Raw genomic sequence first — 72,089 nt, 5'->3', positions numbered from 1 at the left:
ATGGGTTGGATGGATTAGAAGGAAATTCTTTCCTGTGAGAGTGGTGAGGCACTGGAATGGGTTGCCCCAAGAGGTTGTGAATGCTCCATCCCTGGCAGTGTTCAAGGCCATGTTGGACAGAGCCTTGGGTGCCATGGTTTAGTGTGAGGTGTCCCTGCCCATGGCAGGGGGGTTGGAACTGGATGATCTTAAGGTCCTTTTCAACCCAAACTGTTCTATGATTCTATGATTGACATGACCTTTCATGTCAAGTGTGATCCAAATGACTCAGCTGAGTAAGGCTGGGTCAAAATATGCTAAGTTGGGTCCAAATGACTTGGGTCCAAATGACCCAACTTCGCGTATTTCAGGGGAAAGAAATAGCTGGTTTTTGAGAATGACTGTGGATCCATGATCGATGGATCAGTCCTAGGAATGGCTGTGGATCCATGACCAGTGAAAGAGAATCCCCAGTCCACAAGTTACATTTGCAACCCTCAACCCAGCCACCTGCAAGTGAACAAAGCGAGGGAACCCAACACAACAGGCGACTTATCCCGATGAGTCTGGCTTTAATTAAAAGCAGAAGCAAAACAAGCAGTGGAAGTCCCTGTGATATTTGGCGACTTGTCATCCTACACCGTGCTCCCGCTGTGCCGCCTGCCCCTGGGTCAGCGCTCGGGGTGTTATAGTGCCAGCTCCCCGGTTGCTCTACCTTGCTGGGAGACACTTTGAAGGGAGAAAGTGCAGAGTCCAACCCTGCCAGTATCGGTTGTGATTTCCCTGATAGTGTCAGGGCTGGATAGTGGCTGTAACAGCCTGTTTGGGAGCTTTCCCAGCCCTGAATCATTGGCATGGAGCCTGTGCAAATACTCTGTGCCTGCAGGGTTTCTCCTCCATCCTTTGCAGGTTAGGTAGTGTTGGACAAACACCGGTGTTTGGTTTTTAAGGTATCATCTCCTTCTAGCTTCTTTCAAACGGCTTTGGAGCCTGCCTGGGGATGCAGATTGCAGGGACTATGAGGTTTTGATTTGGTGGAGGTATCATGATTTGCTTGTCTGCCTATATGTGAGCTGCATCTTGCCTTGCCTGACAGGGAGCCTGAATGCTGCTGAGCTCGAACTGAGAGTCAGAACAGGAGTTTAATGTTAGTTTGGGTGTCAGAGCTGGTGATGTGAGTGGAGCCCTGGGGCTCTCCCCACCTCCTTTGAAGGTGTCGAGGGCTGCTTGGCTGGGTGCTCACCCCTGCCATGTGCTGGCTGCAGCTGAGATGCAACTGTGCTGGCTTCACCCAGCGCCTTGCAGAGCTGTCAGATCCCAGCACCACCACGAGGCAGTGCTTTGGAAAGCCCTGCAGGGAAAGGAGTGTGAGCAGCAGGTTGAAGGAGGTGATCCTGCCCCTCTGCTCTCGTGAGACCCCACTTGCAGCACTGTGTGAGGTTCTGGAGTCCTCAACATACGGAGGACATGGAACTGTTGGAACAAGTCCAGAGGAGGCCACGAGGATGAGCAGGGGCTGGAGCAGCTCCTGTATGGAGCCAGGCTGAGAACACTGGGGCTGTTCAGCCAGGAGAAGAGAAGCTGTGGGGAGACCTCAGAGCAGCTTCCAGAGTCTGAAGGGGGCTACAAGGATGCTGGAGAGGGACTCTTCATCAGGGACTGTAGTGACAGGACAAGGGGTGATGGGGTCAAGCTTAAACAGAGGAGATTTAGGTTAGATATAGGGAAGAAGTTCTTTACTGTGAGAGTGGTGAGGCACTGGAAGATGTGAATGCTCCGTCCCTGGCAGTGTTCAAGGCCAGGTTGGACACAGAGGCTTGGAGCAAGCTGCTCTAGTGGAAGGTGTCCCTGCCTGTGGCAGTGGGTTGGGACTGGAGGAGCTTTAAGGTCCCTTCAACCCAAACCATTCTATGTTTTGCACTTGCTTACTGCCTATTCTTTCTTGCAGGCAATGCAACAAGACCTCCAACGGGAGCGACAGCTGTGACTTGATGTGCTGCGGCAGAGGCTACAACCCCTACATGGACAAAGTGGTGGAGCGATGCCACTGCAAGTACCACTGGTGCTGCTACGTGACCTGTAAAAAGTGCGAGAGGACTGTCGAGAGATACGTGTGCAAGTGAGATCCCTCCTGTCTCCACCCGGGAGCTGAGATGCCAGCGGCAGCCCGGCACTATGCAGAGAAGAGAAATCATTTCCTCGGCTAGACGTCGTTTATCTTGTAAAGACACAGACTTGAAGGAAGATGGTAGGAGGAAAACAACAAGAATTCACACCAGTAAAAAGAAGACCCTTTAAACCCCCAAAAACAAATGTTTCCCCCACCAATAAAATGCTCTCTGAGAAGACAAAAACTCATTCGGGATGTTATCTTCTTCCCGAATATTTCCTATGGTCGCCAATGATGTTCAGCCATCAAGTGCCTTAGTATTCTGAGAAACAAAAGGAGGAAGCAACTCCTGTTTGAAAACAACTAAGGCTCACATTTACCTTCCAGCACAGGTACTCAGTCTGCATTAGGACCATCCCAAAGGGGATAAAGCTACGACTTCTCAGCAATAACTGCCTTTGTTGCCAAAGACTTTTAGCAGGGAAGCATCCATCCCGGATGATAAAGGTGGAAAAATTTCAGGTCAATCCCCTGAAATGAACAATTCATTTTAACCTTTCTTTTACACAGGTCTGAGACTTTGAATTCACTGCTGCAGGAAAAGCTGTCCTTGGTTAACCCAGGCTGGATGGGGTTTTGAATTCAGCCATGCAAAAAATCCCCTGGGATCACGGAGGCAGAATAGGAATTTGTTGGGTCTGTGAGATAGTAGTGGGGACATTAGGATAAAATATCAAAGCTAAGGCAAAATCCAGTGGGAAAGTGGAAAAAAGCCCAGCTCCTGCTCTCTTTCTGTCTTGCCCTTTGGGTACAATGCCCTTAGTCACATTGGGCCACACTGGGCTATCAAATCCTTAGGGAATTAATGTCGCTGCCTCATTTTTCCCTATACAAACTATTCACCCAACCCCAAGAAACTGCAGAGAGCAGAGCAAGTCTGGTCCCGGCTGCAGGGAGCAGGGCAGCAGCTATTCCCAGCAGGAAGGAATGGGAACGTGTCAGTCCTTCACGTGGCCCTGCCTCGAGACACCAGAGAACCACTATCTGTGGCTGTACATATTTTGTATGAGAACATACAGAAATATTTATATCTCCTGCTTTTGTCTACTCTACTTCCTACATAAATATATCGCTATGTTATAAACAAGCATTAACAATAGTATGAAATAAATGCTGAAGTTACTGGTGCAACAGCAAAATGTTAGATCATTATGCTTCACTCTCCTACTTGGAAAGCAACCCTGGTTCTCCTCCCAAGGATGGGAGAAGAGCATGGCTCAAGGCACTCGCTGGCGTGGGATAGAGAAGTTCCTTTATTCCCTGTCTCCCCAGGCTCTTCATTTGGAGCAGAATTAGCCAAGATACAGTCAAGGCAAGGAAACACAGGACTTGCAGAAAGTAAGAGTCACCGTTCTTGCTTTGCATCAGCCATCATTGTCATCAGTAAAACACCTCAGTGCCCCCAAAGGAGCCTGATAACAAACGTGACTAATACCTCTCATGGTGGTTTGCTCCTGTGTGTGAAGAGAAGGTGCTGTGCAGGGGTTAGGTTACATTCCTTGCTCTTTTACTCTTGTAATAGGCAGCCAGCTCTGTGTCCCTGTTAGGAAAGGGGACGTTGGAGGAGGGTGTCTGCTAGAGGAATAGAAGGCAGTGGAGCCTTTGAGGTTCTTCAGATCATTTTGGGAACCCCATTCTCTAAGGAAGTGCTGTACACAGCCAGAAAATCACTCCTACAGAAATGAGGGGAAACAGTGGCTCTTTTCTATGGGGAAATATGTCCGTAACACTGCAGTCTTCATCCAAATCCCCTTCTGTCCCCCTCACCCAGCTGCCTTCTAGGAGGCAACTGCCTCTGACATCAACCTGAGCAGTCCTGAGACCTGGAGGAGAAAAGCATTGCTGGCTGTAGAGCAACATTAGAGATATTTTGCTCTCCTCAGCTACTTTGCTTTGCTGTAATGGATTTGGTCTCCTCGCCTCCTTCCCTCCCCCAGCCACGAGCAGGCAAAAAGAGGCCTTTGGTAGTTTGTCAGTGGTTTGTGTTATTGTCACCCCATAAAAGCTGGTGGACTAAAACGTCTCTGCAGTGTGGTGTGATGAGCGGTGGGTGTCTTTAGGCTGACATGCAGACAGGCTGGTGGCACAAATCCCACTGCTCTCCAAAGCCAGGACTTGGCTTTAGTTGAGATGTAAAGAAACGGTCCACTTTCATTCTTCTAAGGAATTTTTATTTCCAGTTGCTGATGGAGCCAGCAAGGCAGGGATGTTCTGAGCAAAGAAAAATCTGAGCATTTCAATGCTATTCCGTAATGACTCCTTTTCTTGCTCCCTTGCTGATGTCCTGAGTCTTTCTGCTTGGCAAAAAAAAGCAGTGAGGTGGAAGAAATGCTCTATATGCACATTGCTTTCAGCTGTGTTTCGCTCCTCCTGTGTTAGAGCTGTGCTCCTCAGCTGGTTTTCTTATGTCAGAAGAAACTTTGCAGAGCATGAGAAGATCTGGGGAAGCCTACCAGGCATCTGGAGGTCCATCCGGTGTGACATGACCTCTCAGCAGACCTTGAGCCATGGTGGTACCTCACGTTTTATGTCTGCCTCTGCCCATAACTGTCTGTTACTGAAGACAGCAGCCTCCCAGTATCTGAAGGGGGCTACAAGGATGCTTCTTCACCAGGGACTGGAGTGATAGGACAAGGGGTGATGGGTTCAAACTGAAACAGGGGAAGTTCAGGTTGGAGATAAGAAGTTCTTCCCTGTGAGGGTGCTGAGGTGCTGGCACAGGGTGTAAATGCTCCATCCTTGGCAGTGTTCAAGGCTAGGTTGGACAGAGCCTTGGTGACATGGTCTAATGTGAGATGTCCCTGCCCATGGCAGGGGGGCTGGAACTGAATGACCTTAAGGTCCTTTCCAACCTAAACCATTCTATGATTCCATGATTCAATGCTGAACTGAAATGCTGTGCTCTTTGGGGGTTTGCAGTTTGGGGCATCCAGGCTCAAAATCTACCTGCTCCTCTAAATAACTAATCGTAGGCTTCATCTGAATTGTGCTTCTTTGAGCTGACACTGTGTGTCCCCAGCCCATACTCTAGGCTGTTGGTCTATGAACTAACATTGTTACACCCCTTTTCCCATGAATCCTAAGTTTCAGAGCCCTTGTCTTCTTTGAAGCAGCTGCACCCTGCATTGACAATGTGCTTTACCAAGACAAGAGTAATGCACAGGGCAAGGTCTGATGATAAACTGCAGCTTCCCTTGTTACACAGCCCTGCTTCATCCTGCAAACTAGGGTCATCTCCCTCCTGATGCTCTGGCATCTTCTATTTTGCCCAGAAAATAGCTTTGTATAAGAGGGAGACAAGGGTTTTCTGTTTTCTTTTCCTTTGAATAGAAACTAGGCATAAAAAGAGAGTCTATAACACAGAGTCTATATCACGAGACCATACCCTGGAAGGTCTAATGGTGCATCTTGTTCCTTGCAACCCGGCTCTGATACTTTCCTCCTGGGATCAGCAGCAAAGCATAGACAGACCAGAAGAGAGGTGCCTTTGCTCTCAATTGTGATTCTCACTGCAACAGGACTCCAGGCCGTAGCTGCCAAGTTATTTTCTGTGTGGTCTGAAAGATATTTGGGAGAACATTTGTCACAACCCAGTTTTGCAAGGAAAATATATCCCTAACAGCAGGGCAAGACCTTCATGTACCACTCTCCTTCACTCCCCCAGCCCCTCAGCAACCAGTTTTCAAGGCTTTGCTTAGAAACACTGAGGTCTTTCAGCTTCTGAATGAAATGGCTTTAATTACTGTGAGTGTCTCAGGTGATGCTGCAGTTCTCTCTCTTACAACATTCCCCTATCAGATCCTAATAGCTGGTATAATTTGGCCAAGGCCCATGTCCTGCTACGCAGTTCTGTTGATTTACATTACTTGGGAAAATACAGCTGATATGTTCCCATAAATACTATTATTTCCAACTATTACAGTATTAGCCTTGAGGGAAGAAGACAAGCTATCTCAAGAAGTATTATATCGGTGGCTTTGTAGCATTTACTCACTTGAAAAAATAGCCACGATTTAATAAACCAGTTTGGACTTAATTCTATTTCTATATCTGAGGATTTAAACCTTATGTGCATCCAGCTGGATTTATATGCTTAGATGAATTCCTCGTCCAGTCCTCACCCCCTTCCAGTTTTATATCGTTTAGGTTTCTCCCTAAGGTAGGCAAATGATATTCATCATAGAAAACTCCCATTGGATGTTTTAGTCCGCGAAATGGAAAGTATCTTAATCACACTAAAGCAGCAGCCCATGAGTGTTTCATAAGCAGCTACAAAAGCTCTTGCTCAGGGGAAGGGCAGTGAGGAAAGGAGGCAAAAATCAGAATGGAATGGAACGGAACGGAACGGAATGGAATGGAATGGAATGGAATGGAATGGAATGGAATGGAATGGAATGGAATGGAATGGAATGGAATGATGGCATCACAGACTGATTTGGTTTGGGAAGGATCTTAAAGCTCATCCAGTTCCAATCACCTGCCACGGGCAGGGACACCTTCTACTAGACCAGGTTGCTCAAAGCCTCAATACAATTAACAGTGCCTGTGTCAGGAAAGAGATAAATGAATCCCTAAGAGACCATTCCTTTTCCTGCTACAAACCAGATCTCTGTAGACAACCATTAGCATCCTCCAAGTGAACTGGGCTTGTGCTGCCTACCTGCTCAGGGAAGATGTGGGAAGAAGCTCTAGAGGTACTTGGGGGCATGGGGAGCAAGAGGAGAATTCAGCCCTGGGATGGCTTGTCCTTAACACCCTTGCCCCACCACGAAGGATTTGCCTTTCCTGCATGAGGAAGGGTCATCAAACACCATCTCAGACGCGACTTTGTCCTCAGCACATGGGAGACAGAGCAGAAACCAAGACCTGGGAGAGGGGGAGAAGGAACAAGGAACTTAAAATCCACCTGAGATTAATGACTTTAACATGTCCACCGTGTTGTGTTGCAGTTTGTTTTCCCCTCGGGACCCGTTTCATCAGTCAGGCAGAGTTTGATTAAATATCTCAGCAGAGCCATGGTTTATTCATCTAGAGCAAAAGTTCCCCCTGTTCAGGGGAGCAGCGTTAGCTTTGTGTTCTGATTGTAAGAGCAACTATGATAATAAAAACAATAACAATAGCACGCATTGTGGATGGGTTTTATTTGCTTCTTGCTCAGAGTAAGAGGACTGGGTTTGGTCTGCATTGTAAAGATGAAATGAGTTATTTTAAAGATCCTTTCTGGGCCCTGTGGAAGGGTTTTTTTTCTCTTTTAAATGGAATTTTTCAAGGTATTTACCAGAACCACATGGCCTTGAGATGTCTCTCAAGAAAACAGAAAGGCAGAGGGGGTATAACGCAAGTGCACAACTCCGAGAAGCTGGAATGCGAAGGAACACGCTTTGAAAGCTGCAGAGCTTATGGGAAAGGCATCAGATCCAGAATGTTGGGGCTCTTGTGCTGCCATCAGGGAAGAGCTTGAGACCCTCAGATTGTCATGGGTTGAGTTACTTTGGGCGTCTGCCCATCAGTACGGCAGAGCGACAGCTTGAACTGGGATGGCTCCTATGTTGAGGCTAAGCATAAGTGTTTTTCTGGATAAGGGCCAAAACACTGAAAACCACAGAGAATTGAATCCTATAAATGCCAGTTATGGATATCTCAGATCTGTCTAAGTGGTAACTGCTGACAAACATGGGCTTGTTTAAATGGAGACCCGGATTTCTCTGGGATTTTCTAATGCTGGGCCCCAAATTCACTCAGTCTGGGATCAGGTCCGTAGCGTTGTGCAGTGGTGATGGATGATGAAACTAGGCTGGACCAAAGGTGGGACCATAGAATAGAAACAGGTAAAGCTGAGTGCTTACAGCCCCATATTTGAAGCTCTAAGGATGTGTGAGAGCTCAACTTCAACATGCTTGAGGATTGGCTGTTTCATTGAAATTCATACTGAATTTCAGAGAAAAGAGAGATTTTAAGTAAGTCCATCAATCTTTGGGGTTTCCTTCTGACCCCGTTGTTTCTCATCCTATATTTCAAGCAGTTTGGAGTAAGTCCAGAGGAGGCCACAGAGCTGCTGAGGGCTGGAGCAGCTCTGCTCTGGAGCCAGGCTGAGAGAGCTGGGCTGGGGCAGCCTGGAGAAGAGAAGGCTCCTGAAGGGGAGACCTGAGAGCAGCTCCAGTGCCTGAAGGGGCTGCAGGAAAGCTGGAGAGGGGCTTGGGACAAGGGATGTAGGGACAGGCCAAGGGGAATGGCTTGAACCTGCCCGAGGGGAGACTGAGCTGAGCTCTTAGGCAGAAGCTCTTCCCTGTGAGGGTGCTGAGGCGCTGGCACAGGGTGCCCAGAGAAGCTGTGGCTGCCCCATCCCTGGCAGTGTTCAAGGCCAGGTTGGACACAGGGGCTTGGAGCAAGCTGCTCTAGTGGAAGGTGTCCCTGCCTGTGGCAGGGGTTGGAGCTGGAGGAGCTTTAAGGTCCCTTCCAACACAAACCAGGCTGGGATTCTGTGATTCTATTGAGGGCTATCCTAAATTAGCTTGAAATTTAGGATAAGAGGCTATAATTTGGGCCATTATAAAAGGCATTAATAGCAGTAACTGCATCACCCAAGGAAACCAACCTGTTGGCATATCTCAAGCCAAATGCCCTTCAGGTCCAGGAGGTTTATCATGGAAAAGAGAATCCAGACGTTTGCTGCATGCAGACACCAAACACCCAACCACCTGCAGCTACTTCCCCCTCCTCTACCTGCTCAATGTGCAGTTAATTTTACCCTGTGCTGCACGTGTTGACCAGGGCCAGGCTGAGGCAGGAAAACTGCTTCCTTTTCTCAACTCCTGCTCTATCGAGGGCTGCTTCCCTCGTCTGGTTTGCACAGATTAAAATACCACCTCAGTGCTCACCTCTGCAGGTGCTTCCTTCCTTGCTGCAGGCAGCACTCAAGCTGCAGGAAGGGTGAGCTGGAAGTGCCTTTGCATTGGGAAAAGTGGGAAGTGATGTTTAGTAATTCCCGCTGTATCCATGCTTGATGAGCAACCCTCGGTGTGACATGGAAGTGTCAAGCTGACGGTTGCAAAGAATTGGCTGATTTAAGGCATCCACAACTTCCCTGCTCACTCTGACCCCTGTAATAACTCTTCTTCCACTGGACATATGGCTCCTCTCAGCAGTCTGTAGTGAAGCATCTGGTGCAATCTGAGGCTTTGCTCAGGACTCTGAAGTGACTTTGGTCCCACAGGAGTCCCCTGTGCGCAATGGCTGGAAGAGCAACGTCAAGGGGACACCCAAAGACATTTCAAATAGCATTAACCTTACGTAATTAAATTGTACCCCTGCTTCCAGTGATGCAAGGACTCAAGGATGCTTTTTACCCTCTACAGCACTGATCCCAAGGGCTCTTCCAGGTCCACTGATGACCAATAAGCTGGGTGACACTCAAAAATGAGCTTTGCAAAGCCATCAGGGCAATCCTGCCTCATCATTGCCACTGACACACATAGAAACCCAGACTGGTTTGTGTTGGAAAGGACCTTAAAGCTCATTCAGTTTCAACCCCCTGCTATGGGCAGGGACCCCTTCCACCAGAGCAGCTTGCTCCAAGCCCCTGTGTCCAACCTGGCCTTGAGCACTGCCAGGGATGGGGCAGCCACAGCTTCTCTGTGCCAGGTCAGATCTGGTCCTTGCATCCCAAATTCGTCAAAAGGGATGCTGAGTTAAACAGGATCTTAGTGAAACATCCCAAATTGTTGAATGAATTCCCGCAGGAGGGATTCCCCTGCTCTGACACTGCACAGGTTGCGTTGTCCCCAGCTCCCTGCTCTGTCAATGAAGATATTTCCATAGTGCCTGAATCCTGGCGTGCCTCCAAAGAGGGGGTCAGGATAAGATGAGTTGTGTCCATTGGGAGTCACCATGACCCTTTTCATGTAGACATGATAGAGCAGATGTCAGAATTCGGCTGAGATTTTTCCTTAACCTGATGCTTGTCATATAGGTCCTTCTGTTTTGATGTTTGATCTTGTTATAAACCAAGCTAATTAGTTGTTAAGCATAGCTGGACTGTTAGAGCATGATCCTAAATAACTCCTATGCCCCAAATGATTGCAGCTGCCATCTATTATTTTACATAAACTGCTTAAAGACACTTCCAAATAAAACAATGAAACACAATGGATGAAATCAAGCATTGTAAACATGAAAATATAGCTGGTTAGATTTAACTTTTCCTCTTCTCTCCATTAGAGGGAACATTTTCATCTTGGGATTTGCACATAATTCTATGGAAACCCGAAAATCTTACTTTTTGTGGAGTTAATAAAGAAATTAAACCATTCAAGTGCATTGTCCACAGTGCTTGCAATCAAATGTCAGGCTCAAGGCCCCTGAACTTGACTCCTATTGTTAATTGCTTTGGTACAAAGGAACTTTCTTTTCCCAACCATTAACAGGGGTATTCCAGATAATGAAGTATAAACAAAGGAACTTCAAAGAGCAAAATGAATGCCATGCAGTAAGTGTGTTTTACATGAACAGTGAATCGCTGGTAGGAGGTTTCTCCTTGCAAAGTATTTCCCATTGCTCTGTGTAGGCTGTTTAACAGCCTAAGTGCCCTGGCTTACCTTTAGGAGACTTAGATAAGTTGAGAGACCCTCCTGCATAGAAATACACTGATCATCCTTTCAACATCATCCTTTTTCTGCTCAAAATGATCTTGGCCAGTCTAATGAGACTGACCTTCTTTCTTGTCGCTGATATCCTGATGGTACTATTGAACTCTCAATGGTGTACTGGATGGAGTGCAGGAGAATAAAGGAATCATGGAGAATGAGCTAATATACTCCAAAGCAAACAAATAAACACTCAAAGAGAAGATGCTCCAAAGGGCCTTTTAGACACCAAAACCAGTGAGGATTGAGTGCCTCAGTGACTAATACATTACTATATTTTGTCTTTTTTTAGTCCAGACCAATTGTTCCTTCCCAGCTTGACAATTGATGTAGGTTTAATAGAATCATAGAATGGTTAGGGTTGGAAAGGACCCATCTAGTTCCATTTACCATTTCTCTGGGCAACCTGTATCAGGGCCTCACCACCCTCACAGGGAAGAGTTTCTTCCAAAATAGAAGAATTCTTATACATAAAATTGATATAAAGGAATTGGGTTAAGGAATTCACCAAATACATTCTTAAATAAGACTTTCACATCATTTTAGCACAACTAAATGCAATTCCACAGATCTCGAATCCCATTCAAGTTTTCCTTCTACTCCATATCCCATGTCTTTTCAGGTGCTCTCATGCAAAGAGGTGAAAATCATCTCATACAGCTTCAGGTGACAGTGATGAAGGCACCTATATCTGAGCTAACCCAGCACTTGCCTCATGATGGATGGCTGTGCTCCCTCTCTTATTCTGCCTTTCATCCTAGTTTGGGGTAGAAACATATGATTTGAGTTTTACCTGGTTTGCCTCTGAGATCTGGCCTCACCTAATTCTGGATTATAATTGAATCCAGGACTGGGTCTACTGTGTTCCATACTAAGGGACTCTTCAGTGAGCTGAAGGTAGGTAATGGAGTTATGTTACATTAGAGATCCAGTGGAGGTGGGTTTATATTTATCATCACCCTGTAACTAGGGCTGACACAAAAAAGATTAAAGCAATAAAACCCAAAATAGAACATCTTCGTGCAGCATGGTTTTTCTTTAAAGGCCCAAAGTTTTCAACTCGGATTTGCCTTGACAGGATAAAGCACATTTTCAGACTCGGCTTCTTAATGGGCTACGTCTGCTTAATGTAATTTTGCATCTCAACTGTGTGTCTTGTCAGACACAAGCACAGTCAGAGCTGCACTCAGCAGTACTCACTTTCCCTGGAATCAGATAAACTCAGGCCAATAAATTAGTTTTACTGCTCTCGGTATCACCCTGTTATCACTGTGAATGATTTAGTCTGGGCTTCCCAAACTTTCCCATTCTTTCCCAATGAAAGGAATTGAACTCCCAAAATAAATAAAGATTATGTTTATTTCTTTCTCCTTTTCTTTCTCTTCCCTTTGTTTTTCTTTCTCTTCCCTTTCTTTTCCTTTCTTCTGCTCTCTTTTGCTCTTTCTATTCTATGCTTGCTTTCTCACTTTCTTTATCTTTTTATGGGCTATACAAAGTAACTCACAGTTACACTTCTAAAAGTATAGCTTTCTACTCAAAGAGAAGCTATTTAATTAGGCAGTTGTGACCTGGTTCTCAGCTGGTGTCAATCAGCAGCAGTGATTTATACCAGCTGAACATATGAATTCTGGTGTTTGGTAGCAGGTTTTAGAGGCCCTGCCTTGTAAAGTGCATTGGACTGTGTATTATATTAGCTACAAAAACATTTTGTGAAAATACAGTTGTGTTTTATGCCATCTTTTATTCATATCCTTTATATTCCCATGTTGTCTGCATGATTAAACAAGAGGAAAGATGGACTCATCGTTGCAGAGCAGGAGCTGGGTGATAATGGTCTAAGCTCTCTCTTACATCATAGGCAAGCCACTTGAAGGTGAGGTGCTGAATATCCCATACGAGGTATTGACAGCTTGCAAGCCTTGCTGGAGCCCACAGTGCTTTACAGGGATCTAAGAGGCCTCCAGAGGCATTTGGAGCTGTGGTGGATGCAGCCCGCAGGTTGGATACTCAAGAGGGAAGTAAGTGGTGGATGGGAAGAATGGTGCTGGATGGGAAGAACAGTGCAGCAGGAGGGGAAATAAGAAGCATTTGGGGTGGTTTTTGAAGTGTATTTCATTTTCTCAGAAAGGCTGATGGAGCTGTTCCTGGGGCAGGTGAATTCACAGGGTGGCAGTCAATATATGGACCCCTGATTCGGGGCACCTGAGAACCTTGTGAACATCTACTCCTCTCACAGTGTTAGCTAGGCCTGCCAGAGGATTAGGAAAGCAGTGAACGCTTCAGAGTGGGAATATCCTAAATCTCCTAGCTAATTTGGCCAGAGTTGTCTATCAGAGCTGTAGGAGAGGTGGCAAGTCCTGGTAAGGTGCAGGGACTGTGGTTAGGACACTGATTTGCTAAGGGTTTAAGCCTTTAGCAATATTCTCCTTCTGCCTTCCTATGTCTGTCCTCCACTTCTTCTGTCAGTGGCCAGTTCCAGCAAACTGGCAAGGGGCTGAGGTTTCAGGAACATCCAAGGTGGACAAGATCCTGTCGGTACAGATATGCTAGCTCTGTCATTGAGCTAGTTGTTTCTAGACTCCTTCTATAAGCAGTGATAAGAAATTGGCGTTAGGGACATGCTTTATCTGTGTGCAAAATAACCTTGAAGTTCTCTTAAGTTATCTCATTGCCAGGGTAGCTCAGGATCAGTCTATTAAATGATCAATTATACTTGGGATGCTTGGAATTAAAAAACCAAACCAACTGTACTCCTTGTGGAGCTAAGTAAATTAATTCAGTTATAATAATCCCAAAGTCTTGGAGTTGAGCTCCTGTGTCTATTCTTGCTAAATATCCTTCGAAACGTGCTAGATCTATGGGCATAAGAAGTCAAAGAAAGGCATTTCTCTATGAAACAACAATTAATTTTCCTGCTTTCTTTTGGGCTCAATTATAACCACGATTTCTCGAGTGTGCTTGAGAGTGGAAAACTTATAATCCTTTAAATATGGTGTCCCAGCTATGGCTGAACTTTCTGTTTGGACTTTGACCAAGCTGCTGGGCTTAAATCCCAGCTCTGGAGCTACCAGATGGACCACATTATTCTCACTTGCAGGAACCCCATCAGACAAATTGTTTCGACCAGAAAAGGCCTCTTGCTCATGGAAGGTGAGAGGTGCTAATGAGATGTTGTGTTCCTGCTCCTTCTGGTACCCATCTCAGCTTGCATCTTACTTGGTTTGTTAAATTACCTAGATTAGAGGAACGGGGAAAGGTCTAGTGGAGATACAACCTGGCTAGCAGATGGGGCAAGGCCAGAGGACCACTGGCATCTCAGCATCACAGCAGCCTGAAGTGCTTCACAAGGGATTGTCTCAGCCCGGCCAACTTGCATTGCCAAACAGAGACGTGTTGGAAATCACACTTCTTTCTTGGACTCAAGTGCCTGTGTACAGCCCCAAGATACCTGCACCTTTGGCTGTGTTTGGCTAGTAAATGAACCAGGTTGGAGCCTGTTGACTAGCTGCCCATGGCAAGTGGCACTGGAGAACCAGATGGCTTTTATCACCCAAAGAGATGACTTCACCCCTGCTGAGTTTTGTCCACGATCCTTGCTCTTTACTAGCATGAGCATGTGTAGATGTTCTCTGGACTCACTAACTGGTGTGGGCTTCAGACATGGTGGGGTGTAAGCTAAGATATAAGCAGCCTGCACAATCATGGAACAGAGCTGGAGCCACTGCTCTAGCTCTGCCTGGTTCTTTAAGACAGACACAGTCTTGGAGACGTAAAGCATTTCATTACCCTTTTAATTCCCTTTCCTGAAATCGTATGCTCTCCCCTTGAGCTGCTATCATAGAATCATAGAATAGTTTGGGTTGGAAAGGACCTTAAAATGATCTAGTTCCAACCCCCTGCCATGGGCAAGAACTGTCACCTTTTCATATCCCAGCAGTCCTGCAGTTCAAAGAAGAGCTAACTCCCTTGTTTGTCATGAACCTGGCTCCCAATGCCTTCATTTGGTGTCCCCTTGTCCTCCTCCTACAACAGAAAGATCCTGTACTGAAAGAATAATCCCTCCTTTTAAATATCTTAATCTTTTTAAACTTTAAATCCCTCTTGGATGCCATTCCAGGATATCCTCTCGTTTTCATGTAGCTATCACCCTCATAATCCTCAAGGATGCATAGCACAGACATGAGTGGGATATCCTGCTATAGCCAGTAGCCGAGTTGGGTCACAACTGCTTATTTCTCTTGTCCCAGTGCCTCCCAGGAGATGTTATACCTAAAGGTCAGAGCTTAAACAGTGCTATGGGCCACAAGTTGATGAAAGGCCAGAAGAAAGTTATCCACAGTGTATGGACCACATCATCCTCATTGGTGGTATCAGGTCAGGTTTCGATATAGTCATTTACCTTCTTGCTTAATAAATCGGAGGCTGAGGAAGGAGACTGAAAAAGAAGTGGTGGATCCTTTACTGGTTCTCCTGAGCTACTGCTTTTTCTCCATAGCCCTTTGCAGGCAGGCAAAGAGGATGGAGGTGCTGGCAAGCCCCAAGCCCCTGCAGCAGGTTGGGAACAACAATCAGTGCTTTGCCTGCACATAAATGAGATGTAGTTGGAAAGGCTGCCCAGCCAAATGTTCTTCTGGAGCAAAACCAGCATGTATCACCCTGGGAGGTACTAACAGAGGTCACAAAACCCCTTTCTTCCATACCTCCCAATGGGTCAGGAGAACAGAACAGCTAACCTGGAGCAAACTGCTCTTTTCTGCCTTGCTCAGATTTGGCAGAAAACCTCTGTGCCCCTATTATACTTGGTCCTCCTCCATAAGACCCCTTCATATACTCTCAGAGAGAAGGGCACACAATGAGGACCAGAGATTGATCCCAAAATGCTTCAAGAGTGAGTAGCTTCCCTATCTCCTCAGCTCAGCTAACTTTAGGCATTGGGTATTCAGTAACAGACTCCAGAGAGGATCATTGCATGGGGTTCACCTGGACCACACAAATCTGTGCCTCAGATGGAGGTTTTAGCACCATCCCTGAGACTATAGAGTCACGTTCAGGTATCACAAGGTGGGGTCTGCAGGGAAAGCAAAGGGCTCCTTGCCTCAAGAAACTAGTCAGGAGCTGGTGAATCAGGCCACAAGATCTTCATGGTACCACCAGCCCTCACCAGTGCCCAGCATCCTCCATCCTGGTGCACTGGCAGGAGGGTGAGGAGCTGAGCTCCACAAGCATCTACGGAAATGAAAAGCCAACTGTTTTTTCTGGCTTCATGTCAAGATGGAAAACAGATGGGATCCTTGTACTGTGGCTTTCTTCCTCCTTGGCAAGCGGATGTTGTACCCTATTCTAGAGCAGGCTGGAGAAACGTGCCCTCTTCTCCAAGCTCCCTGCCAGGAGAAGGAAGGTTAAGAGACACAGACCTCTTCTTGGCCCAATTCACAGCCTGCAGCCCCGCTGCCCTGCAAAGAGGGTGCAAAAGAGCATATACAGGGGCACTCACACCCTCTTCATCACGGCTTTGCATCCGTGGGAGATCTGCGAAGAGAATCAGGAGCGTTGGCTGGCTCAAGACAGAGTTCCCAGCACAGCTCGTATGGGGTTGTTTTAAGCATATGTAGTCAATTGTGAGCTGCTTGTAGGAATGAGTGGGAAGCCTGGGTCCTTTGTGTGCAGGAAAAGGCAGGTAGTAAGCAGGTTTAAGGGTGGGCTGGAAGGCAGATTGTTGGGAACCATGGAAAGAAAGTGCAACAATCGAGGAAAAGAAGGGAATGAAGTCACTGAGGCTGTATTTTAAAATGTCACCAGATTGGTTTTCAAGCCAGAAAGGTTTCAGGTCCAGTGGGTTTCCAGTAACGATGGTAAAATAAGGAGGAGCACTGAAAGGAATTTGTAAACTTTGTATTTCTGTCCCAGTTTCTGCAAGTTTCATGAAAAGGACTTTTGTCCTTCCTGGCTTGGAATCAAATTGGGAGTAAAAACCCATCTGTGTTCACCAAGAGAAAAGGCTTTTTCTCAGCAAGATTTCCAATACTTGGATTTGTAAAATTGGATTTTTTTTTTTAAGAAGAAGAAACATTTTTCTGTGTCTCTTTTGCAGGATTTCACGTCTCTGTGTGGAAGCAGCCTTTTTGTAGGTAAAGTCCCCATAGCCACAGGTTTCCAGCCCCGGGAGGGAACTGAGACATTTACAATGAAGATACAATGCTTCCACCTCAGTCATTTGAAGATAACATTGCAAAGTGCATGGATGTCTTCCAACTGATCTGAGCTCCATCAGCTGGAGCAGTGCAACCACTGCCAAGGGTTCTTCTTGGTCTGCTCTTCTCCAGCCACATCCAGTGTCAGTGCAACCTCCAAGATGTGTAGCAATGAGGTTCTGGAGCCCCCATTAATCCATATAATGATATATATTGGTTATATCAGACCATGGGCAATTCACTGCAGGCTTTACATCACACCAGAGAGCAGAGACAACTAGAAAACAGCAGGATGGAAGGAGACATAGAGTAAGTAGAGAGCACCCAGTCCCTTACTAGCACTGCAACAGACACTGGGACTGTGCCTTGACCTAAACCACTCGTTCAATAAGTCATAGCCAAGCTGGGGTTTCTACAAAGGTTTCTTTTCAAGAGGAGGAAATATGACTTCATCATGCTAGCAAGAAGCAGAGAAGGAATCATGCACTAAGGTCCCAGGGGCATTCAGGAATCCAAAATGTGTAAAGCCAGAGGCAGGGACAGGATTGCTGGAACAGGGAAAATTGCATAACTCTATCCTGGCAGCTTGATCCAGCATTAGTCCTGGAGACTCACCTGCAAACCAAGCTGAACAGCACCAGCTTGTGCAGACCCCAAAGCAGAGGGAGTCAGCTCTTACGTGCTTGGTGTGGAACAGCTTGCAAGGGATTTGGTGAATCCAGTTTAATTTCCACGTGTCCTGTGATGAAATCTGTATTGAAGTCATTATGATAGAGCAGGCTTTTCCAGATGTGACAGTAAATGTCTGCAGGCACACTTTTAAACAGTCTGCAAGGGTTAGGAAGATGTTTTATGATCTAGGTGGATGAGGCTGTTTAATGTCTGAGCAAAAGGAAACTAATGGCAAAGAGCTGCCTAACAAGCCTTTTTCTGAGTGATTGCTAGCCAGGCTAATGCATATTTGGTCATAAACCAGCTAGGACGTTTGGGGTCAAGTTTGCCAACTTTTGCATAACCTATGCAGGAAGGTGCTGAGAAGATAGAACTGGTATGTTATGATGTACTCAACTATCGAGTTTTATGGTATAAAACATGAGTTTCTTTAACAAGGTGACCCCTGTCACTGGTGTGGACATGGTTCATGTGAAAGGCTGAGCTTTTTGGTGTGACATTTTCTTATGATATTTCATCTGTATTCCCCTTTCCTCCCCCTAAGTGCAAGATAAGGTTTTCACTTCCCTATTGGCTTGAGGATCATTCAGATATGACAATAATGATAGATAGACACTTACCTCCAAAACAGTGGGGCCACTTCATTTTAGTAGCAGCAGATCAGTGAGCGTTCTCTCACTGTTTGGGAAGCACTGAGTCTGCTACTTCCATGTGAAATTATACTTTTTAATAGCAAGCCTTGTTTAGTAATGGGGTTATCTATGTGAAAGACCCATAGTGATCTTCGCATCTGGAGTGACCTTGTACTTGAAGGTGGACTGTGCTGCTCTGTTGTGTTTCATGGGCAACCATCTAATTTTAGATTGTATTATAAATTACAATCTGAAGTCCTTAGCACTCCCCATAAGAAGGTCTTTACTGCTTCTAAGCCATAGGGAAACTGGTTTAAATACCCCTGAAACCATTCCTGGGACCTCAAGGGTTACCTTCACTGCTAAGGGCAGTCCAGGGTGCAAGCTCAGGTCTTGGAGCATCGGTTGTCCACAGTGCTTTGCCATTAGCTCACTCCCAAACCCTGCCCTCAAGCAGAGGAGAGCCGAGGTGTTTGGACACAAGCCATGCTGTGACACTTGGCCTCGGGGCCAGCGGATCGGCCCCGACCAGCTTTATTTAGTAGAGTAGGTGTTGCTGATGAGACTGAACCGCTTTTGGCTCCCTTTGCCCTGCTCAGTCCTTCAATACTATCCCGGCAAGCTTTGCACCTTCAAACACCCCCACAAGTCTTCTTGCCACATCTCAGAGCTCGTAACACCTACCCTCTGTTTCTTGCTGTAAAAACATTACTCTGGCAGCCTGCAGTGCAGCCCACTTAATATTTCAGACACTTTGAACTGACCCCCCCCCCTTTCCATCCCTCCTCCAGTAATTACTATGAACTAGGGCCATGGGGCATCACACAAGACCCAGAGGAGGCTGAAGGCCAAATGCCACGTGCTGTGGACCAGGCAGTCTGCTGGCAACCCTGAGCTGTGTGTGGAGATACAAACCAGGCTGTGGGACTGGACTTCAAGATGGGAACACAACTCTCTTTGCTTTAGCACTACAGAGGAGATGATTGTGGATTTGGGGGGAACTGTGCCCTTAGAAGGCAAGAAAGGCTTTTGCCAGCGCAGACGTTGGAAATAGTTTGTGAGATGTACATTCATCTGACTGACTTCCCAGCTCACTTTCATGCGGTGAAACTTAAGGCTTAGAGACATGCTAAGACATGTGGCAACACTCAAACCCCAACAAATCTCCATAAATACCCCTGGTGAAGCCCCCAGCACAAAAGAGTTGTTTAATAGGGTTATCAAATCCAAGCTAAGCCATGGCAGCCAAGTGTGAGGTCATTCACATCAACTCAGCTTACCATGCAGAAGTGTCCAACTTCTGCTTGCCTTGACTGGAGAACATGCACTGGGATAGTCACTACATCTCAGCCAACATGTGACAATGCCACATGGGCTGCCACAACTGGGTTGTGTGTTTGAACCCTGGCATCCAGCTGTTCACAGATGATGGGTTGCATCTCCACAAAGGGGTGGCAGATGTGGACTGCTCTTTGAGAAAGCCAACCCAGCTTGTCTTTAATCCAGAACGCATGGGTTTGACATTCCAGGCACATCTTGACATTGCTGCAGATGTTAGAGCAAACCTCTAGGTCCCCATGCAGCATGAGTACACTTATGTTGTTATATATGGGAAAGGACCTTGCACCAAAGCACTTGTGGTCTAAATTTGTTCAATAGCTTGGATGTGATCTACGGCAATAAGAGTGCCTTGACTTTATAGGAAGGGGTTGGTAAGTAGGTAGGAAGGTAGATGCCTCAGGGAACACCATAGTATAATATCATGGGCACAGTTTGGGCTCTGTTTGCTAAATGAACAAATGACTGAAAGGTCACCACTGAAAAAACCACCCTGGCTTTGACCTGAGGAATTTGTATCTCTTGACACAATGGCCTTGCTGTTGGCTTGCAAGAGCCAGCCTGTGGAAGTGTGAAAGTCAACAGCTCATCTCCCAGCCAGCCCTTTCCTTCACCCCTGGGAGTACAAGGACGCTGCTCTATCATTTCTATAGGTGTTGGGACAAGATTCCCCAAACCTTGCATCTGGCCCACCTCAAAGGAGACAGCTGTCCCCATTGTTTTATCTTCAGGCATCCATGTGTGAAGTTGCTCTGGAGCTCCCGGGTCAGGTGGGGCAAACAGGGCAGGTTTCCCAGCTGAGATACCAGTTCCTCTGCAAGCGTAGGGGTGGCGTGCCTCAGTCAAAGGGCAGAGAGGCTTGACACATCTTCGGAGATAACGTGGAAGAGAAAAGGTTTTTGTTGCTGTGAGCCTGGAGGAAGGAGCAGCTCCTTCAGCACCCACCTCTCTGCTGACAAAGTGATCACGGGGGGCAACCATAGCTTTTATAAGGTGGATATAGGTCTACTTGTTGACTCCAGGCAGTGAGGAGATGGTTTTCACCCTCATCAAACCAGGCTGTATTCAAACTAGCATCCAAAACATACCCCAGCAGGCTTACGAGCCCCTGAATGCCTCCCTTCTGTACAGTACTCAGCTCTCAGAGGCCATGGGTGTTATTACTATAATAAACATTGATGTTAGCTCTCTATCTGCCAGGTATGTTTCACTTTAGAAATGCCACACGTATTCCCAGCCTTTAGGAATTTCCCCAAATCCTACCTATTCAAAACAGATCCCACAGCTGCTTTCCCTGCAGAAATCCAGCTGCATCTTCTATTGTGCCTTTACAGTGATTATCAGGTTTTCCTCCACTATAGCAGAGCTGCAGCTTATACAACCTTCTGAACCACAAAGGGAAAGAAGAAACTAACAGGGCACAATGTCTCCTGTAGCCTTTATTCTACTAGGGCCAACCAAGCTACTGAAATGGAAATCCCTGCACAAATGAAGGAAATTCAATCATGTCTTTCATTCCCAGAGGCATTCCCAACAGAACCAGGGCTTGTTTCCAAAGATATGGCTGCATTCCCGCATCAAAGAAGCTTCATTACGCAAATGTTGACCAGTGTGGAAGGAAACATCAATAGAAGACTGTCAAAGGTGACAAAAGCTATTGCGCTCGGGCTGTAACGTCTGAAGCCGAACTTGGGGAGCATCGTTTCACTGATGAGATGGTTATTGCAAGGAGAGGGTAGCACCGGATGGTTTGTGTTTCTTCTTTCTCTTTTCTTATTACTTCATTTTAATTGGAGAAATTTTAGGCCTGGAAATGATGACGGAAACACCAGCGAATGCACAGACTCCTGTTATTGTCCAGGACTGAGCAAGGATCCAAACAATAATCCAACACGGAGACCAAAACTAATAAAGACCTACCTGGCAGGGACATGAAGAGGAACATTATGTATTATGGACCAGCCCCAGGAATGAAGGCACTGGGTTAGAAGAATATTGGAAAAAGATGGGAACTCCACCTCCAGTGAAGCTGATGGAAAAGTCCAAAGGAGGCCCTGGAATGATGGGGGAGGAACTCAGTAGTGATATACAAGTTGTAAGGTTTGAGGCGAAAGTCAGGGGTCACACAGATGAGGGTTTAAGTTACACATTGGTGAGGAGTCTGAATATTTGCAGCTTATGTGTGAAGGAGCTAAAGAAGACATAAGGATACAGCACAACCCCGCAAGCTGTGTAGGTGTGAGCTGGGGCAACATCTTGCCCTTAGAATGGCTTCATCTGCCTCCACAGCAGAACTGAATTAAACCCTCACAAGCTGGGGAGGCACACTTGAAACAGTCATCTCTGTGCAGAGGGAATTGTCCTTACAGAAGTAGTGATAGAAGAATGACTACATTAGACCATATATACACAGATGGTGTTCAAGCTGAAAGAGGGGAAGTTTAGACTGGATATAAGGAAGAAGTTCTTTACTGTGAGGGTGCTGAGGCACTGGAATGGGTTGCCCAAGGAAGTTGTGAATGCTCCATGCCTGGCAGTGTTCAAGGCCAAGTTGGACAGAGCCTTGGGTGATATGATTTAGCGTGAGGTGTCCCTGCCCATGGCAGGGGGGTTGGAACTGGATGATCTTAAGGTCCTTTCCAACCCTAACCATTCTATGATTCTATGAATATACCAGACACATGTTTCATCCTCAGGAATCCTTACTAAAGCTGAATTTGGCCCTGAGATAAGGGATTCTTTAACTGTTACTCTCTTTCCTGCTGTGTATCTCCTTCTGTTAGGCATGCCAACTCTAAGCCATGTTCACAGCTATACGTAAGCACTTCCCAATGGTTCTATAGGATATATTCATTTATTCAAAATAGATCTTTTCCTTTTCCCTTCAAGCTCCCCTCATCAGGTATATTATCAGAAGCATAGGCAGTGTGAACTGTAGACTTTACACCCCATCCCTGAGCTGGCATATGAATCAGAAGCCAAGTGCACACATTGCTTCTAGGCATCTAGCCAGAAATTGTTGTCCACATTCCCTCAATACATCATCTTCTGTATCTGAACCATGCTGAATAAACCATCCTCTTGCATTGCCCATCTCCTTTCACTGACTACAGAGACAGTGTAGTTGCACCACACCAAATGCTAATTTGTCATGACAATTAGCAAACTGATCCAAAAGTTCATAGAGGGCATGAGCTTTCCATGACCCCCTTACTCCCTCTGTGTGCATAGGGAGTCTTAAGTGAATGCTTGCTCAACCACGTGATGCTACCTTGATCTGCATATGATATTGCTCTTTAGGTTTGACATCTGGGAGTGTTTTCAGGGCAAGATGTTAACTGGGACCTTTGGGAGCATCACAGGTCCTTCAAAAGCAGCCTGTGTTGTGGTTTAACTCCAGCCAGCAATTAACCCCTGCACAGTCGCTTGCTCACTCCCTCCCACAATGGGATGGGGAAGAGAAATGGAAGAGTAAAAGTGAGAAAACTCTTGGATTGAAGTAAAGACAGTTTAATGAGTAAAGAAAAGGCTGTGCATGCAAGCAAAAGCAAAACAAGGAATTGATGCACCACTTCTCATCGCAGGCAGGTGTTTAGCCATCTCCAGGACAGCAGGACTATATCATGCATAACAGTGACTTGGGAAGACAAACGTCATCACTTCAAACATCATAGAACCACAGAATCCCAGACTGGTTTGGGTTGGGAAGCACCACCAAGCTCTTCCAATTCCAATCCCCTGCCACGGGCAGGGACACCTTCCACTAGAGCAGCTTGCTCCAAGCCCCTGTGTCCAACCTGGCCAGGGATGGGGCAGCCACAGCTTCACTGGGCACCCTGTTCTCATGCAGGTGCTTCTTCTGCAACTTCCAACGTTGCAGAGTCGGTGAGGGGAGACAGCATGCCAGCCTATGTTCCCACGGCTCGCTCTTCCCTTCCCTATCATGTTTATTAAGGTGCAGGAGGCTGATCTGGCTCTGAGAAGGACTCTGTGTAACCTGACGTGGTCTCAGCAGTAACAGAGATGGGCAAAACATTTTACTTTACATTTGATGAGAGGCAGGCATTGAACAAAACTCACCAGGTGACACCTTCTGCAAATAGTCTGCGGTGGGAGGGGGGCGAATCTGCAAGCATACTCCCAAGGAAGATGAGATTTAGAGGAGGAAATAGGGTATAGGGATTGCTTCTTCCTATGTACCAGGCACAAAGTGGTCCAGGGAGCTTTAGCAGTAAGAATCACACACGCACATACACACACAGAAGGAGATGCAGAGGAGTCTAGACTTCTTAAAGCCTTTTCCTTGCTGGCTCTGTCTGGCAGAGCCTGAGTTTTAAAATACCAATGCCTTTTCATGTCATTCTCAGCTTTAATTTATTCTTTTTTTGAATCAATAAATATCCCTCCACTCCTCCATCTGGAGGATTCCTCCTTCATCCCACCACTGCCAAGCTGATCAGAGCCACCTATGCAATGCCATTTGATCCAGAACATATTTCAGTCTTGGCCCGTTCTCAAGCTCATAAATTCCTGACATGATTCGGGAGGCGTTCCTGTTGGAAATAGCTCTCTGCTCCGCTGTCGTATTTATAGAGATTGCTGCTGCCTCTGATCTGAGGCCAAACATTAGGAATAACTGCAGCAGGAAGCAGGACAGAGCTCGACATATTGTTTGTCTGGATTGTTTTAATTTCAGGATCATGGAATACCCCCATTTATTGATGTTAGGAGAGGAGGGGGAAAAAAAAAAAGAGGAAAATAAAGGCATTGTTCAGGAATTTTCTATTTTAATTTTTTTTTTTCCCTTTTTATTGCTTTTGTTAGAGGCAAAGAGGGAGTTGTTACGCTTGTGCTGAGGACAGGGAGGTGAATTAGATGTTGGTGACTTATTAATTCAGGAATCCTGTCCCCGCAGATTAGAACAGAGGTTCCCACTTCTTTATTCTCTGCTTGTTGAAACAAAGCCAGGTAATGCACATGGCTCTGTGCACGTGTATGTGTGTCTATGTGTGTATAACGTGTGCACGACAGTGCAGAACTGTAGGTGGGCCCCTGGAAACCTTGTCCATGCACCCTTTAGCATCACAGAGACACCAAGCACTGGTGAGGGCTGAAGCTGCTCATGGACAAGGTGCTAACGCTGGCAGTTTGGAAGGAGCCACCCTTCCAGCCAGGAGATGGCCCTTACTCAAGGCGTGAAGTCCTTGGCCATGGGTTCGGAGTTGAGTAGGAAAGAGCAGGATGGGGATGCCAGGAGCCTTCAGACACAGCATGTCTGAACTGGGGAGGCTGTGTTTGGAAGAGAGAGACAAATGCACACGCTGGGAGCCTGTTGAAGTCGACAGGAAAAGGTTTTTCACTTCAGTAGACTTTGGATGACATTGGAGGTGCAGCTGAGAGGGAGGATGGGGAAAAGGACAACAAAGTCTTCCCTGTACAGGGGTATCAGGCAGTCTATGGGGGGAACAATGGGGTGCCTGGTGTTCAGAAACCCCATCATAAATATCTCCCACCCCTGTCTGACCATCAACTAACTGTGAGGGGGTTTGGGACACTACTGAAGCACAGAGTGAGCTGATGAAGTGGGACCTCACTGCAGAGAGGCACTGGGTTGTCTTCTCCCACCGCCATGCGTTCTTTGTAGCATTACTCGGATACAATGGGGATTTAGGCTGCCCCAATCCTACTGCCTTCAGAAAGAGTACTTAAAGACTTGTTTAAGTATCTATTGTTTGGTAAAATCATGGAATCATAGAATCACAGAACGGTTTGGGCTGCAAAGGACCTTAAGATCATCCAGTTCCAACCCCTCCTTAGAGTCCTTCTTAGGTACACGTTGAAATATATTCCTGAGGAGGCATCCTGAATTTGTGCTATTGCTTCTCGAGAAAGAAACCTGAGTGTGGTTTCATTGCTGGGCAATAGCACTGGGAAAAGAGGTCTCTTCTGCCAAACCCTGGGCTGTGCTGGTTCAAGCCTACCCCTGTTGCTGGTTACCAAGAGCTCTGTTAATCGAGCATAGAGGCAGAGTAAGAGCTGCTGTAAGTTCAGAGGAGAAAACCGTCCACTCTTCCAGCAAAAGCTACAATCGTATTAGCTTGACACAAGGCAATAATGAAGGGCTCTACTCAGAGAAGAAAATAGCAAGAGCCAACAGCAGGGAGCTGAAGCCAAAAAAGCATTGGTTATGAGCAAGTGAGCCTTGTAAATTGAAGGGGGAGGTTGACAGCCTGGGGCGAGCTATCAAGGAGTGGTTGAAGGGTTGGCCAATCGCTAGGGTGCCTTTAGGAAAAGATACTTTAAACAAATCCAGGTCACTGGGCTCAGTCCAGCTTCGAGGTGAAAGTGCCTGTGCTGTGCTACGTGGGAGATCAAATGAGGGGTTTGATGGTTTCTGCCACCCTCAATGGCTCTGAATAGGGAAATGCCAGGAATCACTTGTGGACTTCCTAACCTGATAGAGAAAATGGAGATGAAGCCATCTCACACTGCATCTTGGATTGTCAGTGCTATTGTGTGTTTGCACTTTGCCCCCAGCAACCTGTGAAATAGTTCAGACACAATTCTGCAGTGGTGGAGAAGAGAAAAGGAATAATCTGTGCTGTGTGTCTGGCTTGAAAGGGGCAGAAAGCAACTGCCTTGACTCACTGCTGTGTGAAAGTTCCTTTGGTATCATAGAATCCCAGACTGGTTTGGATTGGAAGGGACCTTAAAGCTCCTCCAGCTCCAACCCCTGCCAGAGGCAGGGACGCCTTCCACTAGAGCAGCTTGCCCCAAGCCCCTGTGTCCAACCTGCCCTTGAACACTGCCAGGGATGGGGCAGCCACAGCTTCTCTGGGCACCCTGTGCCAGCGCCTCAGCACACCCATAGGGAAGAGCTTGTGCCTTATTATCTCCAACCTGAACTTCCCATTTCAGTTTGAACCCATCACCCCTTGTCCTATCACTGCAGTCCCTAATGAAGAGTCCCTCTCCAGCATCCTTGCAGCCCCCTTCACACACTGGAAGCTGCTCTGAGGTCTCCACACAGCTTCTCTTCTCCAGGCTCAACAGCCCCAATGTTCTCATCCTGGCTCCAGAGCAGAGCTGCTCCAGCCCCTGATCATCCTCGTGGCCTCCTCTGGACTTACTCCAACAGCTCCATGTCCTTCTTATGCTAAGGACACCAGAACAGTGCAGAGTACTCCAAGTGTATCCTCCATTACCTTTCTAAGAGCAGAGACCAGCACTTACACTCCCTTTGATGTTGAGTCTACTGCCTCAGTAAAACTGCCAGCAACTAGAGAAGGATGGAAAATAAATGTCTGGAACAAAATGGAGGAAGAACCAAAATAGGTCTTGCTGTATCCAGGCTCGATCATACTTTCCTGAGCTCTTGAATCTTCTTAGAGGTAGGAGAGAGTCTAACCCAGTGCAGCCTTTCCTACATTATTATATGGGGGAACACTCATAGACATGCAGCAAGAAGTGCAGATGAAAGGGTGGAAAAAAAAAGGATGGAATAATTCTGGTTTTCATCCAGGAAGCTGAGGCAGCAAAATCTTTAAAGGGAATAAAGCAATTCTTTTGAGTCTAACTACATCTGTGTCATTCCAGCAGCACCTTCCCATGGTGCTGACCACCTCAACCCGTAACTGTGGCTGGGAATGATGTTACCCCGGAGTCTTTGCCACAATTAAGTCACAATAACCTCCCTCTAGGAAAAGAACTAGTACTGAGAAACTTAACAAGCTCAGCGTTGCCTTCAATCTTTTAAGTGACTCCCAATGTGCTGCCTCCCTCAAAACCTATGCTAGTAAAAAATATTCCTTTTATTTGACTGTAAGGATAATGGAAAGAGGGAGAATATAAAATAGATGGTGAGGAAGACTGGGACAGATGCCAGAAGATCTGATGCTAATCAGATCCAGATAATGTCCACATCCAATATCGCCTTCGCTGGGGACGGTACCCAGGATGCAGCGCCAGGAGGATGTCAGTGCCGAGACTCCAGCACTTTGCCTACACCACCAGGGAAAGGGAATCTGCAAATATTTAGTCTGCCAGGAAGACTGTTCCAATCAGTGGATGTCAGATCAAGGCTTAAATGAAGCTGAAACATGTAAGGGTTTGGACAGGGCTTACCCAAGTCACACAAGGGTCGTCACTTACTCAGAACTATTAGTATCTGACAAGCATGCACATCCCTAGGCACTTAAACCAGAAACTGCTTAATTTACACTAGCAGTCATGGGATGGATCCCATTTAATGTGAATTCCTGCATCCCCAGAAGGATGAGCTTGGGCTGATTTCATTGCTTCTCATCCCCTGGAAATCTGCTTATTCATAAATAAAACCCCACCATCATTATCTGAAACAGGGGAAGGAGCCTTAGTCACAGAAGACAGGGTGTCATCACTCAGCTGTGTTATTGCTAGCTTCACCCTGGCCCTTGGTCCTAATATGGTTACGGGTAATGCTTGCACCAAGAGCCGTAGACAAGCGAGGACTTGTTTGGAAAGGAAGGGACAGGGACTGCAGAGCCCCACATGAGCATTCAAGTGAAGAGTCATGGCAGCAGATGCACAACGCCAGCACCATGTTGGTTGTGGGACGGGTCCTGTTCTCACCCTCCTTCCTTTTTCCAAACTGCAGTTATGGGCTCTCTTCAAATAAAGGCAGGAAAATCTTTCAGGTCAAGAGAACAAAGAGACCGAGAACAACTGACAAGGTGGAATTTAAAGGACATCATTTTACCCAAAATCAGTGAATGGCTAACAGATTGGAAACAGTTTTGGTCCTTATTTCATTGAAGTCAAACCAGGCTTTGCAGCTCTATTTGCTGCATGACCAGGGCTTCATCAGTGCTTGCTGCCTTTGGGTATATCTGCAAGAAGGACATTTTCAGAAGACTGGTTTTAGGTTCAGGGTTGATGAATTATGTGGCTTTGGGTGAATGAGACAGGGGCAAACTGGAGAAACAAAAATGCTGCTGGTTTAGTGTGCATCAAGTTCCGGAGGTCGAAACTTCCACTTTGCACCTTGTGAAAATCAAAGTGTCTCAAATGAGCATGTAAAATCCTAACTCAGGTTTTGCAGCCCTTAGCCTCTTTGCTTTCCTGGTACAGTATACACAGTCCTACGGAGGAGGATTTACAGGACACGGTCTTTATTAATGTACCCCATCTCAGCCTTGCAATCCTCATGCTGAGGAACAGCAGGAGTTTCTTCAGTCCTCCTCCCCACACTGGAGTTGGGTGCTTGTGAAAATGAGATGTCTTGGAGGGAAACTTGCATCTGAATTCCTCAACAGGTGAGCCCCAAATGTGTTTTACTTTACTCTTCAACACACAAAGCCAGGCGTGATGGTTTTGATACCCTTTCTGGTCCATCAGCCTGACAGATAGGAAGGGAAAAGGATTGTTTTTCAGTTCCGTGAGAGCTTTTGGTGCTTTGCAGATGATCCCTTTCGTGGTGCACCCCATCCTCTGACTGGATAAGGAAATAATGTTTAGATATAAAGGCTGTGATTGACAGTCAGGCAGACAGATGCGTTTTCTAGTAACAAAAACCAGACAGATAGTTGGACTGTTTCTCTTCACCAACCTCCAAAAACCTGCACTTGGCATAAAGAAACTCAGGGAAGGAATCTGTCGAATCTCCTCAATCTTAAAACACCAGCACGAAATTACTCCCAGCCCTTACATTTTCCCTCTGCTTTTGTGCCATAACCTTCTTCACTTGCCCTCCAGCAAATCTGCTGTACCAGATGACAGAGTTCAAGCGTAAACAAGAGGTTTCAAGGCTCAAACCTGATTCCTTCCTTTCCCATTGCAGCCCTCCCCTATTGACTGTTTCCCACAATTAGGGGTCCCTCCATTCCCAAAACTGTTTTAAGTATAACCGTGCTATCACATTACCTTCCCTTGGGCAGATGCTACCTTTGGTAAAGTCCTCTTTTCCATGTCTTTTTTCTTTTCCTTTTGTCAAAGATGAAAATTGCAAATACAAGTAGTAATAGCAATAAATCTCTGATCATGTTTCACAGTCCACCATGCCCCTTTAATATATCTGTTTATATATATAATAATGTATCTGTTATTCACCATTCATGCACCATGCTTAGCACCTTTTCACAACACCTTTTGGAGGAAGATCAGACAAATATTTATTGGTTTTTCAGAATTCCAAGACTAAATGTTGAGTTCAGACAGGTTTCTCTGTCTCACCTATAGCTTTGCTATGGTACATATAGGTAATGTAGGGCCTATACCTGGCCCACAGTGTAAGAAAAGACAGAGATAAGGTCTATCAGTGGGCTGTAGGAGAGATGTTACCCCTTGATGCAAAGACCTTGAGTATTTCCTAACTCTCAAGTATGTTGTACAATGAACTGGGGCTGACCTTTGTTTTTAGAACAGGAAACTCTCCAGGATGTATTTCTTCTGGGGGTACGTGATATTTTGCATATATTTCTGTATCTGCTGCAAGCTCATGGCCCATGTTCATTCTCTGTCCCTCCGGTCAAGTCTCAGCAGATCTGTAATCTCTTATATCTGCATCTGTAGCTCGTATGTGCAATGGGCAAACATACTTGTGGATTCAAAGAACTGTTTTCTCTTATACACCCTTTACTTCTCAGTACATGGAGCTCTCTTACACATTCGTGTTTTGTTCCAAGAAAACAGTCTGGCTCTGGAAAACACCCCAGAAAGGCATCCTAGAAGTTCTCCAGCTTGTGAGAAAGGTAAGGTCTGGTGTTTGGCTGTCTTCTTTCTCATCTTGTCTTATTTTCCACTCCTCTTGGTTCTTTCATGCTGTGCAAGTGTTTGGACTTTGGTGCTTGAATTGGAGCATCATGCTGGTCTTCAATGAGAGGATTTCTCCCCTAAAGAAAGACTCACCAGGCATCGCCTTTGCTTCCTTCATTATGGTTTTAGCAAATAAAAACTGCTGTTTCAGCTTTGCTGTTTGGTCACGGTCAGAGGGCGACATGCTGGGACAGCATTTCTCTAACTGGGTAAATCATGCAAAGTTACTGCAAGTCAAACAAGGTGCCTTCTGAAATGCCTCTTTGCTTTATTGCGTTTCCTCTGACAGTTCCCCTTGGTCTGAACTGTTGTCTGTAACAATGAGGTAGTTTGTGTGGTTTGTGATGAAAAGGTCCTTTCCTAGTTTGTTCCAAAACCTGCTGGGGATGCTGTATATTTTCCTTGTCTCTGTTTGTTGCTTGGCCAGCATTTCCTTGCCTGTCTAACATCTGCTCACCAGACCCCAGATATCCTTGATCACATTTGGCCAGTATGAGGCACCTCTAGCATTCTGGTGCGTTCTTGGGAGTGCATCTGCTCACAAAAATCTGGTTGCTGTGATCCAGCTGCATTTGTGTCTGAGCCGTCTCTCCCATGGGGCTCCTCATCTCTCTATTCCCAGCTAGTAGTGTCTCTCTGTCTTCTTTTCCATGGCTTTTTGTGTATCCTGATGATATCTGGTGAACTTTATGTCCGCTCTGCACTTTTACATAGGCAGGAATTCACTTTTCCTATGGTCTCAGCTCTTGCTAGAGCTCTAAAGAGAACTCTACCAAGTTCAATAGAACTTGATAGAGCTCAGCATGAGGGTTGACAATTCAGAGGTTTGGACAGCTGGGGATGGTTGTGAAGAATTGCTGTCCTCTTTATCCAAGAATTCACTAAAGGAGCTTTGCTTCCTGTCTCCTTCACTCTCCAGCCCCATCATCTTCCTGCCTTTGGCTTCTACCATATCATCCCACTCAGGCCCTCCATCTCCTCCAACCACTCAGTGCCCACCTCCACCTCTTCTGCTTTACCTCCACTCCCCCTTTAGCCTCTTAATGTGCTGATATTTCAATCCATAGATTTTGGACCTCATTTTACCCAACCTCAGGTAGCCAGCTGTGGTCAGGAGCAGCCTTGACTAGTTGCAACTAATGGAGACAGCTTCAGAGGGCATGTCAAATAGCTTGTTCCTTGATGCCCAGGGTAACTTCATTCACTGTCTCTGGGGCACTTTACCTGCTATTTGCAGAAATAGCAGGTGAAGAAACCCCCTTCTTTCCAATTTTTACATGCACAGTCCAGAGGAAAACATGAAAGTTGGTAAGTTCTTCTGAGTCTTTTCATTCTGACTCCCACATCTTTCATTGCTATTCCAAATTCTGTGTAATTTGGCTCTGGTCTGACCTGTTGTTTCTCCAGATTTTTGACCTCTGTCATGAATCTTTCACTCAGGACATTTGCTGTGGTCTGACAGTGATTTTTGAGTACAGTTAGAACGTATTGGGTCCTCTGGTGAGTTGTGGATGCATCCAGATGAGGGCTGACCCTGTGACAGCCATTGCCTACTACAACTCTTAGTGCAGCAGCTTGTATTTAGCTTTATTTCTTAACCATTGCAATACCAGGCAGCAAGCATCAATCTACTAAGCAGGGTTTGGTGAGAGTCAGGGCTGTAATTCAGTGCCAGGGATGAGTTTTCTCTCTGGCTTTTGCTCCTCTTTCCACCAGTCTCCACTTTGGATTTCCCAGATTTGGATTTCCACTGTGATTTCCTAGATTTGATGTTAATATCATGGCCATAATCTAAGTAGAAAACTAGCAATCCCCAAAACTGATACCGTCCTATTTTATTCTTTCTGCCTCAAACACAGACCTATCTCGTGAAACACTTCCCTCAATCAGAGCTGCCTGCATACCCAGATGTTGTCTGAGCATCAGTGTGCTGCAGTGGTCCCACAGGGAAAAACACATGCCATAACCCTCCAGAAGTAAATTTTCCTTGTCTGGCCTTCCTACATCCTGACATCACTTCTCCCCTCTGCGCAGCAGGGATTGCAGCGGCTCATGAGGCCTGGGAGTGTGTTGAAGAGGTTGGAAACACCCCACAAGAGATTTCCAAGGAACCAGAGCTGGGCTTTGGTTGGAAAGCCGGTCTATAGATTCCCTTGTAGCTCTTTGGAGGTGATGAGGAACGCAATTGCACCCCTCTGTCTAGCCAGAGGCCATGAGATGGAGTGTGTTGCTGACTCCAGAGACCTCAGCTTATTGTCTGATCTAAGGCAGAAACAAAAGATGAGAGCAAGCAAATCTCTTCCTCCATTTTTCTCCTCCTCTCTGATATAGCATGTCTTTTCCATTTAGAGATTATCTCTCTCTATGTGTATCCACAGTGCACTGGGGGCTCATACTCTCCACTTCCAAACACTGCTTAAATACAAAGGAAATTAGAGGAACCATTACCCAATGCCTGGGGCTTAGCTTGCGTTCCTCATCACCTTCAAAGGTCTGATCAACAGCTTGCGTTGGGGTCGAATCCCTTTTTCTCATTCTTTGCAATACCTCTCTTTATGGGATCATACTTTATTGCTTTCTTTCCAAGTGTTTCATTACAAACTCCATTAATGAACCACTAGGGGTAGCCAAATGTGTTTGGTTGCATGCAGGACCTCAAGAGAGGATTATGGAGCACATTCACCACAAAGAGCCTCAGCTTGCTTGCAAACAAGGCAGCCTAATTAATCCTGCTTCCTGCCTTAACAGATGAGCTCTCAAGACAGAGACCTCCCTGAACTCGGGCTTTGGGGAGACCTGGAAGGACATCAAATGCTCCAAAGCTGAGAACTTGGTGCAGGAACCTGACCCCCTCCAGACCCAACATAAGTCCAGTAAGATAAACAAATGATGCTTGCCACATGGCTGTCACACATCCCAGCACTAAGGCCGCCAGCCTCCCATTGGGGCTATAAAACACACACTGGAGAATACTGGGAATGAGAAACCTCTCCCCATGGTTTAAATGAAAAGGCTGGGAGAATGAATTGCAGAAATAGCTGATGTGGCCACCTCTCCTGACAGCTTTACCTCTTGTGAGATGGTAGTTTAGGAGGAAAAGACAATTTCGTATAGGTCTTTGTCTTCCATCTTCACCCTCCTTCAGTCTCTCCTCCCTGTGCTGTTTATGTACAGCCATTAAGTGCTGTTAACGACGCTGTGCAATAAGGAAACAGCACTGCTGTAACATTGATGGGGAAACTACATAAACTTAATGACTTCCCAAGGTCACAAAGGCAGCCTGTACTTCGGGCATGGGATGTACCGAAGTCCTCCTGCATCCCACTTCAGTGCCTTGGTGGGCTTTTTCTTTCCATGTTTTACTACATGGATGAAACCCAAGAGAGATGAATGAAGCAAGCATGACCCTGTTCTGCTGGAAAACCAGACCGAAGGCAAATGGCTGTGATGCTTTGGGTCCCAATGGGCTTGCATCTGCTTGCTATTAGGCTGGAGGTGGCCTGTGAGCTATCTTCACCACGCCTCAGCTGGGGTTGTAGGTGTTGCACATAGGATGCATTGAGCTGCTTCAGCATGAGTTTGACTTATGCAGTCTGGAGTCAGAAGCTTTTCTGTGATGACATGCATAAAACACAATTTCTTGCTAGAAACTGAGTGCTAAACACTGCCCGTATACAGCTCTGCCACTCCTCTGCTGTTTCAATAAGACCTGCAGATACTCACATCATAGACAGGCACAATGAGAAATGAGTCTGCTCCTTTTCTTGGGACCTGGAAAGTTATGAGGGAGCAAGTCCTTAGTACAGGAAAGACATGGAGCTGTTGGAGCAAGTCCAGGGGTGGCCATGGAGATGCTGCGAGGGCTGGAGCAGCTCTGCTCTGGAGCCAGGCTGAGAGAGCTGGGCTGGGTCAGCCTGGAGAAGAGAAGGCTCCTGAAGGGGAGACCTGAGAGCAGCTCCAGTGCCTGAAGGGGCTGCAGGAAAGCTGGAGAGGGGCTTGGGACAAGGGCCTGTAGGGACAGGCCAAGGGGAATGGCTTGAACCTGCCCGAGGGGAGACTGAGCTGAGCTCTTAGGCAGAAGCTCTTCCCTGGGAGGGTGCTGAGGCGCTGGCACAGGGTGCCCAGAGAAGCTGTGGCTGCCCCATCCCTGGCAGTGTTCAAGGCCAGGTTGGACACAGGGGCTTGGAGCAAGCTGCTCTATGGAAGGGGTCCCTGCCTGTGGCAGGGGTTGGAGCTGGAGGAGCTTTAAGGTCCCTTCCAACCCAAACCATTCTATGAGTCCATGATTTTAAGTCCTGCACCAGACAATATTCATTTCTTGATCAGGGCTCTTGAAGGAAGTGTTAAACATAATCAGACTTCGAGAACTGGTATTTAAAATTGGTAGAAAACCCAAGGGAGTAAACTGGCATAACTTGCCCTCAGAAGCCATCCCAGGTCTAGTAGAGTTCTTGGTACATGTTACTGAAAAAGGGAAGGTGTGTGACTGATAAAGAAAGAGTAGAATTTAATTAAACTTTTATGAAGTTCATCACTAGAGACTCTTATGGAAACGGTACAGTCACGATGGGTGAGTGGCAGCTGTGTTAAGGAATGGGCCCATGTAATAGACAGGAAACTAGGATTAGGAAAGAAAGATCAATTTTAAACCTGCTGGTGAGGTTCCTTGGGGCTGATACTGAGTGATAAATGACCTGGAAAAGAACAAAGAGGTAAGTAATAAATGGTAGATGATCATCAAATACTTCTGGGACTCTCTAGAAGAGAATGGAAAGAGCTCAATGAGAAGTTTCCAGAGGTCTTTCTCGGGTCAGTATAGCCATCCTACCTGCATATAGCCTGAAACTGTTAAAGAAATTTGCTTTCTTTAATACCATTTTCAGATTCTGAAAGTGCCTGAAGAACTGTCTGTCCTCCCCACTTAAAAACAGGACTTCGACACCAAAATCTGTAATATAACACATTTGATTAACTTTTCACCTAACTTCTTAGTTTTGAAATATTATGGTTGGTCTGAAGTTTTTTTCTTAGCAACCACAAGGACAATAAGCTTTGGAAAAATATGACTTGATGCTCTCAGAGTTAGATGTCCCTGGGAAAGGGGCAACCATTTCTTTCGGAGTCATTGTTGAACATGGCCACGGTGGTTTCACTGCTTTGCTTTAGCAGCACAGCACACTGCATCGAACAGCTTAACGTCAGGCCATGCATGGAACACACATACTTTACACTTGGACGTGGGTATTTCCTCCACAAACACATGCTGCAGTTCAGCCCAGCAAGGGAGCACCTCTCCTTGGTTTAGCTGACCCATGGTAACAAGAGGAGTACAACTTGCCTTTCTGAATCGTTATCATTTACCTCTTGACACGACACCTTTCTCTGCTCTCAGCCCCTGGCTATATGAGATGTGGTTTGCATCCAGGTCTAAATCCAAACCCCTCCAAGGTGTGTGAGAGTTCAGATTTCAGCCAGTGCCTATGTCAAACGTGAAACCTGTTTAATAAAGCAGAAATCTCCAGATGCACCCAAACAGATGAAAACCATCAGCAAGGATAGTGCCATTTCATCTCTTCTGGAGGAACCTTTACGCTCCCCCTTACTTTCCACCTCCCCGGTCTCCATCTTGCTGTCTGTTATCCCACATGACTGGATCATTGCTTTGTATCTTGCTCATGCCCTTCACCTGACACAGCCCATTCCCCCTTTCCAATAAAGGTAGAAACACAGAGGATGTGCTTGTGTGCACTCGTTCTGTTTCCATCCCATCTCATGCTGGGGGCCCCATGCAAACCGCGCTATCAATCTGGCAGTCTCTGATGATGGAGCCCACATGGGAACCTTAGATAATGGATTACAGTGGAGGACATATATTTCTAAATGTGTTTAAGATGTCTGGCAGTTTCTTAAGAAGCAAAAGAGGGGAGGGGAAAAACAATTTAAGGGGAGAGAAATGTACCCTAAGTCAGTGCAATGCTTTTGAAAGGGGATGAGGAACGTCCATCATGCTGTACTGCTTCACCCATCCCAACACAGGAGGTGAATGGGGAAAGCATCCTTTAAGCAGAACTCCCATAGCCAAGGGCAAGGAGGCAAACAGGTAATATGGTAAACATTGCACATGGTTTGAATTATCATTGGTAATAAAACCATTCATCATCGGCCTCCATGCTGAAGATTGAGATAGCTATTGCTCCCGAGGATTCAGTGACTGAAAGAATGAATCATTTGCTGTTCTCTTGCTCTCTTATTTTCTCTGACCTCCATGGCCTTGGCTTAAGGTCTTGTTGCAGAATGACAGGTCAGCTGCTCTGAGCTCGGTATCCCAAAAATTACAGCTTGGGATTCAAAGCTAATCACAGTCATCACTGGTGTGTCTTTCTGCTCACTGAGACTGGGCCTCCTCTGGCATGAGGACTGAATTATCCCTCTGCCTCAAAGACTAATCACTCAGCATCAGAGCTGAGAGAGGGATGGGGATGTCCTGTGTATGACCCCACCAAGCACTGGTGATTCTGGCAAGCCTCAGGCAGACCGCAGAAGGTTGGTACGTTATTGAGGTTTCTTTGGTTGACCCTATTAAAGCCCTGCTTTGTGTACCACATGCAACATCTGGGTTGCAATGTCTAGGAAGCAATGTGAGCTTCCCTCCTGCTTACCTCTGGAGATGGACACAAGCCCTGCATGTTCTACCAGAAGCCTGGAAAACAGGGCAGAGCCTGTGCTGTTGTCTAAGATCACAACTCAACCATCATCAATTCAAACCAACAACCATTCAAGCCACCACCCTCAGAAGCAGATAGGAGGAATCTTCCACACTGCCCCTCAAAACCATGGATTTTGGGTTCCCTCTCCAGTGGTGCCCAGGTTTCCACTTCCCTGACTTCTCTTCCAAGCAAAATCTCTTCACCCATAAACTGCATTCTCCTTTCCAACCGGGCAAACCTGTGCCTCTCTCCAGGAAGGTCTGCCCAGAGCAATCCCTCTGGTGTAACGTGAAGTACATGTGTGGTTCTCCCCAGGTATCAACCCAAAACTGGGTCAGGATGGTTGCTGTAAACCTGGTGTATGTGCTCCACCGAGTTTTGGGAGGGAATAAGATGCTTCCCCTACTCAGACTGCCTGGTTGTAGAAACCATCGCAGGTTCCTCGCTTCATGAAGTGATTTCTTTCAGTGTTATTGAGCTGTTTGGATAATAACAATAGCAGGTTTCTCTTCCAGACACATTCTGGCTGCAGTGCTCTTTGGGGTTTCCTTACCTCCTTGTCCACAGAAGAGGAGCACACCCTGAGCCACACTGCAGAAAGGAAGGTGAAAAATGCGGTATTTGGTTGCACCATGCGAGTGTTTGGGTGCTGTATAGCAGCAGTACTGGGTAAAACAGGCTAAAAAGAGGTGCGTTTCTAGAGGTATCAGTGACTTTAAGCTGCTTTTACACACAGTGAGTTTTGTATTACAGGATATTTTATTGCAGATGAGGATGCCATACAACAGAATTGCTTTTCACACAGCTTGGTTCTTTTTTTTCAGATAGCTTCATTTAGTTCTTTCTTTGCATAGTTTTACACTGCTGCACCTTTGCCAGACCTGAATATGGTTTAAGCCATCAAGGATCACAAACCCTCAGCTGCTCAGTCACAGCCCTTCTGAGGTCAAGTTTGTTCCTGTTTCCCCCAGATGAGAACTTGGCCGAGGCTATTACAGTGGCGTGGCCCTGGGATGAGTGAGGTTGGATAAAGGGGGTCTTCCAGGGGGTTACTCCAAAGCACAGTTCTGGTAGAGCAACAGAGGGCTCAGACCCACAGCAACAATTGGATTTCTGTAGGAAATGGTAACTTGGAATCTGGAAGAGGATGCACATGGATGCATACGGCTATGTTGGACAGGGCTTGGAGCAACCTGTTCTAGTGGAAGGTGTCCTTGCCTGTGGCAGGGGGTTGGAACTGGATGAGCTTTAAGGTCTCTTCCAATCCAAACCATTCCATGCTAGATAGCCAATACCAGGAGCACCATGTTTTGAAGTGCAAGCTCACCCTTGCAATACAGTATTTATAAAGTCAAACTCTGGCTTCAAGTGGATGCAAGAGCCCATGGACCACAGGTTGGTGGAGAAAGAGAAGGATGGGAGGAAAGCAGAGTCTGCTGTGATGTCTTCCATTAGGACCAGACTTCTCTAACCCATACCAACCTGGAGATCTGTTCTGTGCTTATCACTTCAGTGCTGGAGCAGATAGAGAAATTAAAAATAGGACAATGGCCATAACGACACCCAGAGGTACAGCGTGGTGGCTGTTCTCTGCCCAGCTCATTACCTCCACCATAAAACCCTTCACTGCTCCACTGGAGCCAGTGGGTCTCAGATTTACAGACGTCAATGCACAGCTCCTGTTTCAGCCTTTAATTTACTACTGAGACGAGTAAGAAATCAGGCACCTAAACAAGAAGTTGGACACAGCAATGTCTCTGTGGATTTGGCCAGGCGAGTCTGGCCAATAAATATCTGAAATGTCCCATCCCCTGTTGAGAGTCTGCTCACACTTCATGTCTCCGAGCCCTCGGTAACGCTACTGCCTGCAACAGCAGGGCCTGGGTATCAAGGCAAGGATCATGACCCATAAATCAGCTGCTTAACGAGATACAGAGAGATTATCTGTCCTCTCCTTATGATTTGTGGGTTTGTTGCTATTTCGTGTGCATTTTCAACCCTGTTGCAATGTCCACAAGGCACAGCAAGCTCTGCAGTAAATTTAATCTGGCGAGGGAAAAGCAAGCAGGGGGGATTGCTTGTTTTCTGTCCGTAGCTGTGGGGGTTTCTGATGGTTTGCATTTTGCTCTGAAGTCAGGAGGGCCGACTGAAGTCTGTCAGGCTTGTTTGGATGTCAGGAAGTTGCAAGAGGGTTACAATAGGGAGTGTTTTTCTCTTGAATAAATACGACTGAAGCGATGCTCTCAGCTCCCAGGGAGGATTGTTGCTGTATGAGCAGTGTTCTCTTCTGGAGCACATACAAAGCTGAGGTCTTGTTCTCTGAGGTTTGCAGAGTCTGTGCCCCTTTCCTTTGGTGACTTGCAGTGCCATGGGTGTCCTGGGGAAACTTCAGCTTTGGTATGTGAAGGGGCCATAACAGATAATCTAATGGTATCAGTGGCAGCTGAAGATGCTCTCACCTTCAGCCTTTGCTTTCTACCTTTCCTTCTCATGGTACCTCTTCCTAATCCTTGCCAGTGCAATGCCAAACCTTTTCTATCATGCCCTAAGCATGCAGAGATGCTCCTGCCTCAGAATCATCCCTGCTTCACGAAGGGTATTTCATCAGAACCATTTGACTTTTACAGCTACATAGTTTTGTAATAGCTTAGGACTGAAATCACTCCATTAACTATAAGAGATTAATCCTGGATTTATCCTTGTGTCCTTGCTGATGCTACACCAAAACTGAAGAACCCAGGGTCACTTCAGAGAGCAGGGTGGAGGAATGGCCTGAAACTTGCTTTGTAATCCTGAAGTGTGACCCCTGTGCATCTCTATCTCTTCCACATTCTCATCTCCATCGACATGGTCCATGGACCAGACCAGCTCACCTCTCTAACTTGCTCTGTTCGGCAGGAAACATTTTACTTTCCCTCTCATTACCCCTCTTCCCACACGACACCGAAACACAACTCTTGAAAAACCAAGATTTCAATCCTAAATCTTCCTTAAGCCACCCGGGTTCCCCCATCACCCTCCAGCTGCATTCCTGAGATTTAATTATTCTCCTCTCTCCTTCCTTTTGTATGGAGCGTGTTTGCCAGAGGGTAAGGCAATGGTAGCTTATCGCCAGATGATGTTACCTTTCAACATCCCCTGCTCAGGCCTTAGGAAAGAGCTCTCCTCCCATGGCCAGCTGTGACCTTTCTTGTCCCATATGGGGCAGAGCTGCCAATCCACCACTAGGACACAAACGCACCAGATGTTGTTGTGATTGAGACATTCTGCTCCAAAGCCACTTTTTATTGCTGTTATGAGTATATTAGAAACTACCAAAATTTATGGGGTTTGTGGCCTGGCAGGTCAGCCTGCTCCCCAGGTTTAGCCTCCCCTCCTCTGATGCTTTTTTGGGTTAAAAAATCAGGGCTACATTTGAAGAAGGAGGAGGAAACAAAGGAACTAATGAGCAAACCATTTGCCAACTTGTAGGTCAAGTCTGAAAGTGTTTTCCTTAGGATCAACAGCAAAATTGCCATAAACTCCAATGGAGAAGGCTATCTCTGAAGAAATGGAGATTCCTGCAGAAGAATGCAAAAGGCAACCTGTGCCCCAGCTCCCTGCTTTACAGGGATGCCCATTCCTGTTCTAGCTTGACTTCTGAGACACCCTAGTCATCTACTTGCCAGACCTGGAGATGTGTTTCTTCACACCCTCATCCCACCTCTTCAATGAGTTTTCTACCAGTGCATTATCCCATATGCCTTGTAGGAAGGAGTGTTCACTTTGGCATGAAAAGATAAGGTTTCCATCATTGTGATGATCTGTTGCTCCCTTAACAAGGAGTTTCAATATTGCTATGTGTGACATTTGTTATATCATAAACCAGTGTTACTCAGGTTCACATTACTTGGGCTGAGGAAGGATTTCTCTTTCTACCTTTTATCACATTCACCAGCATCCCACCAGGAGCCTCAAGCACCCAGGAAACAAGGGAAGGGAGAACAGAACAGCCCTGATTGATTCTTGGGGATCAGTTAGTGAATGTTCTCTAATGGCATTCTCTAAATGCATTCAAATCTGAAGCCCCCAACACAAGAGGGACATGAAGTTGTTGGAGCACATCCAGAGGAGGCCATGGAGATGCTGCGAGGGCTGGAGCAGCTCTGCTCTGGAGCCAGGCTGAGAGAGCTGGGCTGGGGCAGCCTGGAGAAGAGAAGGCTCCTGAAGGGGAGACCTGAGAGCAGCTCCAGTGCCTGAAGGGGCTACAGGAAAGCTGGAGAGGGGCTTGGGACAAGGGCCTGTAGGGCCAGGCCAAGGGGAATGGCTTGAACCTGCCCGAGGGGAGACTGAGCTGAGCTCTTAGGCAGAAGCTCTTCCCTGTGAGGGTGCTGAGGCGCTGGCACAGGGTACCCAGAGAAGCTGTGGCTGCCCCATCCCTGGCAGTGTTCAAGGTCAAGTTGGACACAGGGGCTTGGAGCAAGCTGCTCTAGTGGAAGGGGTCCCTGCTCGTGGCAGGGGTTGGAGCTGGATGGGCTTTAAGGTCTGTTCCAAGCCAAACCAATCTGGGATTCTGTGATTCTCTGAAACCTCTGGCTTACATATGGAAGGTACTGGAGGGCACGCTCCAGCACTGCATGCTGGCATTTCAAAAGGAGAAATGAACTCCATGGAGTTCATAGTAGTTGGAAGCACACTTTAGGTAATGTCAGAGACAAGGGGTCTCCACAAGTCCTCTGTCTCTTTGGGGAAAATACTTGTAAAGAGCCAATATGGACCACGGTTTGCATTGCTGGTGATGAACTCCAGCCCAGTGGCCAAGTCTCCTTCCTCACCTCCATCCCTTTTCCCTCCATAGCCCTGCTCTTACTTGTAGCCACTTAGTCAAGCCAGGTATTCCAGCAAAAACCACTCATCAGCAATGCAACATAAAGTGGAAGTGACCCCTGACACCAGCTTCAAATTAGACTCGATGAGCCTACAACCAGGAAACTGTTCCCCCAGCCCCCTTTAAAACGTAGCGAATGAAAACCATTTGGTTGCTATTACCGGTGATTATGATAAGCTATCTTAAAATATGAAGTGGGGGAATTTATCTTTATTTCCTGGGATAGCACTGATGAAAAATACGCTGCTCCATCTTGATTTCCAGTCACTGGAATGAGCTCTGTCGTGCATTTGTCTTTATTTGGCTTGATGTGTGTAACTGATCTGGGGAAGGAGAGAGGGCAGGGAGAGGGAGGGCAGGATTGGCAACTTAATCAGATGCAGATAAGTTTATTAGCTGCCCTCAGATCTGTTCCTGACCGAACACAAGGAGCAAGGCTGCATGTCGGATATCTCCTCATACTCCTTTGGGGAGAAGGCACAGCCTCTGTCGTGGCATAACCTCCAGCAAATGGTTTACATCAGTTCTCATTGCACTTTCAGGCCTCTCTCTAATTATTTTCTGCCAGAGCCTGGGGGCTGGGTGGGTTCTGCTCTCCAATGGGACTTCCTCATTGCAGAATGAAAGCAAAGACTTGGACAAGAAACAAGGTCAAAGCTATCAGCCCTCCCCACCGCCCCCTTTCCTGTAGGTGAGATTCAAGCAGTATCTACCAGATTTCTTGCTCCTAAAGCAGCGTTAGGAAACTTTAGATTTTGGCAAGATAAGATGAGAAATTGTTGGAGGTTTGTTTTTTTTTTTGTAGGGCAAAGTTTGTGCAAGGTTTTCTGTAGCACAAGCTGGTTGTTGAATTGCAGTTCCACTGCTTGATGCTGCACCAGGAACCCAGGGAAGACCTGACAGAGGTTTAGCTATGGAAAATACAGAGCAGCTTTCTGGGAATAGCACTAAAGCAGAGGTAGAACTTTCACACTACTAGGCTGCCTATGAAATCAGTAGCTTTGCTATTGAGGTCCATAGGAATGCATTGCAGAGATTTAATTTTATATAGACATATATGTATATATAGACATAAATATGCACACATATATATATAGAATATGCATAACTTTACAAGGGCCTGTAGGGCCAGGCCAAGGGGAATGGCTTGAACCTGCCCGAGGGGAGACTGAGCTGAGCTCTTAGGCAGAAGCTCTTCCCTGGGAGGGTGCTGAGGCGCTGGCACAGGGTGCCCAGAGAAGCTGTGGCTGCCCCATCCCTGGCAGTGTTCAAGGCCAGGTTGGACACAGGGGCTTGGAGCAAGCTGCTCCAGTGGAAGGGGTCCCTGCCCATGGCAAGGGGTTGGGGCTGGATGAGCTTTAAGGTCCCTTCCAACCCAAACCAATCTGGGACTCCATGATTCAGAATTGCTCTTTTTAAGCATTCAGGGGTGAGCGTTTTTCAGCTGATGCAAAGCATGGAAAGGTGTGCTGTAATCCTGAGGGCTCTATTGAGCCTCACCAGCTAAGAACCTCACCGAGAGCTTTAGGGACTTCATGGCTGTAAAACTCAGAACCATCAGAAGAGTATTACATCTCCAATTGAGCTGGCCTGAAAAATATCTCTTTCCAATAACTCTTGTTGTCTGTGGTGTAAAGAGCTGAGCTATAATGAGGGTGGTTCTACAGGAGCAAAGTACAACCCAGTACAAGAAGAGATCACTTAAACACTTTTTCTCCCCCGTTCTTAACTGAAGTGCATTGCAAATTGTAAATCCCTGTGCTGGTTTTGGCTGGGGTAGAGTTAATTTTCTTCATAGTAGCTATTACAGGGCTGTGTTTTGGGTTTGTGCTGGAAACAGTGTTGATCACACAGGGATGGTTTAGTTATTGCTGCGCAGTGCTTACACACAATCAAGGCCTTTTGTGCTCCTCATCCCACCAGTGAGGAGGCTGGGGATGCACAAGTAGCTGGGAGAGGGCACAGCCAGGACAACTGAGCCCAGCAGACCCAAGGGATATCCCACACCATAGGGCATCACACAGAGCATATAGAACTGGAAGAAGAAGAAGGAAGGGGGATTTTGGGAGTGATGGTGTTCGTCTTCCCAAGTCACTGTTATGTGTGATGGAGATGGCTGAACACCCACCTGACATGGGAAGTGTCGGATGAATCCCTTGAAGGGATTGAAGCAAACCCAATGAAGGTTTGCTTTACCTATTAAACCATCTTTATCTCAGCCCACAACGTTCCTCACCTTTCCTCTTCCAGTTCTCTCCCCTGTCCTGATGCAGGAGGAGAGCTGCGTGGGGCTTAGTTGCTAGCTAGGGTGAAACCATGATAATCACCCAAATGGTCCCCTGCCTTCAGCTGAGTCTATCCCACCACTTACACCACTTGAGAAATCCATTTCCTATTGTGTTTTTTACCTTTAAAAGGAAAAAGCCCACCACCCTCTCACTCAGCACAGCTCGATTTAATAGATGTTTGCTCACTTACGACAACGTCCTGCTTACAAGACGGGGTAACTCGTCTGGTTCTTGAACAAAAGCTGCTATATTACCTCGATGCAAACCCTTGACTAATCTTGGGGAGGGGAAATATAAGGAATAACAACAGGTGAGACCTGACAGAACAGACATAATGGCTCGTTCTGCAGAATGGGTCCGAAACCATTTATTGCCCCTCTCTCTCAGCAGAGAGGAAACTTCAGGAGTTATTCCTCTCACTTACTCTCTTAGTTCCTGTTTTTGTAGCAGGGGGTTGTATTTCTGCTGTTGGATGTTTGCCCTGTTTGCTGGTGCTGCGCAGGAGCTTTTCTTCTCTCTTCGCTTCATCCTATGCCTTTGCAGATCCCTGGTCCCATGTAAAGGGAAAGCATGATGACCTCCATGGAGAGGTCTCAAAATGCTACAGGAAGGATGCGATGTGCATTAAGTAAGAAGGCACTGATGCAGCAAAAGATGGATTTGAAGTCACCCCAAGGCTGAGCACCTAAGTTACACAGCTTTTAGGGACAGACTTTTTTAGCAGGGCCTGTTGTGATAGGACAAGAGATAATGGCTTTAAGCTGCCCGAGGGGAGACTGAGCTGAGCTCTTAGGCAGAAGCTCTTCCCTGTGAGGGTGCTGAGGCGCTGGCACAGGGTGCCCAGAGAAGCTGTGGCTGCCCCATCCCTGGCAGTGTTCAAGGCCAGGTTGGACACAGGGGCTTGGAGCAAGCTGCTCTAGTGGAAGGGGTCCCTGCCCGTGGCAGGGGTTGGAGCTGGGTGAGCTTGAACATCCCTTCCAACCCAAACCTTATTCTCTGATCCTATGATCCTCACGTAGGAAGATGAGCAGACCTCCCATCTGCAATGTGAAGTGCCTGGCTCTAAATCACAAATTCCCTTTAACCCAAATCAGCTGCAGGGGAGTCTAAACTTAGCTATCAAATGCAGCATCAGCTGGTTTCCATGAGGCTCTGCACATGCAGTAGAGATGCTTTCAGCCCCTGCCGCACTGATAAAGGAATTTTGGTGGCAATGAATGGTCCCACAGTGAGGACAAATGCTCCTGATGCAGATTAGGAGTGAGGGGCTGGAAAAGCAGCAGCCAGTTCGGTATCAAGAGCGCTGCTCTGGTTAGTGTTACATGTCCATCTCGGGCTGAAAGTGCCTGCAAGCATCCAGGCTCCTCCAGGGAGGGATTTAACAGCTTCAGCTTTCAAGGCAGAGCCCAGAGGCTCTCTGGAGCATGAGCCCCAAGGGAGCAGAAGCACAGACTGGGGGGATAAGGCAGAGCATTAGTGCACAGCAACCTTGCAATGGCCTCTCTGGTGAAGTTATCATCTTTTTCACTGGCAAACCCAGAGCAGATGGATTAACCTGCTGTGTGTGTACTTTTGCTGTTAAGTTTTTCTCCCTGCTTACACTTGGAGGTACACGTGCACATTTGCCCACCTCCTCTAGAAATAACTAAAGCACATAGAATGCATACGGCTTTTTCCATTTCTCTTTAAGTTGCTGGTAGATTCAGTGCCTTGGTTGCAGTCTCCAGAGATCTAAATCTTGCAGCCTGCTCTCCCTGCTGATCTCATTGCAATATTTTCTGTTTAAGTTGTAGCTTGGTTTTGATTTTCCTCCTGTTTATCGGGGTGTTTTTAAAAGGTTCTGTGTGTCCTAAGTGCTTATCAGCAAAAATAACCTCCAAAAGACTTAATCACAGGGGTATGATCCTTGCACAGAAACTGAGGTCTAGATCAGGATGGAAACAGGCTGGGAAATCATTACCTCATGAGACACTTACTTGGCACTTGCTTTGCAGCCCAGCAGCCAGAGCTGAGACCCTGGTGCAGGCAGGAGAATGGCAGGATGTTTCTCCACTCCATGACCAAACTCCTGATGCTGGAGGGATGGGAAGTGCTTTTCTTCACCCATCAGCCATGCTTAGGACCTTGCTTCAGGATGAACAGGACTTTTTGTCCCCATCTTGCAACACACAGGAGACAAGGTGGGGGAAATCTCCCAGTGCATCCCCTTGACCATAGCACTGATGTAGTGGGGAAGAGACAAACATGTCAAGGCCAGGTTGGACAGGGCTTGGAGCAAGCTGCTCTAGTGCAAGGTGTCCCTGCCCGTGGCATGGGTTGGAACTGGATGACCTTAAGGTGTTTTTTAATCCAAACCATTCTATGATTCTATGATTCTTGCTTCCATTGAGGCTTGATAAGGTTTCAGTGTACATAAGGACCCCAAATCCTTCTGTGTGCTTTTTCTACATGAAAATGCATTACCAAAACGAGTGCTCGGCTCCATTGTGTCCTCTGTATGCTCCAGTGGAAGCTGCAAAGCCAGCAGAAGTGTCACCAGGTGCCACAACTGGAAGCAGAGACCAGACCAATTCAGACGGGTGATAAGACATATTTCCCTTTTCACAAGAAGCATAAAGAACCCTTTGGGTGGCTTATCTAAAGATGTGCTGAGTCCTTTATTGTGTGAAGTCCCTAAATCAAGATCGAGTGCCTTTCTAAGAATAGATGTTAGCCAGATGGTGCTGTGATCCTTAGTAGGCATCTGATTATTGAATAGGTTGATGCAGCTAGGGGAAAAGATCAAACCAATCTGTAAATGTGGATTAGAAAAGGATTAAATCCCTTTCCTGTGGCACGGTTGTGGTCTTTTGGTAGAAATCACAAAGCTCTCTGTTGTTTTGGTGTTTTATTTAGAGGGATTTTGAGGATGAGGAAGAGGATTTGGCAGCACATTTCTACACCTTGTTTTCTCAAAATGATTTTTTTTTTCTTGGAGCACAAAGAATTCCAAAGCAAGGACTTGTAATTGGGCTACCTGGGGTGTACAGTAACTGTTGAAGCACCTGAAAAATTGCACCATGAAGCAGGATAGAACCGTAGAATCATAGAATAGTTAGGGTTGGAAAGGACCTTAAGATCATCCAGTTCCAACCCCTCCTGCCATGGGCAGGGACACCTCACACTAACTCATGGTACCCTGTCCAACCTGGCCTTGAACACTGCCAGGGATGGAGCATTCACAGTTTCCCTGGGCAACCCATTCCAGTGCCTCAGCACCCTCACAGTAAAGAACTTCTTCCTTAGATCCGATCTAAATTTTGCCTATCTGAACCCATCACCCCTTGTCCTACCCCTGCAGTCCCTAACGAAGAGTCCCTCCCCAGCATCCTTACAGGCCCCCTTCAGATACTGGATAGCAACAGCTAAGATAGCATCAAAACCAGAACGTGCTCCAACTATGGCACAGACCACGTTTTCTGAACAAAACCAATGAATGCACCACCCCTTCCACCAGAAAACCCCCTGAAATCTTGGCAGGACTTTCTAGGTGAATCTGGTACTGGAGGCAGAGCCAATCCTGCAGATGGCTCTTGGCAGCACTGAGCTGCAGTAACAGGCAGCTACAATGATGGCTTGCATGGTGCTGCCAGCAGTGGGACTGGGTGCCCGAGCCCTCTTCAGGGGGACTGGGATGTGTTTGTATGGTCACTGATCCCAGGAAGCACTGGGCAGCCTTGGAACAGTGGAGAAATAGAAGGGAAAAGAGGGGAAACTGGGGACACTGAGCATTGCATGTCTCTGTGATACAGATGGGACAGACTTCATGGTACTCCATCCCTTCCAGAGCATCTCCTCCATACACAGGACCCATATGGACAGATGCTGGCAAGTGGGACTCTCCAACATTGACATAAAGCAAGAGGCAGGTCCAGAGTCCCCACAAGCAGATAAGAGAGGTGCAAAGAGAAGACAAGAAACAGGCACCAAGAGACACCTATGTGTGGCAAACTGGGGATACTCCAAGGTCAGGTTGGATGGGGCATCAAGGCCAGGTTAGATGGGGCTTGGAGCCATGGCAGTGGATTGGAACTGGATGAGCTTTAATGTCCCTTCCAACACAAACCATTCTATGATAGTTCCAGGTTTCCTGTGTTTTCCAGCCGTACCCCAAGATGCAACCAGCATTTTAAAGAACTTAAGAGGGCAGTAATGAGCCACTTCATGAACATGAAGGGTTTGCACAGGAGCGCTCAGACCCTCCATGAGGAACCTCAGCTGAGGCTCCTCAATCTCTGCCTTGTCACTGGGGTAGCCAAAATGTGTCCCCCCACAAATTCCCTGAGCCCTGTGTTGTGAGAGGCCACAAGAAGCCACCATAGGCAGCAGAAACCTGATTTCCTTTCAGGTTCACAGACCTACAATGCACATCACAATGATACAACCACTCAGTGAGCAGGGCTTAGCCGGGTGACTACCCCATGTGGGTAATGAACACATTTACAGCCCTGACCCCATGACTGCCTTAGAAACTTACTCAACTGCAGTTAATTCTTTACCAGGTCCAGTCATTAATGCTGTTATTTGTCTTTCCTGGAGTGTGTGAACTGAACTTCCTGACCTTGCATGGGATACAGGGATTTTAATAGGGAAATCTGCTTAATATTAGCACATTTTTCAAGCCCTGCACAGGCCTTGACAAGATTATTTTTAACAGATGACACACAGCTATTTGAAAAGAAGATGAATGGGGTTTTGGCTGCACAAACCAGAGCAGAAATATCTCATTTGGGGTGATGGGGGGAAGAAAAAGAAAGGGAAAGCTGCTTGGGAAAGGCAAACTGTAAAGTTAACTGACATACTGTCATTTAGACACCTCTGTCACTCATGTGCAAGTCCTAATCCTGGCATCAGGGGAGCCACGTGGAGGTCTGGGTTTGGTGAGTGAGCCAGGTCTTCTCTTGCAATGATCATCTTGTCTGGTGTCTGGGAGTCCATGGTACCTGGGATGAGGGCTCAGCTCTTGGCAAAGACATTACACAAAGACATTACTTCTGGGATTAAAAACAAGGCACTTCTTTAAATGAAAATTGCAAATCAAAGCCCTAAAACCAGAGGTGCACTTGTGCAGAAGTCATCCAGATTGGGCTCTTTGCTGTCTCTGAGCATCATGCAGAAATATCCAAGCATCAGCATTGTCTTGTCACTGTTTGTGCCAAACCTGGGTCAGACAATGACACATGATGCTCCCTAGCTCTCAGGCTTGGCATCACACCACATGGACCTGAGTTTTCTGCAACCATGGCCCAGGCAAGCCTTGACCCACAAAAGAAACAAAGGGCTCATGCCTAAATAAGAATGAACAGTAAGAAGAAATAATGCTTTCTGCACAGTTTGCAGTTTGCATAGACAGCGGGAGCAGCTGGCTGCGTACATAACAGTCATGAACTGCAGATACCAGCTGAGAATCTGACCCTGTTGGAGTAAAACCAAGGTAAAACAAAGAGATATTGGCAAAGCCACTTAATGTTCACAAGCTGAAGGATGGGTTTTGTGAAAGTTTCACACCAAGAAACCAGCCTGAGGCATAGGAAATGTCAAGATGAATGGCAAAGTCACACACAGCTTAAAAGAGGTTTGTAATGGAAAGGCAGAACAAACTACACGCTGTGTGTTATGCTCCATTGCCAAGGAACAGTCTGAGAGACCTCTGAATTTGGGTTCAAGTGCTCCAGGGCTATGGGGAGCTGTAATATAAAGAAGGGCAGCAGTCTGACTCCTCATCTCGTAGCATTGCATGTGTGATAGATGGAGCGGTGCTAAGAGGGAAAAGATGATGGATTTTCCCAGCCTACCCAGTAAATCCACTCTTGCACTTAACCAGCATCTTTTCAGAGACGTGCAAATTCCTTGAGGCCCCAAAGCTGGGCTAAGACTCCTGCAAGGGAAAGCTCTTTCTGATTTCCTTGCATTGCCCCTATCTCGGCCCACCTTCCTTCCAGATGAGATTTAAACCAGAGCCACAAAGCTCTGTGAAGCTACCAACATGGTCAGTGCAAGACCTACAAGGAGAGCTTGAGGAAGGTGGGCTTCTTCAAGGGGGATCTAAAAGCAGCCTCCAGCTGCTTGAGGGATAATTCTAAAGGTCACGGAATCCCAGACTGGTTTGGGTTGGAAGGGACCTTAAAGCTCATCCAGTTCCAATCCCCTGCCACGGGCAGGGACCCCTTCCACTAGAGCAGCTTGCTCCAAGTCCCTGTGTCCAACTGCCAGGGATGGGGCAGCCACAGCTTCTCTGGGCACCCTGTGCCAGTGTCTTACCACTCTCACATCAAAGAATTTCTTCCTTATATCCAACCTAAATTGCCTCTGTTTAAGTTTAAACCCATCACCCCTTGTCCTATCACTCCAGTCCCTGATGTAGAGTCCACCTCCACCACCCTTGTAGGCCCCCTTCAGATACTGGAAGGATGCTACAGGGTCTCCACACAGCTTCTCTTCTCCAGGCTGATAAAGATGAGTAAAGCCAAATCATTTTCCATAGTGGCAAATACAACAGGCAACAGATTTCTTTGTTGCTTTCATAGTTGTATGGATGAGAAACCTCCAAGGATCCCTTTCTACCAGCACTTCTTGGACTGCATGAATAATACTGGTCTGATTTTGTTTTGTTTTGAAAGTTAAGTGGGCTTTTATTGAACATGTCTGAGTATAACCCTGTCAAATTGGAAGTGGTTTCTCAGCAGACCTGATTTATCTCTGTTCTCCCTGCTATTTATTTCCTTGATTGATTTGATTAAAGTGCTTTCACTGCTAATTGCCAGCATTTACTGATACCTCAGTTCTACAGAGGTAAATTACCACTGATTAATGGTAAATGCCGTAATAGTAAATGCAGTGCAATCATCTGAGCATGCGCCTAGCTAAGAGAGAAGGGAGGCACTGCTCTATCCTTGAGAACCAACAGCAAGGGGGTTATGATCTGGCAGGGTATTTTCAGGTGGAGGAGGTCTGTCACCCAAATGGTAATCTATAGGCATTCAGATTCAGGAGGATCCAAGTGATGAAAGATCTTTCTAAGTCCTATGGATTGCAATCCTCGTGGTAGAGAGGAGGTGAGATGGTCTGAGATGTCTCTGTCCCAGACTGCAATAGCAGTATATCAGGACAGTGCTTTTGGCTGTGTGACTTTCACCCAACAAAAACATGACCACCACAAGTCAAGGACCAGCCAAAAATGCCTTTAGTTGGGCACTGACCATCTGGGACATAAAACAGGATGATTAATAGGACTTCACCCACAGGACATGGTGAAGGGATGGTCTGTGAGGCCCTGAGATACCACAGAGGTGCCATTTCTCCTAGTAGCTGATTCTTACACAGCATCCCAGGTGAAGCTCCCATCACAGCTTGAAAATGGTGCTTTGCAAATGTCTGGCACAGGACCTCATGCTGCAACAGCAGATGAAAGAGCTGAGTTTCTTTCTGTTATTACCCCCTCAAGCCAGCCACTATAAATTACCCCAGTGGAGTGATTTGGTTTACCTGTAGCTTCCCCACAGCTGTTCAGCTTGGCTGATGGGCCCAACGTCTCCTGTGATGTTTGGTCAGGTTTCCACCCAGATGGCAAACCTCTTCTTTTTGGAAACCTGTGAAAACGAGAAGAAATGAGGTTGCTTTTTGTTCTCCACTTCTTTTGTGCTTCTTAATGTGCAAAAAGGCCATGCCTGGGGCAAAGACCTGTTGCAAAACCTCTGGTGGGCAGGAGGCAAATAAAATGAGATGGAAATTGCAGACTGAATGAAATAGAAGTGGAATGATATTCCAAATTTTCCTGAAAGTGTTATCAAACTCTTTCAATTTCAAGCTTGGCATTATACCTTTGACAGGCAAATTTGGATATTACACTGAGGTGCAGAAGAATCACTATAAATCATTGCCCATCCCATCCCACCGTGGACAGCCAGGTCAAACACCTAACCTTTTCCTCTTCTTCCTCTCAGCTGCTCCTTATATTCCATTGCATCCCTGCCAATCATGCAGAAATGATGAATTTGAAGCAGCAGGCTCATAAATTCTGAGGCTGGCTTAGAAATCATGAGAATTAATGGACTCTGTGTTCTTTTCCTTTGACTCCCTGGTTTTGGTGCACTTAGACACAAGGGACAGAGAAATGGAAGCCCAGATGCTCAGCTCCTGGAACTGGAGCTTGAAGAAAAAGTCATAAACATCTTGACCTGCACAATGAAGTCATAAGAGTTGGCAACTTTCTGGACTTCATGCTTCAAAAGTCCTGGTTCTTCTCTCATTAACTTACATTATCTAGTTTGGCTTCATTGGAAGGGAAAGAGAGGAAAGGAAGGTCCTTTCCCCCACATAAGCATCCTTCTTGCTGTGCTCCTTGACAGTTTTGATGGTGGCTACTTCTTCTACCTTGCTTTGCGATGCAGGAGGGCTCTGGATCAGTGTTGTTTAGAAGATAGTGGATCAATTGACATAGCTCACCTGTTCGGGTGTGATGGGTGATACTGGACTAAAGCACCCAAATTGCTCTTGCTCCTCCAGGTCTCTTGATACTTTGCACCTTTCTGTGGCAGGATGTTGTCCCTGGTTTGGAAGAAGAATGGATACCACTGGGCTCTGAGCTGAATTACATCATCTGGGATAACTAAAACAATACTCCAAAAAAGCACTCGTCATGTTCCCATGATAGACCAGGGTGAGATTTACATCAGATGACGAGATGGCTCTGCAATGCCAAAGGCCCAGAGCCACTCAGTATTAACTCGCCTTTGCTTCCATGAGTGCATTTGGCTTCAGTGGAAATCAAGAGCTGAAATGCCTTCCTGGAGGTGGGCCAAGACTGCTATTTTTTCATGATCCCCTCTTGCTTGTCCCTGTAGAACTATAGGATTGCCGGGGGGCGAAGGGGGAGACAACGCATTTTCTTGTCACTGATGAAAAAGGAAATTGTTTTAACTGGGCACAGAGAAAAAGAAAACTCTTTTCTCCCTGTGGTAGCAATAAAATGTTCTCAGGCATTTCCTCATTGATACTGCAGCATCAAGCAAGCATCAGTGGGGCTCCGCGGGTTCATAACCCAACAGCATTTGGCGTCACGCAGGTTCTGTGGATCTCTTCCAGGTTTTTGCTACCACAAAGAGTCAGATTCCCGACCCAGCTTCAAGGGATGGTGATTAAGGGAAGTATTTCCTAAAAGAGAATATATATTTTACACCTTTTTTGCTATAACTTAGCAGATCAACTAATTCCCCCACCCAGTTCTTGTGCATCACTGTTCATACATGCCTCTTACCAGCTGGTACATAAGTAGCTGATCAATGTACATTCTCGTTACTTGAACTAATGTTTCTTTATGCAATGAGGGTCCCTAATATGTTGCATGTGGTTTCCATTTGGGGCTTTTTGGGATCTTTTCCAGGAAGTTTCAGGTCATTACCTCAAACCTTCCTCAGCTGAAAACGGATTGAGGTAATAACCCACAATATCCTGGAGGAGGGTGGAAAATAACAAAGAAAGGAAAAGAGAGAAAGAAAAATTCCTATAGTGCATTGAAGACAAGAGAATGAAAATTGCATGCAGGATAGATAGAAGGAATGTGGCCTTTGGCCCTCCAGCAAAGGTGTCATAAAATGCTGGATTGAAGCAATATGTCAAAACGCAAGATCTTGGGCAAGCAAAACAAACTGCACAAACCCCAAACCACTGGGACCACCGCAAAGTGGTCAGCCTGATCCCCAGCCCCTGCTCGTCTTTCACCTACCAGAGCTGAACATTAATTAGTTAAGAGGTTTCCTTGGAATTCATTGGAATAATGACTGGATTCTTTTAAGATGAAAGAGAAGCAGAATGCGCCGTGTGCTAAGAAACTGCTTGAAAAGCTTCTGGTGTGATGGGGCTGGCTCAAAAAGATCACAACGAATCACTAGCACAGGAAGGTCAGTTTGAAGTTTAACTTATCTGAGTTCATTCTCCATCACAGCTGACACTATACCTCACTCTATTCACTCCTTTTTCCTCTCTCCATCTGGAAATTGCCTTGACTACAGGAAGTACCATTTACATCCACTTTGTGTTTTCTGGTTGGGAGCCAGGTATCTACCGACTAAGCTAACTGACGCCAGGCTTGGGCCACAATTGTTCAACACCTACAGACCTTTCTGAGGAGGGGAAATACTGCCTTGCATGGCCTTGGAGGGGGGGTGTGTGTTTTTATAGCCCCAACACAAGCAAATGACTTTAAAATTGTGCTTTTCCAAAGGACTGAACGCTAAATGATCTTCCTGTTTTCCCCTGAGGTTAAGGGTGCTCAGAGATTTTGATGACCAACAGTGGGTGCAATGGGTATTTTGTGAAGCTTTAACTCAAAAACTGTCTGCAAAGCTCTTTCAGGTTGGATCTGAACTGATCTATTCAAAATGGTAGAGAATGAAGCCTCCCTGCATGGAAAACTATTGGCGGCACTGTGGGTGGAAAAGACTGCATCAAAGCAGCTTTGGAAGTGGCTGAAACCACTGATTCTGCCAAAGGATGGATGGAGCTGTTCTCCTTTGTTTCCTTGTTTTCGTGTTGCTAGCCTGATGGAGTGAAAATGATTCCTTTTACTTGAAAGGATGGGGTTAGCTGGATGGATGTTGAGGGACATGACAGGAGTTCCTAAATCCCCCTCAATTCATCTACAGCTGGTGTCCTCCAAGCGTTCATTAAAGCATTAAAGCAACACCATGTCAACAGGTAGAGGTGAGGATTGATTTTTACCCTGCAAATCTCATATTTCCAAAGCATCAAGCTGGCTCTGGGTATCTACATCAGAAGCCTTTCTGGAGACCTTGTTTTCAGTAGGTATTGAATAACCCATGTTAGAAGCAGGTCCCTCATTGCCTGCCCCCTCCACCAGTCAAAATTCAGTTTGAAGCCCTTTTTCTCTGTTTTTGTAAAGCAAATATCACATAACAGCCAAGCACTGCTCTTTCATCTGTGGCTCTGAAGTGATGGGAAGTGAGGGACTGAACTTGAAAGCACTAGGGATCTACACACTCCTAAATGTTTGAAAAGATGCCTCTCCCTTCTCCACTCCTAGTCCAAACCATCTTTACAGCTAATATATTTTCTTAACATCCACAAGTAGCTGCTATAGCATTCCTGTGCATCAAGGACCAATATCTTGGAGCTTTCTAAGACCTGAGACAAAAGACAATGTTTTGTATCCAAGGACAGCACACATTTCCTTTCTCTTCTTGTTCCTCCTGTATTTTAAGGTGCTTGTGTGTGTCATCACCTGCCAGTAATGTCCAGCACAGCCATCCAAAAAGCCATGAGCCCACCCTAGGAAGTAATGAAATCAACACGAGATTCAGGAGGTGTTTCTGGGACAAGACACATCTTGCTTTTGCTTTGTCTTCTGGTTTCTACGGAGCATCAACTGACTCCAGACTGATTTTGTACCTCTGGCATTTGGACTGCTTAGACATCCATTTCCATTTGTGATGAGTGATTCCTACAACCGGTTGCATTGATGATGCCTCTAGGAGATCTCCTATTGACAGAGAATCTTTTAAATCACTCCTTGCTTCTCATTTAAGTCCCATTTCTCCAGAAATTAAGCTCTTTATTCTCTTTAAATGCAAGATTGTATTTCAGGACATCTCTCCACTTGCTCATCATGGGCTTTAGGAATACTCCAGAATAGCATTGAATTCACACATAAAAACATACTGAGAACAGCTAAAATCATTTTCCAGATTGAGCACTGTGCTTGGCAGATTTGAAAAGAAAAAAGAATATTTGGAGGGTGTGGGATATTCTAAATTTTGGACCAAAAGGAGAAGGTTTCTCTGTTGTGTGATGCATGCTCTTAGAAATTAAAAAAAGAAGCCTCTATCTGGTTCTGGATCCTTTCAGCAATTGTAATCAAATCCACATGCTTTTGACTACAATCTGAATCCAGAAACATGCCAAAAAGCCTGCAGACAAACCAGTTTTTGATTAATAAACAGTTTTAGATCATAGTGTAACTCCAGGAGGGAATATTAGCTCATCTGACCTGTATATTGTAGGCTTTTTAATGGTACCCAGTTATCTGTATATTAAGCCCAGCAATTTGTGTTTGACTGCAGCTCATCCTCAGTAAAGAAACCTGTCTGTTTTCAAAGACACAAGACACATCTTCCACTTCCTTTGGTGTTTTTTTCCATCATTAATTGCACTGACTTCCACACGTCCATGCTTTATAATCTGAATTTGTCATGCCTTGTCTATGAGACGTGCTCACATTAGCTTTGCTCTTTCTCCACTGCATGAGAGCCCACTTCTGTTCTACTCTACAAGACGCCTTACATGGAAATCAAGTCACACTTCAGTTAGTCTCTTGATGGCTAAGCAGATTGAGTAGTTGAATTTCTCACTATATGATATTTCCATTTTATCTTGTTTTTTCAGCATCATAAACATAAATTCTCTGCTAACTCCAACCACCTCTAGAAGTTGGACATCTACACTATGTAAGTTTTCCAGCTCCTTTTTGGGTGGTGGGTTCATCTCCAAATGGGATGATTTTTGTCTATGTTTGGTAGTGCAAGTCAACACATTTGCCTGCTATATGACTAAAGTCTGTTGGGATAAAACCTCACTCCTGAGGCTTGGAGAAATGCCCTGCAGGCCTGAAAAGAGCAGGTAATGAAGAAAATGCTTTGTAGTGAGAGGTTTAAACCTGGTCTGGTGATGATCCTACTTATTTGCTGTTTAATAAAGAAAAGCCTGCAAAGCTCAAACAAGTCATCTCCCCATTCTTGCTCACCAGCACCTTTCCTGTTCCTCAGATGGAAAGGAGCAAAGCTGAACCAGAGATATGAAACCTTTCTCTTCCAGTCTGAGTTACTTCAAAAGTGACTGTCAGAATAATGCCCCCAGAAAGAGGAAATAATTTCTCCTCTCTTCCACTTCTTCTTCACTCATCCTCTTTCCCCTCTGCACCCTTTTCCAATTTGCTTGACAGACAACAGATTTGACAGAAACAACCACAAAGGCTCACACTACCTTTGTTGAAAACCCCAGATCTTCAGACAACCAGAATCAGTCCTGAACCCAATATAATCAGAACTGCAAGCCCCAGAAGTGCCTCACTCTTGCCTAGGCAGACCTTTCCTCATGAACAAGGCAGCTTTGAGATGAGGTAATGTCTGAGGACCAGTTGTGTTGGGTTTGTGTAGTGAGGTTTTGGTAGCAAGGCATTACAAGGGTGGGTTCTCTGAGAAGCTGCTAGAAGCTTCCCCCATGTCCCATAGAGCCAATGTGAGATGGACCCACATCTGGCCAACGCCATCAGTGATGGTTGCAACGCCTATGGGAGAACATGTTTAGGAAGGGGGAAGAGTGGAGGACTGTATCCTGTGGGAATGACCCCACACTGGAGCAGAGGAAGACTGAGGAGTCCTCCCTTGAGGAGGAAGGAGCAGCAGAGATGTGTGATGAACTGACCACAAACCCCATTGCTATTGGGTGGGAGGAGGCGTAGAATTCAGGAGTGAAGCTGAGTCTGGGAAGAAGGGAGGGGTGGAGGAAAGTGTTTTAAGCTTTGGATAAAAGCTTTACTTGTCATTGTCCTATTCTGATGTGATTGGCAATAAATGAAACTCATTTCCCCTAAATTCCCCAGTTTTCCATGATGGAAATTAGTGAATGATCTCTCCATGCCCTTTATTTTGACCCACAGGCCTTTCGTTGTCTCCTCTCTCCCCTGTCCGGTTGAAGAGGGGAGTGATAGAGTAGCTACTGTGGGCACTTGACATAAGCACAAAGTGGTTGCTTCTTGACCAGGAGGGTCTTTGTGAAGAGAAGTATTGGAGCACCACAGCTCCCAGTGACCTTCTCCAGTCCTTATGGCCCAAACACTGTGTGCTGAGAGCTACCCAGTGGTTTTGGTGCATCCACAAAGGTCACCTGCTGACATCTAACAGCCTATATATAAGCAATGGGGAGATATGGGGCTTTCCAAACTCATGATCCTGACAAACATGCCTTCTGGGGTATCCCCAGTACATGACCCTGAAGGGGTATCATTCTTCAGTCCTTCCTTTGCAAACTCAGCCCTTTGTAAGGAGACCCCTGAAACCAGTTCAGGTTCCCCCTACACTGAGAGGACCTATCCATCTGCCTTCACTCATCTTAAAGTACTCTTAAGCAATGTGTTTCCCTTCGTGGTCTGTGTAACACAGTATTATTTCCTTCTTCATGTGTTTCTGCTCCTTCCCTGGTGTATCCCTTTATTTGTTTATTGAATTATCGTTTGAACTTGCTTCTGCTTCTTTTCAGAGACCTCCAAATTATTCTTCCTATGCTAATCTTCACCTTCCTTTCAGGCCCCACGTTGGCCTGTGCTGCCCTTTAAGCCTACTGAGGCTTAACAACGATGGATTGAAATTGCAAACTCTTCCAACTCTTCCTAGTTTTCTGCAGTAAAATTCTCCATGCATTTTAAGATCACAATCACAATTCCTTTGGGCGTTTTATGTTCCCTCCGAGTCAGCTGAGCAGAGGTCAAGAACATTTAGTATTGCCTCTTCCAGTGTTTCATTCCTCCCATGCTTTGCTAATCCAGCAGAGTTGTGATCTTTTCTCTGAGATGGTCTGCCTTCAGATCATCCCTTTTGCTCTTATCTACAGCTTTAGACCAGACCTTGGCTATTACCCAAGTGGCACCACGCACAACTGCTTCTACGTCAACACACCCTTGCTAGCAATCAGCACCCTCTCTTGCTCTCCTCTGAGTTTAAATTGATTTAAGTCATTCAACTTTCAGTTTTCTCTTATACTTCCTGTCATCTGAGTGCCATTTTCTTTTATGACTACAGTCTCAGAGGAGACCAGAAATAGCCCATAAACCATCATTTTTGGCACTTTGGTACTTCCTTCGGTCCAAGTCCCTGGCAAACAATATAATTCAAGCTTCAGCATGAATGTCCAGTCCACTTACATCAAATAGAGTTTGCTGCAACATGAACTAACTTTCTGCTGTGGATATTTCAATCCTATGTGCTGTGACAGGAGCTGGCAGAAGTTATCTGTATCATTTAATATTTATATCGCTGCATTGGCCTGAAGTCCCTGCTAGGACCCATCCATATGGATGTTTTGCAAACTTGAGCTGATGTGAAGCCTGCTGAACTCAGAGTTTTCCAGTGACATCCAATGCCAGTTCCATAGATGCTAAAAAGGACGATAACAGACGTGGGCAGGGGATGCACAGGTATAGGTGCCTTTTCTTTCACTGATCCCTTTCATTTGCACAAGAGAACAAATATTTAGCTGGTAGCATCCCATCTAACATTGTACTTTGCTCTTGAAGGTCACCAGCTTTACATCTTCATTCCGCTATGAACACTGCAATACCAGCTTAGAGTAAGAGCTGCTGAATCTGGTAGCCTGATAAGGATGAGACTGCTGTAATTCCATGTCCCCATGGTCCCCACATCCAGCACTGCCACATATACACAGTACATATGAGTCTACCTACATAAACATTTGTCTTCCTCTGAGGAACTACAGCCCTGACAGTTGACCTTGGTAACATTGAAGTTACGGAGCAGAACATCTTGAGTGCCATCATGTGGCATGTACAAGGCAACCAGGTGATCAAGCCCAGTCACCATGAGTTTATGAAAGAAGGTCCTGCTTGACTAACCTGATCTCCTTCTAGGACAAGGTGACCCACTTAGCAGATGAGGGAAAGATGTTGTCTACCTGGGCTTCAGTAAAACCTATGGTCTGAGTGGTTTCACATAAGGACTACGGGTTTCACATCAGGACCATGAGTGTCGCAGCAGGAACATGGGCTCATCCTCCTCTTTATGGGGGTAACAAACAACATCAGGGTTGACCTGATGGTGGTCCTGCATTTCCTCCCTCTGTGATGGTTCATCTGCTTCTCTGAGCCTGAAAAGATGAGCTTTTAATTGCACAGACTAAGAGATGAATGTGACAGGCATGTTGGTCACTGTTGGACCATGTAGAAGTTCACGTATGTGAACAGAAGCAGGAAAACCTACCTATGGTCTAGTGTGATGTGTCCCTGCCTATGGCAGGGGGTTGGAACTGGATGACCTTAAGGTCCTTTCCAAGCCAAACCATTCCATGACGGTATGTGGGACAGTTTAAAACAACCAGGACTGCGAGGTGGCCCTGGGAAGCAAAGCTCTGGGTAGAGTTTGCAGCCAACAGTGCCCTCACCCTCCTGTCAGTGGTGCCAACCCCTATCGCATGTCTGGCAGCCGCAATCACACAAATGAGGTTTCTGCACATAAAACAAGCAAAGCCAGAGATCCCCTTTCTTGATAAAACCCCCAAACAAACAAAGCAACAAATCAAGGGAAAGAATTTTCTGGAACAGCAAAAAAGCAGGATCTCAGTTTTGTCCTGAAACTGAAATTTCCAGCCTTGGAAAAATCCAACAGAAACAGAAAAATTCCTTTAACCTTTGCAAAAATATGTTCCCTTTTGCCAGTAAAAGCCATTCCTTAGCAGCACCATTTGGATAATTTGCCTCTACATGTTGTTCATCTGTCACCTCATAGGCTTCAGATTTTGCTGTGTTTTCAGCGCTGGTCTGTATATACGGAAAGGAGTGGGGGGAGAAAAAGGAGGCACAGATTTTGGCAGGAATCCCTGCCTGGAACGAATATAAAACCTTGTTTTATTTAAGTGATCTGGTTGTGAGAGAGAGAGAGAAGGGAAACAAATAAAGATAGGTTTTTTTAAGAGCGAGTGTGAAAGAAATTCCCCAGAGAGACAAATAAAGGACTTTTTTATTGCTAATAACACATGTTCTGGCTGGAGCTTTGCACGTTGTTAACCCACCTTGAAACCGGTGAGTTTAGGTGTTGGTTTGGGTTTGGTTTGGTGGGGTTTTGCTTGAAATCTCTCTCCTGGCTTTGAATTGTTGCAGTAAGGAGGGAAAGATAATCAAAACCCACAAAACCCAATGCACACCCCCCAAAACCCCATGTCCCTTCTTGCTGCTTGTTTGGATGAGGGGGTGATTTCATTCTGTCCCCTTGTTACATTACTACATCTTCCAGCTGGACTGGGGGGGCCTTATGTCAGCTTGTGCATGTGTATTTGGGATGCGGTGGGATGGGATGGGATAGGATGGGATGGGGTGGGATGGGATGGGATGGGATGGGATGGGATGGGATGGGATGGGATGGATGAATGAATGGTTTCAGCAGCTGTCATCTTGGTGGTTACCATTTGCTTGACCTGGGTGGATTTAATCACATAGAGCAAAGCAAAATGGGCTTTTATGAAAGAGGGAAATAAAATTGCAAAGGAAATAAAAAGGAAAGGTCAAATAGATTCTGGCATTAACTCCGCTCCCTACTTGCATTTACCAACACATAGCACATAATGCATCAGTTTGAGACAGGGATGTACATAAACCTATATTTGAGCATGCCCTTGACCAAGGAAGAACCATAGCGCATGGCTAAATGCTTTCTCAACATGGCCCAAATGCTCATGACCTATTTTGAGAGCAGCGTTGTGGGATGTGATCATGGAAGTGTGGTCAGCTGAGAGCCCTCAGATGCAGACCAAATGGATTTCCAATACTAGACAAAGAAAGAAATTAAAGCTCTGCCTCCCTTCTTGTGGTAGGATCTTCAGCATCATGGTTCTGGGAAGTGATTCGTTGTGCAGATGGGAGTCAAATGGTAAAAAAGAAGTTTCCTGTATTAGTGTTCTCCACTTTCGAAACTGCAGTCTTTGAACAGGACTTTACCAGTCCCTTCCCACAATGGACATAAGGTCTTCACCCAAAGCTGTCCTCACAAAGCACCTCTGCACCTCCTAGAGCACAGCCAGGCTCTACCTCTGGCATTGACTCCCATCTTCCTCCCTCCATGCCTATGTCCTCTTCGGATGGCATCCTTCTCACCCATGGTGATCCCAGGTTTCAAACCCTGCTCTCAGCCCACTCTGCCATCCGCTGACAATCTCCTTGTTGAACATACAGGTGCCCCTATACAATCTATAAGGTTCCATAATGGGACCTGCTTTCACCCATAGAATCCTAGAATAGTTAGGGTTGGAAAGGACTTGAAGATCATCCAGTTCCAATCCCCCTGCCATGGCCAGGGACACCTCACACTAAACCATGGCACCCAAGGCTCTGTCCAACCTGGCCTTGAACACTGCCAGGGATGGAGCATTCACAACCTCCCTGGGCAACCCATTCCAGTGCCTCAGCACCCTAACAGTAAAGAACTTCTTCCTTAGATCCAATCTAAACTTTCCCTGTTTCAGTTTTAACCCATTACCCCTTGTCCTATCACTACAGTCCATTCTGGAAGCAACTCCTACCTTCTGTTTTCCCAGGAATGAACAGCTCAAGTGTCACCCAGAAGGACGTGTGCCCCTGTTTGGACAAGTGGGTGCTATTGCCTTTGCCCATTTACCCAAAAACTCCCACAAGGTCAGTCCAAGGCGAGCTATGCAGCTGATGGACTCCAGGAGCCATATTCATTGCTCAGAGCAGGAAGGTTGAGATCAATACGCAGGAGTTTCAGTGCTTTTCTAACCCATACTCCTTCCCCCTAAACCCCTATACTACTTCACATCCTTCAATCCCGCTTTTCCCAGCTCCACACGGATTTCCCTGAGCAGGAGCTGCCAAACCAGGACGGTGTCTCTGTGATGAAGTCAGACATCTGGGAGAGCACGAAGGGAAGAGGCTGCCAAATTCTCCCTCTTGTGATTTGAAGGAGACTTGGCCTTCTCCCTACCATAACCCAGAGCTTTCTCTGGGTGGTGAAAGTAACAGCAGGCATTCAGACAGGGCCCTGTCCTCTTTTACCCCAAAGGTACCCCGAACTCTCAACACTCTGCAGTCAGGTTGAGGTTGAAATCACAGAAAAGCTGAGCCCAGAGGTATCCAGTTCTTGTATAGACCACCAAAGACCTGGGCTACATGAAGAACAGTGACACTGATGTGCTGCCTTGCGGGTCCCCATCCAGACATGCTGTATCCCCCAGCCGTGGCCAAGACGACGACACTGTCCCACCATGTTTCCCAGCCCACGTCCTGAGACATTTCTGTCTCACGTAGAAACATAGAATCATAGAATGGTTTGGGTTGGAAAGGACCTTAAGAACATCCAGTTCCAACCCCCTGCCATGGGCAGGGACACCTCACACTAAACCATGGCACCCAAGGCTCTGTCCAGCCTGGCCTTGAACACTGCCAGGGATGGAGCATTCACCACTTCTTTGGGCACCCTGTGCCAGCACCTCAGCACCATCAGGGAACAATTTCTTCCTTATATCCAACCTGAACTTCCCCTGTTTTAGTTTGAACCCATTCCCTCTTGTCCTATCGCTACATGCTGGACATGGAGTTACCAATGAGGTTTTAGGATATAGGAACACAAGGCAGAAAGGAATTTCTTCCCAAGAAGGAAAGGGAGAGGAACATGTCCATCAGCCTCTCAACTCAGCTCTCCATGCCACACAGCAGGAGACCAAAGAGGACATGGTGTAGCCTTCTCCCACTTCACACAACCAGGTGTTCTAACATGGGAAAGCCACTCCTTCATGCCATTTTTGTGAGCAAAACCTTTCACCCTCCCATCAAACACCACCCCATAAAGGTACCAAGAGCTAGAAGCAGGCAGAGGGAGATTTTAACCCAACCCACCACCAAATAGCTCAGTCCTTAAACTGAAGAAGGGACTTTGGTTAATTGCATTGCCCCTCAGCCATTCATCTACAAGGGGATTTCTCACTTAACCTGGTGGCTTATTCTGGGGTCTGAGTGATTGTTTGTGGCATTTTGCCCACTGAGCTCATTGCAAATGGCTTTCTGGAGAGGCAAAAGTCAGGGAGAAAAATCATTCCTCTCCATTTCTCAGCAGGAAAAGCAAGAGATGATCAATGGACAAACCTCTGCAGTGTTCTGTCAGGCTGGCTGGGGGTCAGCAGCCCCAGAGGATGCAGCACAGCTACTGTCTTGCTATGCCTTCATTTTCTCCCTCCAGTCAACGGCAGACGAAACACAGGGCTTCTCAAGCTGACATCCAGCCAAAGGGCTGTTTCTTCCACTGCTGGAAAGGCTCTGACTACATCAAGAGCCATAGGTTAACCTTAGACATTGTTAAACACCTCAAAACCCTAATACATCAGGACCCAAGAGTCTTAAGGTAATGGCCATCCATGTCTCAGGGTTAGCCCTTCCATACTACTACTACTACTACTACTACTACTACTACTACTACTACTACTACTACTACTACGACCACTGAATTGCACTCTGAGTTTATGGCAGCAAACCAAGTTACCTTTCATCTTTCTGAACTGTTCACGTCACTTTTCATCTGTCCCAGCTGCAAAATGAAGTGTGACAAATCATGTCATGTGTTTTAAGCCACGAATGGGTGCTCAAGTAAAACAATACCTTCTCCATTGCCCTCATCCTGCATGAGACACCCCTATGGGAGCTCCTTCTCATCATGGCTTGCACCACTCAAGACAGGATTGCTTGTCTTTGCAGTCATGAGCTGTAGGTCATCACTGCCTGAACTAGAAGTTTCCCTTTTGGTCCATAAATGCAAGCCAAAAACGTAACTTACCCCTTTCTTAGATCTCCTGTGTTAACTCTTCACTGTGATCCCATGGGGGAGACAAGCGTAACTGTCCTACATTCAGCTCTGGGGCCCCAAACAGAAGAAGGACATGGAGCTGTTGGAGCGAGTCCAAAGGAGGCCATGGAGATGCTGCGAGGGCTGGAGCAGCTCTGCTCTGGAGCCAGGCTGAGAGAGCTGGGCTGGGTGAGCCTGGAGAAGAGAAGGCTCCTGAAGGGGAGACCTGAGAGCAGCTCCAGTGCCTGAAGGGGCTGCAGGAAAGCTGGAGAGGGGCTTGGGACAAGGGCCTGTAGGGACAGGCCAAGGGGAATGGCTTGAACCTGCCAGAGGGACTGAGCTGAGCTCTTAGGCAGAAGCTCTTCCCTGTGAGGGTGCTGAGGCGCTGGCACAGGGTGCCCAGAGAAGCTGTGGCTGCCCCATCCCTGGCAGTGTTCAAGGCCAGGTTGGACCCAGGGGCTTGGAGCAAGCTGCTCTAGTGGAAGCTTCAAGGTCCTTTCCAGCCCAAACCAGTCTGGGATTCTGTGAAACTGATGCAGAAAAGGTAAAGAAAGCTAAACAAATCCTTGGAAATGCTCTGGGGTACTTAGTTCCTTTTATTTCATTACAAATGAAACCTGCTGGTTACTCAGCTCCTTTGAAGTTTAGGCTATGTCATTGGGGGGGTCCTACCTCTTAAGCTGCCAGCTTTGAACATTCTTGCTTCATCGACACATCCACGGCTGAACAGGGAACTGTCAGAGCAATCAGGAGCTCCTGACTCCCACATCATGGTGCGCAGATCAGAGCATCCTGCATCCATTCTGCAGCCAAAGCAGCACCTCCTTCCCAGCTGTCCACCCTCTGCAAGGCAATGGGAATCGCTTGTAAATCTGAGCCTTGCGTTTGGCCTGACATCCATTGAACCCATTGAGTGCTGACTCCAACACACGCTCTTATGGCTGGAAAGACAACTTTTCTAACCATCTCCAGTGAGGACACTGGTGAAAGTGAAACTCAATACAAAGCAGATGCTGCTCATACCCAAATCCCCCAGATGATATTATCTCATCTCACAGCCAGTAGCTTTTATTTGTTGGTGATGCTCCTGTGTTCTTTTCCTTTCCTTCCTTTTCCCTGTAGATCAATAACCATGTCTTATCCCTGTTTTCTCTTAGATAGAAGCCAGTTACCTGACTTCAGACACAAAATGTGTATTTCCATCCTCACCTTTTCCCTCTCTTCCTTCTTGCTTGCAGTCATCCTCCAGCAGTTTGGCTACTGCGTTTTCTGATCTCCTTATACCGTTGTGGCAATAATGATGCTCCTGTCCCTGCATCCACCATGATTAAAATACAGAAGTGAGTTTAGAAACTTAAATAGCAAATACATGGGGAACTTGGGGTGTTACATTAGTGACTTAATGTCTTGAAGGTGAATTTGGCGAGTTTTTGAAGGCTATTTACCTGTGCACTTGAACTTTGGCTTTCTTCCTCTCTTCATGTCTCCCAGGCATAGATATCACCTCATAAACATCTCACACCACAGCAAAGATTTCTTTTCATACAGCAAAACACCCGGAAGACACGTGTGACCTCACACCTCGCTTTCAGCAGGGATATTCATGCAATCAAGTTTTCATGCAGACCAAAGCAGGCATAAGGATAGCATTTAATGAAGAGCATCACATATACAACCTCTTAGACCATCTTGTTATCATGACCAGCTAAATCACTGGGCTCTGGTCCCTTGGCAGTAGATGCTGAGATGCTGGGAATTTCCTAGTTGAAGTTGGGCAGCCGGGCATCCCATCACCTGGGTCTGCAGTGTTTCCAGTCATCTCAGACCTTGTGCTTTGCCTCACGCTTTCAAGCCTGATTTCAAAAGTTTTGGTACCATTCTTTGGCCCAAACCATCCTAATATAAAGAGGGAGGGAAATATCTTTTCTCTCCCTAAAGAGTGAGATCTTTGGGATTTTGGCCAGCAGCTCAGGGAGGGGATCCTGCCCCTCTGCTGCATGAAGGGGAGAACCCCCCTGCAGCCCTGATCCAGCTCTGGGGCAGCAGCACAAGAGGGACGTGGGGCTGTTGGAGAGGCCAGAGGAGGCCATGGAGATGCTGCGAGGGCTGGAGCAGCTCTGCTCTGGAGCCAGGCTGAGAGAGCTGGGCTGGGTCAGCCTGGAGAAGAGAAGGCTCCTGAAGGGGAGACCTGAGAGCAGCTCCAGTGCCTGAAGGGGCTGCAGGAAAGCTGGAGAGGGGCTTGGGCCAAGGGCCTGTAGGGACAGGACAAGGGGCTATGGGTTTAAACTTAAACAAGGGAGATTTAGATTGGATATTAGAAACCTGCTAGGTTTCTAAAGGAGCTGGATGAGCTTCAAGGTCCCTTCCAACCCATACAGTTATATGATGCAGTGATTCTATGATGTGTGCCACCTTTGGAAGCTCTGGAGTTCTGGTTAAAGCCCAGGGAGCACCCTAAACATGCAATCACTCTGGGGGGTACAGCATTGTGAACAAGAGGAGGTTCACTAGGACCAGTTCTGCACTTCAAAGAAGCACCCATCCAGACCAGTTCAAGATGCAGATGGGAAATGACTGTATTATGTGCAGAGCAGAGGATGCCTCAGTGTCCATGGGCACTGCATTTTGCCAGCTTGCTTAGGTAGGGTCATGATAGACTCAGGTTAAAACCTGGGTTGAAAATCATTCCATCAGGAAGTCTTTAGTGAATAACAACTTGTAGGGAATGGAAGGAGCCATTTCCAGCTACAAGTTCATGCAGGGAAACTGAGACCCAAAATATCTCAGTGTGGGGAGAAGGGTGCATCACCTTTTATCGGTATTCACAGCTGATTAATTGATTGAATGCTGAGGATATCCCACTTGACTTTGAACTTTTCTTTGTCTTATCTACGCATCCAGTGCCTGCCAAAGGGGCATTTTTCTCTAACAGGGTTGCTGCTATGGGGGTCACATCTTACAAGCGATGGCCAGAGGTGTTGATTGAAGAGACACAGCACGAGGTCCATGCCAGGAGGTTATCTGCTGCTGACACTGCCCCTGCAAGGCTTGTGCTCAAACCTTCCCCATCACCCACCAGACCTCTGCACTTCCCAGAATTACTGATGACTTCCCATATTTGCAGTTGATTTGCCAACAATTTGCTCTTGCTCCAAACAAGCACAAACGAAAGGAGGAACCAAAGTTCAGCCTGGATAGGCCATAAACCTGCTTCCACCAAAGGCAAACCTGTCCCACAGGAATACCATTGTCCAGAGGAGGATAACTGATGAAAACTGAAATCTCCCTGGAGAACCCCTCCAAGTTTCTTTTTTATGCCCTTATCTTGCAATTAAAGGTGCTGTCTCACCCTGCGCTTGGTCTCCCATAGATGAGCCTTTCTTCCAGACCCACGTTAAGCTGCTCTTGGAGAATCCATCCCAGTGTTTCCTATATGCCCCTCCTTTCTCAGGCTGTAACACAGAAAAGGTGTGTGTGTGTGTGTGTGGAGGTTTCCCATCAAAATATCCTCTGTCAAATACACTTCACATGTAACGCTGCTGACACAAATCAGGGCTGGAGGAATGTCATTGAAGTCAATCCTTTTGTTTGGAAGGGGAAATCCAATAAATTCTCTGGCAGCTGGGTTTGGCCTTCAAGGATAGGGTGTTTTTTCCTATCTTTGCTTGTAATATCAGGCATTCTTCCAGCCCCATTCATGTCTAATGGCAATTTCTTCCTTTTACACCTTTTTCTGCCCCTTTCATGTTTTCTTTTGGAGGCAAACACTAGCAAACAAACAACAAAAAAAAGCTCCACAAAAAATCCTTTGGAACGTAATTGATGGACCCAAATGATTTAATTTGGCCTGGAAGCCACACTGAACAAACAAGTTCAAAAGACACCAGCTAAATCGGCGTTGACCCTTATAAATAGCTTAGCTGGAACAAAGCAAGGTTGGCAGGGACAGGCTCCTTGATGTTAGCCCCGGGTCTGTCCCACCCGATGCCGTGTTATTTTGCTTTCAAACAACATGTGAACAGACCACACAAGCACCAGGAGAGCCGGAGGGTGGCAGGGGATTAACTGCAAGCAACCAGCCGGGGCCACTGATTTACACTCAGCAGCCTGAGCTGTGCCCTGCAATGCGGCAACGTAACACACGAGAACCAGCGGTGAGAGCTCACAGGCTATGAAAGGGGACACAGGGACCCCCCTCACACCGAATACCTCACTCTTTAATTACAACCTGACAAGAGGAGTGACATGAGCCTATTATTTGGTTTTTAAGATCCTGTTCCCATCTATAGCAGATGCATTTGTTCCGGGACGATTGACCGCGCTTTGTTTCTGTGCTCAGCTTTTGCTCCTCTGCACCTGGGGTGCTCTTTCATTAGCAGTTTTGAGATTAATTCAGCCAAGTTTTGAATCCTTTCAAAGGGCAGATCTCTTGACAAAAGTGTTTTTTTTTTTTTAAATAGATCCCTCCTAAACTATCCTAAACTACCAATTACAGCACAGAAATAACGAGTGTTTAAAGGGGAATATTCCCTGTGTCACTTTGCAGTGCTCGTTTTCAGCTCACAAGGGGAACGCAGGCTGATCACCACCACTTTTCTGCTGGCTGGTTTCCAGTTGCCTTCGCTTTCGTTTACATTCAATTTCCACGTTTTCTATGGTTTCTCACAGGCTGGTTTAAGCGAGGCCACAAAATAAGGCCTGAAATTGCAAGTGAAGAAAGAACCACTGAGATACAGGAAAAATAATTGCAAAATTATATATGCCTGAGTTTCCTAGGGCTATAGTGACTTTATATGGTGTGGATAGCCCTTCCGTGAACACATTTTCCCCTAGAGAGCAGCAGTCCTTTTCTCCTCTTGCCATGGATCCTTTCCCCTTATCCCTCCCCATCGGCTCTCCGGGGCCACCCCAACCATTTGTGTCATGACAGGGATTGATATTCCTGCAAAACATCTTAGGAAGTCTCCATTTAAATAGAGCTGGGTTGCCTGACCTGGTGCAATACCCAGAACTGCTTGTTGTGGGGCAGGAGGTGGTGAGGTGACACCCCACAGTGGTGACAGCTTCTGACAGCTCATCATGTTCATTGAAATGTGGCCTTAAAACCTTCCAGGATATGAAGGACTCCATTATCCTTGTTCTGCAGGACAGCACAAGAGAAAGGATAAGGTGATTGTTACACCATGCAGACCTTTAAATGTGAAATCACAGGGCAGCCCTGAAGTGAGACATGAATGGGAACTTCTCATATGGGATTCATCCATCTTCACTGGGTTGTTTGAGGGCCTTGACTGGGACAACTGGCCAAGACTCATATATTCCATGCAAAGGAGAAATTAACCTGATTTATACCCAGACACAGAACAATTAAACCTAAAAAGGGTTGCACTTTGGTCCTAAAAAGTATCTTTTCCCCCCAAATCATGGGCTTACTACATGAAGGAAAAAGTATATCAAGGGAATCTAGGAGAAAGATGCCACAATCATGTACATGTGCATAAACATATATATAGAGAAACCACGTCAATAAGAACCAGCATAACAAACCTCTGCAGCCATCAAGTCTGTGATGATTAAAAGCCATCACTTCCCTCCCTTGCCCTACTGCCCCCACAATTTGCTAAAGCCCCAGTGGTCATTACTCACTGAAAACTACACAGCTGGATAAACTCAATGATCAGACAGGTCTTTTCCTATTTCTAATGGGAATCCTGCCTGAACTCCGGCCTGCCTGGGGGGTAGCCTGGGGAGAAATTAACTGATTAAAAATGCCCAAGGGGAGCTGCAAATGGGAAGAGTTTCATTCTTCTAAAGGCAGTTGGCAATGCATTGTGTTAGTGAGTTTTCATCACAAGACACCACATGACCAGAATAGCCCATTAAAGCATCTCCTTCCTCCAGTTCATTGTCTGTCCCAGGTTCTATATGCCCGGAGTTGAGGGGAGCAATGCTTCTCCAGCCTCTGTCAACAGGAATGTCAGTCTGGGTTAACCCAAAGTAGAATCATAGAATAGAATAGACTAGAATAGACTAGACTAGAATAGAATAGAATAGAATAGAGTGTGTCTATGTCATAGAAGTACTTCACGAGTGGACAGTATTTGCCTTCCTTTGCTTCTGAGTACAGTGAGTTTGGTTTTATGTGTGCTGCCCCCTCTCTGCTCAATCTTTCCTTCCCATTCAGTGCAAAGAACGCACTTAACTCCCATTAGAGCTAAGACCTGGCATGCTTTGCACTGTCACTCCAGGGGGATTCATGGTGGTGAAACCAATATTACTTGGTTTTCCAGACCCCGTGCCTGAAGACATCTCCATCTGAGCTGCATATCCCATGCACCTCAGATGTTAGAGTCAAGAGAGGAAAACAGGCACTTCTGTGGTGCTATTCATCTCTGCCTTATGTAGACATTTCTATGAGGTCAGAACCATGCTCTGTTTCTCTTCACTGACTATAAAGGGAGCCTGGGGTGGCTAGCTTGCATGGAGGCCTCTTTCGTAGATGCCTATGTTAGGTGAGATTACTTCTTTGTTTGTATGGAAGTAAAAGGATGCTGGGGATGGACTATTCGTTAGGGACTGTAGTGACAGGACAAGGGGTAACGGGTTAAAACTTAAACAGGGGAAGTTTAGATTGGATATAAGGAGGAAATTCTTTCCTGTTAGGGTGCTGAGGCACTGGAATGGGTTGCCCAGGGAGGTTGTGAATGCTCCATCCCTGGCAGTGTTCAAGGCCAGGTTGGACAGAGCCTTGGGTGCCATGGTTTAGTGTGAGGTGTCCCTGGCCATGGCAGGGGGATGGGAACTGGATGATCTTCAAGTCCTTTCCAACCCTAACTATTCTAGGATTCTACGAAAGCACCTAGTTTTAAGTCAGAGCTTTGATTTTGGAGCATTACTTGCAAATCTACTTCTTTGTCCCTCTCTTGCATCACCTGCAGAAGGGCTCTGATAGAGGTTAATCAACCTGCTGTAATTTTGATAAACCTGGATAGCATCAGACACTGTTGATATCTTCTTTGGCAACTCAGCCTGGGAACTTTGCCCTATCCCTGGAAACATTTCCAGCCAGGTTGAATGGGGCTCTGAGCAATGTGATCCAGCTGAAGATGTCCCTGCTCATTACAAGAAGGTTGGAACATCCTTCTTGGACATCTAAAGATCCTTTCCAACCCAAACCAACCTATT

General features: G+C 46.4%; 1 protein-coding gene and 1 long non-coding RNA gene across 5 annotated transcripts in view; both read left to right on the top strand.

Annotated features, from left to right (window-relative positions):
• Positions 1-3,293, top strand: part of WNT11 (Wnt family member 11) — a 29,563-nt gene extending 26,270 nt beyond the window's left edge. For all 4 annotated transcript variants that reach the window (XM_062639250.1, XM_062639251.1, XM_062639248.1 and 1 more), the window contains one exon: positions 1,928-3,293. In XM_062639250.1, the coding sequence (XP_062495234.1) occupies positions 1,928-2,102 (175 nt within the window). In that variant the 3' untranslated portion in view covers positions 2,103-3,293. The remainder of the gene's footprint in view (positions 1-1,927) is intronic.
• Positions 3,294-30,139: 26,846 nt separating this feature from the next.
• LOC134174333 (uncharacterized) lies at positions 30,140-68,451 on the top strand. The gene is made up of 3 exons (XR_009968609.1): positions 30,140-30,351; positions 66,143-66,244; positions 67,806-68,451. It is a non-coding gene; the product is annotated as an uncharacterized LOC134174333 (long non-coding RNA).
• The last annotated feature ends 3,638 nt before the right edge of the window (positions 68,452-72,089 follow it).

The sequence above is a fragment of the Pezoporus occidentalis genome, unplaced genomic scaffold (genome assembly GCF_034315485.1).
Source record: "Pezoporus occidentalis ecotype Australia unplaced genomic scaffold, CSIRO_AGI_Poc_V1 ctg6, whole genome shotgun sequence".
NCBI classification, from domain to species: domain Eukaryota; kingdom Metazoa; phylum Chordata; class Aves; order Psittaciformes; family Psittacidae; genus Pezoporus; species Pezoporus occidentalis.
This window is presented reverse-complemented; position numbering and strand designations above follow the sequence as displayed.